Source organism: Gigantopelta aegis, chromosome 6, assembly GCF_016097555.1.
Source record: "Gigantopelta aegis isolate Gae_Host chromosome 6, Gae_host_genome, whole genome shotgun sequence".
Lineage (NCBI taxonomy): Eukaryota > Metazoa > Mollusca > Gastropoda > Neomphalida > Peltospiridae > Gigantopelta > Gigantopelta aegis.
In genome coordinates this window covers 52,224,844-52,296,932 of record NC_054704.1, presented here as the reverse complement: position 1 = coordinate 52,296,932, position 72,089 = coordinate 52,224,844, and the positions used below count along the sequence as shown (strand labels likewise).

General features: G+C 37.5%; 2 protein-coding genes across 3 annotated transcripts in view; both read left to right on the top strand.

The window, feature by feature from the left end:
• The first annotated feature begins 21,969 nt into the window (after window positions 1-21,969).
• Window positions 21,970-47,843, top strand: LOC121375884 (transmembrane protein 272-like). 2 transcript variants are annotated; one of them, XM_041503569.1, is made up of 4 exons: window positions 21,970-22,208; window positions 39,241-39,403; window positions 42,442-42,501; window positions 45,023-47,843. In XM_041503569.1, exons 1-4 carry the CDS (start codon window positions 22,092-22,094, stop codon window positions 45,463-45,465), a joined length of 783 nt encoding a protein of 260 aa, XP_041359503.1. In that variant the 5' UTR covers window positions 21,970-22,091; the 3' UTR covers window positions 45,466-47,843. The 2 variants fall into 2 exon arrangements, with proteins under 2 accessions (XP_041359503.1, XP_041359504.1); XM_041503570.1 differs by lacking the exon at window positions 21,970-22,208 and adding an exon at window positions 31,738-31,958.
• A 17,318-nt stretch (window positions 47,844-65,161) lies between these two features.
• LOC121374605 (fucolectin-2-like) overlaps window positions 65,162-72,089 on the top strand; it is a 9,602-nt gene continuing 2,674 nt past the window's right edge. Inside the window, exons 1-3 of the mRNA XM_041501709.1 lie at window positions 65,162-65,170; window positions 65,571-65,703; window positions 70,008-70,223. Coding sequence (XP_041357643.1) covers window positions 65,162-65,170; window positions 65,571-65,703; window positions 70,008-70,223 — 358 coding nt within the window. The remainder of the gene's footprint in view (window positions 65,171-65,570; window positions 65,704-70,007; window positions 70,224-72,089) is intronic.

Sequence of the window (72,089 nt, the reverse complement as noted above, 5' to 3'; positions counted from 1 at the left end):
CTTTTTTTTTTCTCTCAAAAAATGTTTTTTGTCATGTAGATTATTATTTTTTCGCCTTTTAACATTAGACTTTGAACACTTTGCTTCCTCTGCGTGTGTGTTACTTGATTTACAACTCATTCATTATCGACACTAGGTACAATTCTTTCCAATACTATTGGCCCCGGGGACGTGAGTATAAATTGATGAAACTTTAGTCCTACACACGTTATTTTTATAACAATCTCTGTGTTGTTCTTCACTTGAAATCAGGGCGGGCTGTAGTCCAGTTATAAATCGTTCGCTTGATGCGCGGTCGTTCTAGGATCGATCCCCGTCGGTGAGCCAATTGGGCTATTTCTCATTCCGGCCAGTGTCCTACAACTGGTATATCAAAGGTTGCGGTATGTGTTATTATGTCTGTGGAATGGTGCATACAACAGATCCTTTGCTACTAATGAAAATAATGTAGCGGGTTTCCTCTCTAAGACTATATGTCAAGATTACCAAATGTTTTACATCCAATAGCCGGTGATTGACACGTCAATGTGCTCTAGTGGTATCGTTAAGCAAAATAATATTTCTTTCACCTGGAATTACCATCGATATATTCTGACGTTCTCTGCTAATGTCATTAGTTCTACCTGCAAGAGTCTCGAGTCATCAACAACAAACGATATCAAGTATCCAGACTAATCTACGTCATTGGAGACAAAAATTTAATAACCAACGAAAATGTGCTGCTGACGGAAATATGCCCGCCTTAACCTAAGCTGTATCTTTTTTCTTTATTTCTTTTTAGAGAAAAGGCGGAGGTGGAAGATGAATTCCATACAAAATACGAGATGGTGTCATCACAGCCAATCACACGTTTATGCGTAGATGGTGTGAAGTAAAAAAAAAAAAAGATTATATAAATTATGTACATGTATATATCTGTTAAAATTCTTTCATACCTGGTTTTGAGACATGATTTCTGGAGGTAGCAAACGTATTCAGTGATAATCATATTCCCCAGGAACAAAACAAAAAACCTATATCTGTGTTGACAACATATTCGTCAGTTAATATTACATTTTGTTTTCAAGAGTTCTGTGACATAAATATATGTATTAATACATATATGTTTCAATCTTATTATTATTGTTGTTGTTGTTGTTTGAAAGGACATTTCACCTGAATCTACTATAAACATTTTTGATTGTCTGAAAACCCATCTACAACGATGTTGGTTCGGAAAGGAACTATGGCTCGGAAAGGGACGCTGGCACGGAAGAACCGGAACAGATACAGTCGAAGGAAAAGCAGCTGTCCTCAGAGTATCCTGGTGTTACAACAGCCTCCCAAAACGTCTTTTGGGGTACGTACATTACGTGTGTTTTGTCTTTCTGTTTTGTCTTCATTTTCCTTTTCTTTTTTGTATGTGTGTGTGTGTGTGTGTGTAGTGGTAGTGGTGGTGGTGGTGGTGGAGGTGGTGGTGGTGGTGGTGGTGGTGGTGGTATGTGTGCGGAAGGTATGTGGGGGTTTGTGTTTTTTTGTGTTTGTTTTTGGTGTTGTTCTTATCTTAATTTTTGTTTATTTTTTTATTATTATTATTATAATTTGTATCTGTTATTTTCTCTCTCTCTCCCTCTCTCTCTCTCTCTCTCTCTCTCTCTCTCTCTCTCTCTCTCTCTCTCTCTCTCTCTCTCTCTCTCTCTCTCTCTCTCTCTCTCTCTCTCTCTCTCTCTCTCTCTCTTTCGTATGCTGCCTTGTCTGCATATTTGCTGAGTTGACATTCATTCGTTCGTTTTATTCATTCATTCATTCATTTGCCGATTAAACATAATGTTTTCAGTGTGCCCAACATATCTATGTCTCTTAGCTGTCTCTTCAATTTGTCCAGATATTTCTTGTAGTTGGACTTGTAAATCAGATAAATAAAAATGGTTTTGAGTGGATACTTTTTAATATATATATTTTTACAATGTCCATTATTTATTAATGCATGGATGTCTACGGTAGATAAATGTCATTTTTAAAAGCATGCTTAGAACTGCATTTTGAGCTCGTTGCCTCCATATAGTAGACATAAATTTCAATTAGTGCTAATGACGCCAGTCGTTTCGCGTGTTCAGCTTCAAAGTCAATTATCAAGTCATATCAAGACGAAAGCCTTTTGTGTGTTCGTTCGCTAAAGACCATTACACAGAGTCTTTTTATTTTTATTTCATAGTAGTTAATAAAAAAGATTCTAAACTTAAAGGGACATTCCTGAGTTTGCTGCATGGTAAGATGTTTCCGACTAATAAAATATTTCTATGATTAAACTTACAAATTAAATATATTTTCTTGTTTAGAATATCAGTGGCTGTATATTCAATGTGTTTCTGGTCGTCTTAATATTTATAAGATGCCTAAACTGGATTTTGTCTTCAAATAATTTTGTACGTACGAAAAAAATATATTTTAGAAATTAAAATGAAATTCAACCTAGTACAAATATTAGAATATACAGCCACTAATATTTTATGCATAAAAATATATTTGATATATAATTACAATCGTTAAAAAGTCTCTGTTAGTCGATAACATCTTAAAAATTGCAGCAAACTCAGGAATGTCCCTTTAATGTTTAAAAAATAATACTCATTTTATAAAAGCAAACATGACTACGTGTATATTGATTTTTGTTCGTACTGGCATTCAGTAACTTGGAAGAACGGATCACCAAATGATGTAGACATTGCCATTGCACAACTTTTCGTATTTTAAAGGAACATTCCTGAGTTTGCTGCATTGTAAGATGTTTCCAACTAATAAAATATTTCTACGATTAAACTTACATATTAAATAATATATTTCTTGTTCGGAATATCAGTGTCTGTATATTCAATGTGTTTCTGGTCGTCTTAATATTTGTAAGAAGCCCAAACTGGATTTTGTCTTAAAATAATTTCGTACGTACAAAAAAAAACAATATTTTAGGAAATAAAATGAAATTTAACCTAGTACAAATATAAGAACCATCAGAAATACGTTTAATTACAATCGTTAAAAAGTCTCTGTTAGTCGATAACATCTTAAAAATTGCAGCAAACTCGGGAATGTCTCTTTAATGAACATGGTGTTTGTTATTTTGCAGTGTTATTTTATTTATGTATTTTTGTACCACCTCGCTGGAGCCATTCAGCTGATTTGGGATTTATTTTATCGTTCCACCCACAAATGCCGTTGTATGTGTTTTCCTGTATGTGGGAAAGTGCATAATAAAGATCGCTTACTGCATTAGGAAACTTGTAGCGGGTTTCCCATGATGCTTATGTGTCATAATTACCAAATGTTTGACATCCACTAGCCGATGATTAATTAATCAATGCGATTTAGTGGTGTCGTCGAACAAAACAAAGTTATTATTATTATTTTTGTTGTTGTTTGTTTGTTTCTTTAACAACATTTATCATCGGTTGTTGGATGTCAAACATTTGATAATTCTAATATGTACTCTTAATATGGTCACACTGTTAAGGATCGCCTGGCCAGATCCACGACGGATGAAAACCTCACGAATGACCCCGGATAGTGGTCTTTTCGCGGTCCCCTACGGATGCACTACGGTTTAACTACGGTTTTCGACGGATAAACCAAGGATTATTAAGGATAGGGGTTAGTTGACAACGGGGAGTTCTACTGGTCGCTACGGATAGCTAAGGATCGGTACAGTTTAGTACGGACCTCAACGGATTCTCACGAATGATGCCGGATCGTATCCGTGGCGTCCTGATCCTTGACAGTGTGACCGGGGCTTTAAAAGAAACCCTCGACGTTGTTTTCCATTTGCAGCAAGAGATCTGCAGTCCCGCACAGACAGGACGGCACATAGTATGACCTTAGATATAATATATATCATTACTCGTGGAGTACTGGTTCGTTTGGGTAAAAACACAATCGGAGAATTTGGTCCGTTGAAGGGTTTTCATCATTTGACCCAATCACGTACCATAATTATTCAGTCATCATATTAATGGACTTGCGAAAGGTTTTAATATCATAGGCGCTGTCTGTTGGTCAAGCCCTAAAGGATAAACATTAATGATTTTTTTTTTCTTTGTTTGTATGTTTTGTTGTTCTTGTTGTTGTTGTTGGGGTTTTTTGTAGGGTTTTTTGTTTTCCTCCTTGTTGTTGTTTGTTTGTTTGTTTGTTTGTTTTGGAGGTATGTATTAGGGGGAGTTGTATTGTTTAGTTTTGTTTTATTTTGTGTGTGGGTTTTTTTTTAATGAATTTATCAACACCTAATTAAAGTCGTGTTAATTTTCTATCAGCAAATGGATGTTCAAATAATAACAATTGATTTTTGTTGGCCTGTGTTAGTCGATCGACTGTTTCGCTTAATTCCTTGCCACGCGTGAGTGGATTAATTTATAATTGGAATATACTAATGGCGCAGACCTCCCACGACCATTGTTTGTGTGTAAACACAGTAATTTGCAAAGTAGTAATATACAAAGTAAATATCTGCATACAAATATAAATCATACATCCATGTTTACAACAATATGTATGACTTTAAAGGGAAACTCCTGAGTTTGCTGCATGGTAAGAGGATTCCGACTAATAAAATATGTCAACGATTAAACATACATATTAAATATATATTCTTGTTCAGAATATCAGTGTGTATATTTAATGTGTTTCTGGTCGTCGTAATATTTGTAAGAAGCCCAAACTGGATTTTGTCTTCAAATAATTTCGTACGTTCGAACAAATTATATTTTAGGAAATAAAATGAAATTTAAGCTAGTACAAATATTAGAACGACCAGAAACACGTTTAATATACAGCCACTAATATTTTATGCATAAATATATATTTGATATGTAATTACAATCGTTAAAAAGTCTCTGTTAGTCGATAACATGTTTAAAGGTGCAGCAAACTCAGGAATGTCCCTTTAATGTCCTGGTACAGTAATATAACAGGGGGTAATAAAAAGTTACATTTATAGTTATTTTCGTGCTTATATTCATTTAAGGTTCAAGCACGCGGTCCTGGACACACACCTCAGATATCTAGACTGTCCGTCCAGGACAGTGGGTTAGTGTTAGTTGTTAGTGAATGGGAAGTCGGTGTAATGGTCTTGCACCTACCAAATTAGTTGTTAAAGCTCGATCTGGATGGGATCCGGCACCGGGATGCGAACACAGTACCTACCAGCTTAACCATTACGCCACCAAGGCCTATATCCTATTGTGGGGATGTGGTGGGGTGTCATAACTCAGTAGTGGAACGATGGCCTGGTTTTATAATGGGCCGACGTCGATGGACAAACCAGCGTCTGATACACCAAATTAAGTCCGTGGTATGTACTGTCCCTGCTATAGAAATGTGCACATAAAAGTCCCACTGCCATTTTTCGGTAGGAAAGTTAAAAGTTAAGTCTGTTTTGTTTAATGAGATTAACTAGAGCACATTTATTTATCAATCTTCGGCTCTTGGAAGTCAAATGTTTGGTAATGTTTTACTCATAGCCTTAAAGGGGCATTCCTGAGTTTACCGACTAATAAAATATTTCTACGATTAAATTTACATATTAAATTGTTTAGAATGTCAGTATCTGTATATTTAATGAGTTTCTGGTCGTCTTAATATTTGCAAAAAGCCCAAACCGGATTTTGTCTTCAAATAATTTCGTACGTTCGAAAAACATAATATTATAGGAAATAAAATGAAATTTAACCTACTACAAATATTAGAACGATCAGAAACACGTTTAATATACAGCCACTAATATTTCATGCAGAAAATTTTGTTTGTTAAAAGTCTCTTTTAGTCGATAACATGTTTAAAGGTGCAGCAAACTCAGGAATGTCCCTTTAATGTCCTGGTACAATAATAAAAGAGGGGGTAATAAAAAGTTTTATTTCAGTTCGTTTATAGTTTTTTCGTGCTTATATCCATTTAAGGTTCAAGCACGCATTCCTGGACACACACCTCAGATATCTGGACTGTCTTTCCAGGACAGTGGGTTGGTAGTTGTTAGTGAATGAGAAGTCGGTGTAATGGTCTAGTACCTACAAAATTAGTTGTTAAGCTCGCTCTGGGTGGGAGCCGGCACCGGGATGTGAACACAGTACCTACCAGGTTAACCATTATGCCACCAAGGCCTATATCTTATTGTGTGCAGGGTGGGGTTGGTTGGGGTGGGGTGTCATAAATCAGTAGTGGAACGATGGCCTGGTTTTATAATGGGCCGACGTCGATGGACAAACCAGCGTCTGATACACCAAATTAAGTCCGTGGTATGTACTGCCCCTGCTATAGAAATGTGCACATAAAAGACCCACCTAGGTGTAGCCAGTCGTATGTCTTTAAAATGTTAACGCACGTATCTGTATTTACAAGTATGTGTTGTCAAAAATAACCAATAATGTTCTCACCAACGGGTGTGTAAGAAACCGATGCAACAGGCTAAATTTGGCAAGTTCTAGCCAGTTACACCGTTATCGAACTGAGCCAAATAATCATAATATCAAAACGTAGTATCCTTTTTTTTTCTTTTTTTTTTAATCATGCCTCCCTTTCAAGTTATATGTTTTACTTTTTTTCTGTTAATATAAATACAAATTTGGATGTGTCGTGAGGAAGATCTACGTCATTGGTTGCTGGTGACTATGTGAACTGAAAAATAAAATGTAAGTTAATGTTATATTTATTTATTTGTGTAGTTCAACAATTATTGCTGTAAATGGATGTTTGAAACATAAGCAAACAATATATCTAAAATTAGAAAACAACCGTCATGCGCAGAACTCAGTTCCTACTAATATCAGAACACGCTGCCATCCACGAATTCCCCCCTCCATGAACTGTTAACACCTAGCAACGCCTAAAGTATCATGCTAGCAACGAAGATGTGAATCGGGTAGTGACGTAATAACACTTCCAAATATCATTTGGGAGTTATTGGGTCACAGGAAGTATGGTTGCATAATAGTTTGTTCTATTAGCAACAATGGATCGTTTATATGCAATTGTCCATATACAGGACATCACATACCTCGGCATTAATATACCAGTCATGACGCACTGGTCGTAGTTAGAAAGTTTTGGGGGTTTTTTGTTGGAGGGAGCAACCCAAGCTATATATATACGTATGTTACGTCCCACTTTTTACACACACACACACGCACGCACACACGCACACACGCACTCAGACACACACACGCACGCCGCACGTACATACACAGACACACCACGCACACACACAGACACACACACGAACGCACGCATACACACACACACACCACACACACACACACACACAGACCGAGACAAACACAGACAAAAGCAACACACACACTCTCACACACGCACACATACACACACACACGTACATAGACAGACATACACACACAGACAGAGACAAAAGCAACACACATACATAACAAAGTAACACACACACACACACACACACACACACACACACACACACACAGACAGACAAAAGTAACACACACGCGCGCACACTCACATATACATACATACATACATACATGCACACATACAGACATACATACATACATACATACATACATACATACATACATACATGCATACATACATGCACACATACACACATACATACATACATACATACATACATACATACATACATACATACATGCACACATACATACATACATACATACATACATACATACATACATACATACATACACACATACATACACACACAAAATAGGTTAATCTGTTGGAAATACTACTTATCGCCAAGAGTCATCAAGACCATTTGACATTTGAAACTAAATCTCTGCATTTTTTCTCCCTATATCTAGATACATTTCACGTTTGACGCTATGCTGATTAATTAAACATATCCAATAACATTTCATTTGGCTTTACAATTTCTCGCTGGTGTGGTATTACAAACTTTAAGGTTAACTTGTTTACTAATCTCATACACAGCAGAAATGTGTCATAAGTCGCCGTCTGCGTTTCAAGGTAAATCTAACTGGTTATGATGACGCACTGCTGAGTCAGTGTCTGGTTACACTAACTGAATAAGTCTCTTTGTTTTCCAGGCCTCGGGTTTGATGTTGTTCACTATTGGATTCGTATTTTATTTAATACAAGCCGTAACGCATAATGTACAAGGGAAAAAATAGGTTGTTTAACAACACATGCACACTAGCACATTTGACTATTTTGGTGTCCAAGATACTTTTTTCATATTTTTTATATTGTTTGTTTGGGTGGGGGGGGGGGGGGGGGGGGGGTGGGTGTGTTTTTTGGGGTTTTTTTGGGGTTTCTTTATTTTTTATTTTGGTGGTGTTGTTGTTTGTTTTTGTTGGGGTTTTGGGGTTTTTGTTTGTTTTTGTTGTTTTTATTTTTGGGGAGGGGTGTATTTTGTTGTTTTTTGAAGGGGGATCTAGGGGTTTTCGGGATTTATTATTTAGTTTGTATGCTTGTTTGTTTTGGGCGGGGTTTTTTTCTTTGTTTGTTTCTTTTAGATGTTTTTGTGGGGGGGGGGGGGAGTGGGGGGTTGTTTTGCTTTTGTTGGTGGGGGGTTTCTTTTCTTTATTTTTTCTTTTCTTGTTATTATCTCTTTCTTGTTTTGTTTTGTTTTTGTTTTTTGTGGGGGGTTTTCTGTTTTTTGTGTTGTTGGGTTGGGTTTGTTTTGGGGGGGGGTGTTTTTATGTTTGTTTGGGTTTGTTTTGTTGTTGGGGGGTTGGGGGGTGACGCTACAAAACGTGTGAAATGACCTAAATATTGTGTTATTGTGACACTTGGTAAAGAGTGTGAAAGAGAAAACCAGCTTGCACCACACAATATATTCTTACTGTATATTTGCAATCTATCTTTTTAATGCAATTTCCCACAGGTCAGGACAACACATATTATGTCATTTAAAAAAACAAAAAAACAAAAACAAACAAACAACAACAACCTAACAACATTAGCATTAATGAGGGGAATCGATCCCAACACCCATCGTACCCCAAGCAAGAGGCCCACCACTGAATTACATCCCACTTAACTAATAGACCGTGGCCTTTAATATACCAGTCGTGGGGCACCAGCTGGGACGGGGGGGGGGGGACATATCAGAGAATGGGTCCACTGAGGAGATTTGATCCTATGACGTTTGCGCTTTAGCGCTCAATGAGATGTTTGAGTCGTATATAAATAATATCACTCTACTCAAGTATTACAAACATTCAACGATTTATTGGAAATGCATTTCTTCTAAGGACCACAACTGATATATCAAAGGCCGTGGTATGTGTTATCCTGTCTGTGGGATGGTGCATATAAAAGAGTCCTTGCTGCTAATGGAAAAATGTAGCGGGTTTTCCTATCTAAGACTATACATCAACATTACCATATGTTTCACAGCAAACAGCCGATGATTAATAAATCAATATGTTCTAGTGGTGTCGTTAAACAAAACAAAAAAAATTAACTTTTTTTCTGCTAAGGGAAATAGCTTCAAAAGTCTATCTTAGCATGAAAATAATATCGCAGCCAAACAGTTTCAGCTACAAACAAAATTACAAAATAGTTTCTAATTATCAGTAACTATATATATATATATATATATATATATATATATATATATATATATATATATACATACATACATACATACATACATACATACATACATACATACATACATACATACACACACACACACACATACATACATACATACATACATACATACATATATATATATATATATATATATTTTTTTTTTTTTTTTATCTAGCCTTACTTTCTAAATATTCTGGTTACATGCCCTCGCTGTATGTTAATCACATGAAAGTCTGCTTGAAAGGGTTGATTTGGAAGGGGAAATAATACAATAGCTACTGTATACATTTCTAAACAAGAGTTACACCCCTTATTTGTCCCACCGTTATAACTTGTAAACGACTAATAGTCCAATCTGGATTCAGCATTTCTGTACAAGTGGTTGGGTAGGAAAATGACCATCCTCTAAATATTTATAAGTATATAAAGAAGAAGGAAGAAATATGTTATTTAACGACTAATACAACACATTTTCATTACATATGGTGTTAGACATATGGTTAAATACAGAGGAAACCCGCTGTTGTCATGGTTTACTATTTTTGATTAGCAGCAAGGGTTATTTTATAAGCACTATCCCACAGAGAGGTTAAGATATACTACGGCCTTTGTTACATCAGGGGCGGAACGTAGCCCAATGGTACAGCGCTCGCTCGATGCGCGGTCGGTGTGGGATCGATCCCCATCGGTGGGGCTCATTGGTCTATTTCTTGTTCCAGCCAATGCACCACGACTGGTATATCAAATGCCGTGGTATGTAATACCATGTCTGTGGAATGGTGCATATAAAAGATATCTTGCTGCTAATCGAAAAGAGTAGCCCATGAAGTGGCGACTGTAGGTTTTCTCTCCCAATACCTGTGTGGTCCTTAACCATATGTCTGACGTCATATAAAACATTTCTTTCTTTCTTTGTTACATCGATTGTGTAGCACTGGCAAGAATGATAAATAGCCCAATTAGCCTACAGACGGGAATTGATCCTAAATTGATCGTTGTATCTACGCCCCGCTACTGTCGTAGCATGTGTTGATAGACCGGGACAAAGTAAATTTATTTTGAATAACGACACCACGGCCTTCGATATACCAGTCGTGGTGCAATTGCTGTAACGAGAAATTGCCTAATAGGCCCACTGACGGGGATCGATTCTAGATCGACCGCGCATCAAGCGAGCGCTTTATGACCGGGCTACGTCCAGCCCCGGACCGCGACAAGTTCTGCCATTAATACTGTTATGAAATATGAGCTAGGGATGATAAATGTTGGTTGGGTAGTAGGAGTTTATTTACTTCAAGCCGTGTGGCTAATATGCATACAATTATATACAGAACAGGTTTAAGGATCCGCGGGGCCTATAGCAGGTTCCCCTTCCCAGGGGTTAGAGGGGGGAAAATGACCTGGGGAAAATAAGTGTACACATCACCGCGGGGCCCCCTGAAGCGCGGGGCCCGTGGCACGTGCTACAAGTGCTACTAAGATAAACCGGCTCTGATTAATTATATACAATATTATGAAAGATATATAAACAATCATCAGCATAAACATAATCAAGTGGATGTGTATTTGGAGGATGGATAGTTATACATGTTGCGATCTTAAATGTAATGCATATTTTAAATATTTTCCAAGGTTACAAAGTTGTTTTCTATTCTGAATAGACAGTAATTGTATTAATTTGAAAACAGACGGTCTTAACCAGTAGTATGCGTTTACATACAATATGCGAATATGAAACTACAATGGACATATTAAAATAAAATAAAATTCATCTTCAATGTTATCCCGATTACACATACGGCTTTTTCTCTGTGATCGTTCAGTTCCATAATACCTTCTTTGTTCAGTGAGTCATTGGTGTGATGAAACACGAAATTTTGTGATAACAGATGAACAAGAAATATGTAATGATATCCTCAGATAATATTGTACACAAAAATAGCTATTAAATGCCTTAACGTATTATATTTTGGTGAACTGTTCAACAATTTGTCTGACAGGCGCATTTTAACTCTTTTTTTATATAAATATTTCATAATTATCAACTTGCTCATTAAGCCATACATCTTCAAATCCTAAAGAAAATTATAGGGGCATCATCAGTGCTCCGTTATTGGAATATCTGAGGACGATAGTAGCAGTGCTATGCTGTCTTATCTGTCGGGACGACCATGTGAAACAGGCGCTGCTCTTAGTAGCAGGAACACGGGCCTCGGTAGTGTAGTCGTTATGCATTCGGCCTTAAGGCTGGCAGGTACTGGGTTCGCATCCCGCTACCTACTTACCGGCTCCCGCCCAGAGCGAGTTCAATGACTCAGTGGGTAGATGTAAGGCCACTACGCCAACTCTCTCACTAACTACTAACCCACTGCCCTGGCCAGACAGCCCAGTTAGCTGAGGTATGTGCCCAGGAGAGCGTGCTTGAAAATTAATTGGATATAAGCACAAAAAAGAAGTAAGAATTGCAGAAGTACCCTATGTAACAACAGCAGGTTTCTTCTGTCCTTATTTGGACCAATAATCACTATTAGAATAATGTTTAATGTAATTGTTAAAGATTAAAATGCACTGGTGTATCATAAACAATGATACATTTTATTATCCTTGTAAAATAAGTTAACACCTTATAATTTATGCGGCACATTGACACACAGACCCCACACCGTATTTGACCTCGCGAACCCAGGTCAGTGATCAGTAACCCTAGATGTACTATTGGCTACACTATCGGTTACTAGCATCACTATATATAATTTCAATTGACTACTTATTTTCTCTCGGGCAGTACTTCCAAGGTCAGGTTCCGAACATAGTTCACCTGCTGGAGGCCATAATTACTGCAACATAATTGTGTCAGCTATTATGATATGGCCAAAGCACTGTACATGTCTAAGGTATTGACATTAAAGGTCACAGATCAATGAAGATATCAGCATTTATTGAACAAACTACGACGATGTAACCATTGGTCTGTGACAATATGACATGTCCTAAGGCATAAATAAATAAAAATACACGTCATAGGTGTGTCTAAATTTATGTGAGTTAGCCTCAAACAAGAAATTTGATAGTGGAAGTGTACGAAACAAATCATTGAGAAACGTTAACGCTACGCAAGCGAGAGAGAGAGAGAGAGAGAGAGAGAGAGAGAGAGAGAGAGAGAGAGAGAGAGAGAGAGAGAGAGAGAGAGAGAGAGAGCGCCAGCCCACTGCTACCAAACATTCTATTTTAACTAAGCAGCTATGGATCGAGAGTCAGTCGAGGGTGGGGGTGGGGTGTACTGGGGTGAATGGTTTAGCTACAGTTCTGTAGGCTGCGTTCGATCTTGTAGGAGTTTGAAATGATATTAAATCTGTTAAATTATTCCTGTTTAAGAAGCCAATAGTTAATTGTTATTTGATAAATATGATTCTAACTCGAATATTCCAAGATGGTAAACGTTGGCCTCGCTTTATTAATACGAGTTCATCTCAATATTAACGTAACCCTGCAAAGTATAGTCGCCAATTCCCTTACGATACCGCAACTATAGATACGAGCATGCATGCTCGCGTGAGTACTTGAACGCAAGCGTATGTGCGTGTCACTATGGGTAGCCGGTGGGGAAGTCCCCTCCCAATGACATATATTTGCTTGGCGCCCCATAACACGACTTGTAGATAGTGTGGGTGGTCCTCCACCCCGCCCCTCCCAAAATGAAATAATGGCAACGCCAATGGGGCCTATATTATTCAGGTGGTGCTTCTATACACAGGACGATTTGTTTGCAGAGGGGTTCAGTAGATTTTCTAGGGGTGGGGGTGGGGGCGGGCTCTACCCTATTTTACATTTATTTTTGTTTATTCACAAAACTTTCGTAATGTAGAATGGGACATCTCAAAGCCTTTGATTAAATAACGTGTTGGAACTTCATACGTGAATATTCCACAAATGGAACACACCGAGTCGCCTGTAGGTAGTACTAAACGAAATAACTTCCGGCTAGGTCAAAGTTCGAGGTGCACCCATCTTTTGATAGAAAAATTAACACCACGTGTCCTGTGATTGGTGATAAATGTGAGTGTGTTGGTTGTAAACAAATTAGTTTCATCTGGGTAAAACATGTATGCAATTTTACTTCATCTAGTACCACTGTGTCAAGTAGCCTTGTACTTGAAACATGTATTGGGTACCTGTAAAAAAAGTACTAGAATTTTGTGCGGAACTAGGATAGTCATAGACGCTACCCATTATCTCAGAAATGAGCAGCTTCACCCCCATTTTTTTCTGATTCACTTTAAGGGTGAGGGGTGGTAGTATTTACATCCGTGATGTTTATGTCGATTAATACACTGCCGGTAGGAGTTTTAGCCACATGTGTTACTATTGTCGTCTATGGGATTTGATTTGGTAGCATACGCCCTATAGCAATCGATCTCCATGACAGATATGTACAACAGAAACTGTTTAATTTGTTCGTCGGTGCAAACAAAAGACAGATTCAATGTCATCTCATTTTTTCCTATCTAGCCAATCTTGATCTAAATTGGTTCAATTGATTTATCGAACGCAGGACTGTGCCTAAATCTAATAAGCCGGGGGTGGGGTGGGGCGCTATAACTGAAGAAACAAGTTACATTAATATAGTGTTATCTCCAGCTGGAACAAAATATCACTTTGAAACTGAAAAAAGGCACATTAAAAAGGACACGTTGAAACTAAAAAGGTCGTACTGAAACCGGCAAGGGTGCATTGAACCTGTAAAAGGCACATTAATCCTGAAACTTTCATACTGAAATTGAAAAGGTCACATTGAAAGTAAAAAGGTCGCTTTGACACCGACCTGAAAATGGCACACTGAACCTGTAAAGGGCACACGAAACACAAAAGTGCACATAAAACTAAAAAAATAATAATTTTAAAATCACATTTAAACCAAAAAGAACATATTGAAACTGAAGACGATCACATTGAAACTAAAAAGGTCACATTGAAATAGAAAAGGGCACTTTGTTGTATTTTGCACCTATCCCACTACTCCGCCCTGTAAAGACTTGAAATATTACAGTGACCCAAGAGGGCGGGACGTAGCCATGTGGTAAAGCGTTCGCCTGATGCGCGGTCAGTCTGCGATCGATCCCCGTCGTTGGACCCACTGGCCTATTTATCGTTCTACCCAGTGCACCACAACTGATATGAGTAGCGGATTTACTCTCTAAGACTATAATATGTCAAAATTACCAAATGTTTGACATCCAATTATAGCCGATCATTAACAAATACATGTGCCCTAGATGTGTCGTTAAAAAAAACAAAAAAAACACTTTTGTGATATTGATTTATAGCCCTACATGTGTAATTTCTGACATTCCGTAGTAATGTTGCTTTTTATAGGTATAACAGATAGGGCCGGATGCAGAATTTTTCTAGGGATAGGGTGCAACGCTTAACAATGACACCTACCTTATCTAAAATTATATTACCATGTATTTTTGATATTAATAACCTCCACAACAAACAAACCTGGCCATTTTGCCCCCCTCCTCCCCCAGCTTATAAAGCCTGTGCACTTCTACCTACAACGTCAACTTAACTGAGAAGAAAACAATCAAATACTTACTTTTGTTGATAAATCCACTAAACATTTGTAGAAAATACTGCGACGGAAGAGTGCAGTACTTAGCTGACGTCATTAGGTAGTATTATATCAATGCACATTTTACATTCACATTTGTAATAAATATGCTCATAAATGTCAAAAAGCGATTTTGTTGGCACATTTCTGTAGTTAGATTAAAATGTACGTAGTATCGCTTTGGTATCAATGAGCATATTACACAACGTTAAAGCATTGTTGACGTCACGAACGAATTTTGACTTTTTAATGGCAACGTTTCCGGTAAGTTATCATTAATATGCGCACCCCCAGCACACACACACACACACACTCTCTCTCTCTCTCTCTCTCTCTCTCTCTCTCTCTCTCTCTCTCTCTCTCTCTCTCTCTCTCTCTCTCTCTCTCTCTCTCTGAATAACAGATTCGGAATTGTAAGTAAAACAAATGAGACGCTCAAATTGGGCTGTTTGTTGTGCCAGCCAGTGCACAACTACTATTGAACCAAAGGTCGTGGTATGTGCTGCCCTGGCTGTGGGATGATGCATATAAAAGATCCCTTGCTACTAATGAAAAACTGTAGCGGGTTTCCTCTCTAAACTATAGATCAAAATTGCCAAATGTTTGACATTTAATAACTGATGATTAATAAATCAATGTGCTCTAGTGGTATTGTTAATCAAAAGAAACTTTTTATTATTATTATTGCGTCTCAAACAATATTTGACCTATGGGACTGAATTATCACTGAAAGGTGTCAGATATCCATATGGTAATGTGTGTAATATCAAAATTACAGTCCCCATATTTTGTAAATAATTCCATATTCAGTAAGGTTGTCTTTTTTTTTTTGGGGGGGGGGGGGTGTACCCTGATATATATGCTCTGTCAGTGACCCCCTCGTACATGTACGCTCGTTGTACTCAGTGTCCGAAACCCCCACCATTACTAAAGCAATTTCATATCGCTCGTCCGAGGTGCGATGGGTCGCACGATCGATCGTCCTCAATGGACTCTGGTGTTGTTTGTTTTAGTTTTTCCGTCCCATAATGGCTCCAAGTCTGATATGTAGTATGGCAAAATGTCGTTAAAGGACCATGGTTTTCATATACACCGGCGAGTTTCTATGATTTGTTTTGAAACTTACAAGAAAAGAAAAGAAAAGTAGATTTAACATAATTTTAAGGCGGTTACTAATTTAGGTTTCCACAATTTGTTGAATCTAGACTAATGTACAACATTTATTTTAACGATATATATGTAGCTACTATGTCTACATAAATAAAATTATTTAGGGGTCACAGCTTGCTTATGATCCTTAACATTTTTTTCCAAAAGAGGGGCCACGGGACCCCTATGACACCTCTTCCCTTGGATCCGCGCCTGGACATTTTTACCCAAAACAAAATCTATGGAGATAAAAGTCTCTTTTAAAATTACCATAAAATTGTATAGATTAAAGCTCAATTTCTAATACAGGGATAAACACAAAATGAATTGAATTGTGATTAAGTAATCGATAATGCAGTACACAGATACTAAAGGCAGAATTGTGGGTTCTTTACTTTGGTTGTTCCATCAGTTGCCTTAATTCTGTAACAAAAAAGAGGATATTTAACCTCTGCAATTTGATACTTTGTAAAGAAACGTTTTATTTACACAGCTTTTTGATTAATGTTTTGCGAGTTGATATGTTTTCATATGCATTTTAACGCTATTCATTGTAGAGTTATTTTCTAATTCATCGGTTCCCTTTTGACGCAAATGGACTGTAAACTTTGTTTTGTTTAACGACACGGCTAGAACACATTGATTTATTAATCATCGGCTATTGGATGTCAGACATTTGGCAAATCTGATACGTAATATCCACAGAAAACCGGCTACATGGTGTTTCCATTACAAGCAAACAGGGGCCGCGAAATAAAGGAAACGCGGATGCCATCCCCCTCCCATACACTTATACATGATGCCCGTTTTGCTCAGGAGGCTCTAAAAGTCGTATTTTAATACATACAATTTAATATTTACCCGGAGGAGCATGGCCGCCGAACCCCCATTAACAGGTTCGGGCCCGTCGCGTCCATCTCCCAGGTCATCGTATTGACAGTGACCCTCAGCCCTACCACCACGCCACACCCAGCACCCTTTCAAACGCATTCCGCATTCTAGTGGCCTTTTATTATGCGCTTTCCCACAGCCAGGACAGCATAATGTCGTGGCCTTTAATATATCGGTCGTGGGGCACTGGATGTAACGGGGAAAACTCGATGTACATGTGGTTAGATCCTACGACTCAAGGACATTCGGCGAACGTTCTACCGATTGAGGTAAATCGAATCCCTAACCTTATTAAAATTCTTATTCCTTTCTTGTTTTTAATCGAAAGGGCCGCAATAGTCTTATACATGTATAAGTACAAATTCCAGACATAGTTTATTATAGCTATATTGCATGTTGTATTTAAATCCTGAATTTGTTCAATCTAGATTATCTTTTAAAAATCAATTCACTTCTGGCATTGTATCAAAATTAGTTGTGCGGTTTGTTCAAGTAAAGGTCGTTTCCATGAATCTATCTCCGTCTCTCTCTCTCTCTCTCTCTCTCTCTCTCTCTCTCTCTCTCTCTCTCTCTCTCTCTCTTTCTCTTTCAATGAATGCACGCACGCACACGCAGTCGCATATGCACACAATAATCAATAATGCAAATATATAATTGGGTATATTTGAATGAAAAACTGTTGGAAAGTGCATATAAAAAAAATCCCTTGCTGTATTACAAAAAAACAAATGTAGCGGGTTTCTTCTGATGACTACGAGTCAGAATTACCAAATGTTTGACATCCAGTAGCCGATGATTATTTAATCAATGTGCTCTAGTGACGTCGTTAAACAAAATAAACTTCAAACGTTCTCGAATTATTTGACTGACCCCCGATGTGGACATTTGGTTTATCGTGAAGCGTCGCATAAACCAGTCTAGTAAATGTTGTTGTTGGGTTTACTTTTTTCTGCTCTGTCTGGGTGGACCGGCCTCGGTGGCGTCGTGGTTAGGCCATCGGTCTACAGGCTGGTAGGTACTGGGTTCGGATCCCAGTCGAGGCATGGGATTTTTAATCGACTCCAAACCCTGAGTGAGTGCTCCGCAAGGCTCAATGGGTAGGTGTAAACCACTTGCACCGATCAGTGATCCATAACTGGTTCAACCAAGGCCATGGTCTGTGCTATCCTGCCTGTGGGAAGCGCAAATAAAAGATCTCTTGCTGCTAATCGGAAAGAGTAGCCCATGTAGTGGCGACAGCGGGTTTCCTCTCAAACTCTGTGTGGTCCTTAACCATATGTCTGACGCCATATAACCGTAAATAAAATGTGTTGAGTGCGTCGTTAAATAAAACATTTCTTTCTTTCTTTCTGTCTGGGTGGACTCGGCCCAGGATTCGTCATCACAGCCTGATCATTGTTGGTGTTCGATAGCGTATGATTAAACATCTGGGAAGAAAGAAGTAGACACAATTTCGTCTGGCCCGAGGGTTTGAGATATAAAAGCAAACGTTGCGAGTCTGTGGCTGTCGCTAAACACCAGACTGCGGTCATTAATTCCGCTAAAACTGAAGCCGGTCGTTAATGGGTCAGTTTTGAACACATCTTCATGCAAGCTAAAATGCAAGATAAAAGTTAAAGGGAAATTCCCGAGTTTGCTGCAATTTTTAAGATGCTATCAACTAACAGAGATTTTTTAACGATTGTAATTACATATCAAATATATTTTTCTGCATAAAATATTAATGGCTGCATAATAAACATGTTTCTGATCGTTCTAATATTTATACTAGGTTAAATTTCGATTTATTTCCTAAAATATAGATTTTTCGTACGTACGAAATTATTTGAAGATAAAATCCAGGTTGCAGCTACATACAAATATTAAGACGACCAGAAACACATTGAATATACAGACACTGATATTCTAAACACAAAAATATATTTAATATGTCAGTTTAATCGTAGTAATATTTTATTAGTCGGAAACATCTTACAATGCCGCAAACTCAGGAATGTCCCTTTAAGTTCCTCGTGAATATAAGTTGAAAACTTTAGCACGGTAGTCGATAGGACATGAGCGCAGAAAAAAAAAAATCTTTGCGAGATGTTGCAGCGGTTACCGTTAATTGGAAAAAATGTTGTCGGTATTGCAGATGAAACAAATAGAAACTATCAAAAAAAAATGTTTACCAAATGACTTTGCATATTATGTTGTAGATTATACAGAGTATAGAAAACTAATGTAAACTGTCCTCGTTTCCTAATAATAATAAACGATCTCTGTTCTGAGAGGCTTTCGCACAGTTCAGGGTTAGGCCAATACCAATTTTGTAAAGGTGATGGGCCATCTGAAACACGTTCTGTTAATATTGGCCGACGTATCGTGAGTGTAAAATTAACTGAATGATTAAACAGCACGCCTGCTCACCTGCTTCACGGTGGTTATTAGGTGCTGGGCGTCATGCGTACTAATTAGTGCTATGACTGCGACACAGGGCCGCAACCAATTTGAAGCATGGCAGGGGTAAGCTTTCCGCTACTTGCAATCTGACGAGGATACACTACTGAGCAGACCAGAGTCCCGTTTCACGAAGCGAACCTTAGTTCTAAGATCACCTTAACTGCATAACTACATTATGCACTTACGGTGATCTTAGCGCTAAGATCACTTCGTGGAACGGAATCCAGTGCCCAGTTTCACAAAACACCGTAAGCCTAGTTTTGCACGTAAAAGTAAATCTACGACTAAACCACAATTCTTATTTCTATTATAGTACAACAAATATAGTTAAAAGTACATATATTTAATGTTCTCTTTTCCTTTAAATGCTCCATTTTTTTGTAATGATGTAATTTCAAGCGTGAAATAGATGTCAAACACAAGTAAATAAATGTCCCGTATAACTGCTAGTTACAGACGTAAACTTATGATGTTTAGTCAAATAGGCTCCTGGTCTAGAATGAATTGAAACGACTTAATTTGAACGACAAAACCGTTATCCGCGGACAAGACCGTATATCTGCACAATGGAGAGTCGAATGGGTATTTGGCAAAATAGTAGTTGACTGCATGGGTCTCTATTTAGTGTCTCGTCTACAGCAGGACAATCACTTCCGAGGAGTTCTTGTACTGGACAATACATCCTTCCGGCACCGCTCAAAAGAGAACTGCTAGCTTAACTGAACTGACAGGATTCTACTAGCTTGTACTAAACATGACATGATTGAACTGAAATATAATGGACTGGTCTGAACTTAAAATGTATTAAAATAAATTAAAATCAAACGGATTCTTGCCTGTATCCAATAAAGGTTCAGGCACGTACATTTTACTCCCAATCACAATGGTGCCTTTAAGCATTATATGATATTTTTATCTAAAGGTTAGAATCAAATATGTCAAAATAAATCAAATATCAGTTTAATTTCCTTTACAATTATTTTAAAATATTTAATTTAATTCCTTTTTGTTTTTGTGTCTGTTGAAATAATCAATTTAGTCCCACTTTGACAGTCTGTTTATGCAATTCATTTAATCAAGATAAAGATATATACCAGTCACGCGAATCACCAATCAGTTACGCGATGAATAGTTACGTTCTAAATTTAAAAGTTGCAAACTAATGCATCACCAGGAATATTCATGTATTCCAAAAATGCATGTGTTCTGAACAGTGTTCTATGTACTGTTTTAGATTGGGTTTTGGACTCCTGTTGCATAGCATATCATTAGTCAAATACCGATTGTAAATATATAATTTACATAATCAAATCCTGGATTACCTTAGGAACTGTTTGAACAAAATCATTACTTCTCCCTAAATGAATAGCACTATAATACTTTTTATCCCCTCACTATCCCCTCCAAATGAATTTGATTAGGACAAAGGTGTTGAAATTTTACGACTGAAAAGTGGTAATAAATATTAATAGAACTGCCGAGTTGTGACAACTATACTGGTGGCGATGATGATGTTGATTAAAAATCTAAACCTTAAAATCAATATTATATTACTTAATTCAGATGGAACATTATTCCATAAAATATTGAGCATAATGTGTGAACAAATCGTATTGTTGTGATTTCAGTAAAGACCTTTTCAATGAAATTATACTTTAGGGTATGACAATAATTTATACTCCAAACAGGAAAGGGGTCCATTTTAAATGGTATTTTTCTGCAACTCGTTTAAATATAAATAATAATAATGACGATCATGATGATGATGAAAGCGTATAAATGTCCAGGACAATTAAGCCTGTTTTAAATAATATATCCTCAAATCAAAGATTATCATGTTCAGACGGGTCATTCGTTTAAGCTTACGAGTCGGTCTGAAAGTTTTAATTATCCTGTCGTGACGTGGCGACAGCGGCTTTCCTCTCTCAATATCTGTGTGGTCCTTAACCATATGTCCGACGCCATATAACCGTAAATAAAATGTGATGAGTGCGTCATTAAATAAAATATTTCCTTCCTTCCAAAGTTTTTTTAAAAAAATGGTGAGGAGTGCGTCGTTAAGTAAAACATTCCTTCCTTTCTTGTTTCCTAACAGTCGATAATTAACCACACCTTAGTGTCTGTAAACAAACAAAAAATACCCACTCTGCGCGAATATATACCCTCACATCCCCCACCCCCTCCCACCCCCACCCCATAACATTTAAAATAATCTCAGTACTGCCCATGCGCCTTAAGCACTACTGGAACTAATTATTGGTTTTACCACAGACTCACTCTGGCCTGCCAGGGCAATGTGTAACCGAACTGATTGGAGTTACAGGCGATGGTGATTTTTCTCACAAATGTACAGAAGACACAAATATTTCTGGTGGTGTGTCACTTTTTTGTCTAACGTGCTAGTGCGGTGTACTCGGCTATGTTGAACGTCGCGGGGAGGGCGTCGTTTTTGCGACCCTACCAGGAGAATTATGGATCCTCGCAGTTTTCCCTGGTGGATAGGGCAGGTAGCCCGTGCTCATCGTTAAGACATCAGGTAAGACAAAACAACTGAAGAAAGGAAGGTGCATTTATTAATTTTTAAAAAAATCGCTAGGTAATGATAGGGGTCTGGGGGGTGGGGGGTTGTTGATGTCCTGTCCACCTCTCGTCATATTCCCGGGTGAATACATTTCTCCCCCACCTAGAATCGAAATGATTTCTTCATTATGTGTGTATTTTTCACATCTTTCTTGGGCCAATGCATTTACCATCTGTTGTTTTTTTGTTTTTGTTTTTTTTGTTGTTTGTTTGTTTGTTATTGTTTTGTTTTTCTTTTGTTTTTGTGCTTGTTTTGAGGCGAGGGAATTATTTTCACATATCTGCCATATAGAATAAAATGTGTTGTTGTTGTTTGTTTGTTTGTTTGTTTGTTATTGTTTTGTTTTGTTTTTAATGGGGTTTTTTTTTTTTTTGAGGCGAGGGAATTATTTTCACATATCTATCGTATACAGTAAAATGTATATATTCAGCTTTTGTTTTATGCTATAATAATATGAACGAAATGTGTTAGTCAGCAGGTTTCAGATATTCACTGGTGTGACTCATCACCGGGTGTATTGCACTTGTTATCATTTTAAAGCTCAATACATGTATAGGTGGTGTAATGGTTTTAAATCGTCGTTGTTAAGATTGCCAGGTACTGAGTTCACCTTCCGGGACCGGATTCCGCATAGAGTGAGGTCTGATGGTTAAATGAGGAGGTGTAAGTCACTACATTACACTGTAGTACACTACACTACACTACACTACACTACACTACACTACACTACACTACACCACACCACACCACACCACACCACACCACACCACACCACACCACACCACACCACACCACACCACACCAAACCACTACACACCTACTACACTACACTACACTAACTACACTACACTACTGCACTACACCACATCACACACTCACTAACCATTAACTCACTATCTCTGATAGACAACTCAGGATAGCTGAGGTGTATATCTAGGGGAGACAGAATCAAGTTCATTTCATTTCATTTCAATTATTTTCGTGCTTATGTCCAACTAAGGTTCAAGCACTTTGTCCTGGGCACATACCTCAGCTATTTTAAGTGGCTATTACCCCGCACATCATTTGCACGGCTCTTCCTGCTGATATCAACACATTGTTTCTCAACCTTGCAGTCGCTTATTACCTAGTTGGCGACATTTCCAGCATTGCGTACTTCAACCAATCACTTTTGGTGATTACAAATATACACTGTGCATACATCTCGTCTGCCCAAAACAAGATGAATAGCGCAGACGTACGCTATATGGTAATGAAAAAATGCACAATCTGATTTTATTTATTTTATTTTTATATTATGTTATATATTGCACCGAGGTGCAAGTGCGTATGACTGAATTTATGGGGTGGCGGGGGGGGGGGGGGCTAGACTGTGGCGAGCGAAGTTTCTAGGGGCTCAATCATCAGCTGTTGCTGAGATATGCTCTTAGAGAGGAAACCCGCTACATTTTTGCCATTAGTAGCAAGGGATATTTTATATGCACCATCCCACAGACAGAATAGCACATACCACGGCCTTTGGTATACCAGACGCGGTGCACTGGCTGTTACGAAAAATAGCCCAATGGGCTCACCGACGGGGATCGATTCTAAACCGACCGCGCATTAAGCGAGTGTTTTACGGTACTCCTTGGCTACGCCCCGCCATCCTTAGAAGAAATGCATTTCTAACAAATCGTTGAATGTTTATAATACTTGAAAAAGAGTAATATTATTTATGATACATTTTTAAACAACGAGTTGTAAGATAAATGCCATCTAACGGACACGAATGTAATATTCTGTTCCTTACACATCCTCAGAACACAGGTTTAAAATAATTTTAAACGTCGTTTTAAAAACTAAAATCTATTTATGACACTCACACTTCCAGTTAACTTATACTTCACAGAGCAATCAATTTCAGGTTGACGTCATCGAGCAATCCATTTCGGCCATGCTTATTTTACATTCAAGCAACCAATCACAAGTCTTGAAAGTTATCTCAAAGACGAAAATTGTTTGCAACTGGTGACCTCTCATATGAATATACAGGAAAAATCAATAAACACGATTTTGAAGGCATTTTGCCAATTATTTCGACGTTATAAATAAAACATTCAGTAACCATGTAGCCTGTGTGGTAATGGACTTTAGGTTGCCATCTAAAAGTATTGTTCATTATATAATGATCTCAATATAGACGCGTTTAGCTCTAGGTTCATTGTCAATGTTCTCTGAAACCAACGTGCTTATTGTTTGAATGGATTTAGTCAGTTTTGTCGTGAATGTTCATTGTAGCCTTGAGCCGTGTGTGTTCCTTTTGATATCATTCGTAAACATATTTTGATTATTTTGTCTCGCGATATTATTTTTACAAGATGGCAATATTGTCTTGCAAGAATGAAAACAAAAGCCACCAAAGGAAACGTATGTCTTTTTAGCAACATAACAGCGCATTTTCTACCATTATGCATATGCTTGCCTTGTTCAACGACACCACTGGAGCACATTGATCTATTAATCATCGGCTAATGGATAGCCAACATTTGGTAATTTTGACATATAGTATTAGAAAGGGATCTTTTATGTACACCATCCCACAGACAGGATAGCACATACCACGGTTTCTGATATACCAGTCGTGGTGCACTGGCTGAGATGAGAAATAGCCCAACGGGCCCACCGACGGGGATCGATCCCAGACCGACCGCGAATCAAGCGAGTTTATCTGGTGTAAGCATACATAGAGGATACTTCATGGTTTTTTTTTTACAAATATGCGCAACGAGTGCGATATGATTGCAAACTTCACGAGATGAGATATAAATTATATTTGACGAAAAACATGAAATGTTCTATTTATTATATAACTTTACCTTTATTTTTAAAATGCCAGCAGCAAAATAGCTCCGGCTCTCTTGCAGTGAAAATAACATTTTCTGCAGTGATGATAACAGATTTTAGAGTGAAATAGTGAAATGTTCACTCTAAAGTGTGTTATCATCACTGAGTGGCTGATAAAACTTTTATTTCACTGATATTTAAGATATTTCACTAAATGTTATATAATTAAAAAACCCATTATCAACATCCATATAATGCAGATTATTTTGATACAGAGTGGCGTTGGAAGATGTCAGCCACTGACTAGGCCAGTAATATATATTAAGTAACATTTCAACTTAAGTGGCTGATGCATAATCTTCAGAGTTTGGGGGAGGGGGGAGGGGCAGTGCCCAAGGTTCAGCATTTCATTTGTCTTTGTTCTCTTTTTCTTTTCTCTTTTTTTTTTTTTTTTTTTTTTAATTATTATTATTGTCTCTATATTTGAAGACCCCTGCGCGTGCTGTAACCTCACCGTGGTGCAGGGGTGTAACATTCTCTTTGAGAATGGCCATACAGCACAAATTGAAATTTTGAGTAAAATTCAGTATCTATCTGTGATATTTGCATTTTTGGACAGTTATTTACACTGTGTTTTTATTTAAATCTTTTTATATTTATGTTGATCATCATTTGTTTGCATTACCATAGTTTGACACCCAATAGCCGATGTATTTTTCGTGCTGGGGTGTCGTTAAACATTCATTCAATCATTCATTCTATATTTGAAGAAATCAGTAGACAGACGCATCATCATGCGATTATGTTCTAAAATAGTCGTTAGTATGTAGTTTTTTCTCTACTCGATATTTAGAAATTAAACCCGAGACCTTTAATCGATTCAACATATTGCTAGTAAACGGAAATTAGTTTGTTTTGCATTTCTCGAAGATCCAATTTTTTTTACATTAAAGATAAATTCTAATTTGCTTAAACTCTCAAAGAAGCACGTGCAGTTGAATAGTTGATATGTTTCTAATCAGTTGTCATTTGCCGAATACCCTATAGTTGTAAGGACGGTCGTCATCATCATCATCGATATCATCATCTAAATCATCATCATCCTTATCATCATCATCATCATTATCATCATGTACTGCATCATCATCATTTACATCATCATCATCTTTATCACCATCATATTAATTACCATAGTAATCCTCATCATCACTATCATCATCATTATCATCATCTACATCATCCTTATCATCATCTACATCATCATCTATATCATCTACATCATCATCATCCTTATCATCATCATCATCACCATCATCATAATTATATTAGTAATCCTCGTCATCACCATCATTATCATCATATCATCATTGTCATCATCATAATCGACATAATTATCAAAATAATAATAATAATCATCACCATCACAATCATCATTACCATCACCATCATAATCATCATCATCTCCACCACTATCTTAATCATTTTCATCAACATTTGATATATCAGTCACAAAGCACTGGCAATGACTACAGTACAAATGCGCGCGCGCACGCATACATACACACACACACACACACACACACACAATCACACACACACAAACACAAACACACACTGACCCCAGAGAGACTGATAGAGGCTGACAGGAAAAGAGAGAAAGAAAAATATATATACTGACAGACACATAGACTGGTGGAGAAGGGAGAGAGGGAGAGAGAGAGAGAGAGAGAGAGAGAGAGAGAGAGAGAGAGAGAGAGAGAGAGAGAGAGAGAGAGAGAGCGGGGACAGATAAAGAGTGAGAGAGGGAGGGGAGAGAGAAAGAGAGAGAGGGAGGTGCAGATAGAGAGTGAGACAGGGAGGGGAGAGAGAGAACGAGATAGAGATAGAGGCAGGGAGAGAGAGACAGAAATAGAGAGACAGAGAATCAGAGACAGGAGCTGCAATATTCAAACATATTTTTACACTTCCTCATTCATAACCAGGGCCATCGGCTTTAAGGAACAATTAAATCATTATCATGTGATTATTCGTCAGTGAACTTCACGTCTCTGTTAAGCGACTTTCTTTCAGCTAATTGTGTTCCATGTGTTCCGATTGCTTCAAGGATTCCACCATTACGCTGCTGCATTGACGCACGCCGTGTTTACATGCTTTTAATATTGCACGGAGTACAAACCACTATTTGATTGTTGGTCTCTGAACAATACTGTTTCACTCTTCAGATAAAACACGTCAATTATTCAAAAGTGTTTCCAATCACTGGCAGTTGGCTAGGCTGTAATTACATTACGTGTCCTTCCCGTCATGTTGATTATATTATTGGAGTTAATATAGCCACAGTGTGCTGTATAATGTAATTTAAAAGTGATCCTTAGGGTCGAGAATTCGTCGGCGACAGTCACGGGGTAGTCAAACTGGGAAGTAGTCATACTGGGAGTGAACCGTCGCGGGCGGATCCAAGAAATATATACTGAACAAAAAAAGAAACTTCCGATTTGTACATATAGTATTTGTTGTGTTAAAGAATTCATTGTGTAATGAAATTATATAGGTAGTATTAGCCTTGAACTGTATTACCAGGATTCATGAATTTTATCGATTATTTTTGCACTGTTAATCGTCGATAACGTGAAATTCAATTTGCACGTGCATGCTTGGTTCGACATGTCCCGTGTAGTATTCGGTCAATTTGTTTTACTTGTCTTACTGACATTGTTGTCAAGTGAACGAAAACGCTTCAAAATTTGTAAAAAAAATTAACGTTTTTTACATTGTAGCATTTTTAGTATGCCAAGAATACCCAATAATTTACGCGAATGGGTGATTGGCATGCTTGATGATGGCATGTCGACAGAAGACGTTGCAAGGCATGTTGGGAGTTCTAGTGAAACGACAGGAAGCACCAACGACTTGCCACGTCGTGGACGTTCGCGTGTTACAACGCGTGGTCAAGACCGCTGTATCATGGAAACGCATTTGCGCAATCGATTCCAAACTGCCACTGCTACTGCTGCTAACACACCTGGGCTTCATAATAACCGAATCAGTGGGCAAACAGTTCGTAATCGTCTGCGGGATAACAGTTTACGTGCACGACGTCCTTACGTCGGATGCGTTTTAACGCAACGTCATCGTCTTAATTGGGCACGTGTACACACTCGTTGGATACGGCGACGCTGGAATCCAGATTTTCTTTACAACGTGGTGATGGCAGGGTGCGCGTCTACCGTAGGAGAAATGAACGCTATGCTGACTGTTGTGATCTTGAACGAGATCGTTTCGGGGGTGGGGGTTGTGTCATGGTCTGGGCAGCCATTGCCCATGGTTATCGTTCACCACTAGTCGTCATTGATGGCAATTTAAATGCTCAATGTTACCGCGATGACATTCTCGCTCATCATGTCATTCCTCTGTTCCATAACAACGCCAACATCTCGATTTTTCAGCATGATAATGCCACCTCTCATACAGCTAGAGACACTGTAAATTTTCTTAGGACAAATAACATTGATTTCATTGATGACTGGCCCCCTAAAAGTCCTGATCTCAACCCCATCGAGCATGTCTGGGATAGTCTGGATAGACGATTGAGGCGTCGTCCCAACCCACCCGCTAACGTCAACGAACTTCGTCAAGCGCTTATTCAGGAATGGAACAATATCCCACAGGTAGAAATCAACACTTTAGTCAATTCTATGCGCCTGCGATGCACTGCAGTGGTCAATTCAAGAGGTGGTCATACCCGTTATTAAGTGGGTGGGTTTTTGTTAAACCCCTACCACACTTGGTCAACATTTCTCCCAGTTTCTGTTAACCTATGGCCATGATTTTTGCACCAAACGATGCATCATGGAACACTCTTTAAACGCATATATAACAATTATTCCTCCGGTTTGTTTTCATCAAGTTATGTTCAAGCATAGTTAGCGGAAGTTTGTTATTTTGTTCAGTATATATATATATATATATATATATATATATATATATATATATATATATATATATATATATATATATATATACACATGTTGGTTGGGTTGGGGTTGTTTTTTTTGTGTTTTTTTTGTGGGGTGTCTAAAGGGAAAAGATGCCTGATGCGCGGTCGGTCTAAAATCAGTTCCTGACGGCGTGCTCATTTGGACTATTTCTCGTTCCAGCCAATGTACCACGAGTGGTATATCAAAGGTCGTGATATGTGATCGTTGTATTGTCGGATGGTGTATTTAAAAGATACCTTGCTACTAATGAAAACATATAGCGGGTTTCCTTTCTAAGGGCATGTGTCGGCATTACCAAATGTTTCACATCCAATAGCCGATGACTGAACCCCTAAATGTAGCGGGTTTGACATCCAGTAACCAATGATTTATAAATAAATATACTCCAGTGGTGTCTTTAAACAAAACAAACTTTAACTGTTATTTCTACTTCCAATAAATATTCAACGGATGGTATTTAAAAGGCATATCTAATGTAGTTTTTGCTCTCTTAACCTCTCTCTCTCTCTCTCTCTCTCTCTCTCTCTCTCTCTCTCTCTCTCTCTCTCTCTCTCTCTCTCTCTCTCTCTCTCTCTCCCCTCTCTCTCTGTCAGTCTATGTGTCTGTCAGTCTCACTTTCTGTCTCTCTCTGTAAAAAGGCGGTGGGAAAATACTCATTTCAAAAATCTTAACCATGTGAAAGTGTTACGAAATTTGATAACGATTCATATACATGTGTATAGTCGAACCTGTATATAACGGTCACTAAGGGGATCTGGCAAAAGTGGCCGTTATGGACAGGTGACTTTTATATACAGGTAAAGAAAAACACATAAAATAATTTACTATAAAAATCCCACTACTAAACTGGAATGCATAAAGTATCAACAGTCTTTAAATAAGAGAGAGAGAGAGAAAAAACAACAACATATTTTTACTATATAAAAATGTTATTTAAAACATGAATGTAATACGTTTTGTTGAAATTCATTCTATTACACACTTTTTGAAAAAGCCATTTATCTTTGATTTCCACTGCATTGTTACCTATTAAATTAATGCACGACACGCAAAAGGCTGCCGGTAAGAAATCATTATACATTAACAAAAGAGTCAATTTGTCATTGTGTAAGGCTGAACAAACATGGTGGCAGATTGTCGGAACTGCTTGTCTGACTAGCAGCAATCACATACCTTGGAATACACTACCTGTCTGTGTTGACGAGTCGAATATATATTTTATTTAACGACGCACTCAATAAATTTTATTTACGGTTATATGGCGTCAGACATATGGTTTAGGACCACACAGATTTTGAGAGGAAACCCGCTGTCGCCACTACATGGGCTACTCTTTCCGATTAGCAGCAAGGGATCTTTTATTTGCGCTTCCCACGGGCAGGATAGCACAAACCATGGCCTTTGTTGAACCAGTTATGGATCACTGGTCGGTGCAAGTGGTTTACACCTACCCATTGAGCCTTGCGGAGCACTCACTCAGGGTTTGGAGTCGGTATCTGGATTAAAAATCCCATGCCTCGACTGGAATCCGAACCCAGTACCTACCAGCCTGTAAAGTTCAATGCAAGCCTTACTTCAACCAATCACAAGTCGCCTTGTAAATTAAATGGCCGACCATATCGTACAGATATAAGACGTAAATACGATTAATGATGCACTGGAACATGCATTTGTTTTGTTTCAACTTGGAGTAAAACAATAACTTTATATTGTGACGGCACAGGTCAATACATGTATATATCTTGTAACCGTTGTGGCAAGTTCAACTGTCCATTTTGGACACAAAATAATTGTCATTGTAATTTTGTGGCCGTTACAACAGGATCAACCATCTATAATTCACTTTGGTCGTTGGCCGCATGGAACATGTAAAATAAATATGGAAATGCATTGGGCGGGTGTGATGGTGGCTGTTAAGGACAGGTGGCCATTATATACAGGTGGACGTTAGACCAGTCTCGACTATATATATATATATATATATATATATATATATATATATATATATATATATATATATATATATATATATATATATATATATATATATATTGGAGTTGGTATCTGGATTAAAAATCCCATGCCTCGACTGGGATCCGAACCCAGTACCTACCAGCCTGTAAAGTTCAATGCATATATATAGTCGAGACTGGTCTAACGTCCACCTGTATATAATGGCCACCTGTCCTTAACAGCCACCATAACACCCGCTCAATGCATTTCCATATTTATTTTACATAAAGATAGAATTTCACGTTTTAATGGAAAACGTTGTGAAATTCTATGTTTTTATATATTCATCCGATACACTTCATTCTAATAACTTTTATTATATATATATATATATATATATATATATATATATGTGTGTGTGTGTGTGTGTGTGTGTGTGTGTGTGTGTGTGTGTGTGTGTACTTTTTTTTGTTGAACCTTTTGTGTATGTATTTATATAAATCCATTGATACAACACGCAGAAGAATCGACATGCATTAGTGTGTGTGTGTGTGTGTGACATCTGTCGTGTGACATAAACATACATATTTGCATGGATACTTTATATAGCACATCTGTTATAGCCACACCGCGTGAATAAAATAATAGAAACTACATGGCTTTGCATGTATTTAGTCGTTGTGGGGGGGGTTTTCTCACTGGTTCGTTTCCAATACAGAGTCGTTGTGAACCAACAACTACGTTTTGTTTGATTTGCAAGAAAAACAAATCAGACTTTAGTTTATATCGGATATCTTCCATGCACACTCCATAATGCATATTAATTAACGTCTGCATTATCATTGTTCAAGTAAACAAACGAAAAAGTCATCAAATATGTAAATTGGAATTTAAGTTCACCGATCCTACTTCAGTGATGCAGAAACGGGTAAGTCAACGATTACTGCTGAAGCTACTAATAGTAGAAAACTGGCTATTTCATAATCTGTCTCCACCCTTAGCATATTTACCAAAATTATTTGTCGTTATTCTTAAAGGGACATACCCTAATTTTTAAGCACAACGGCATATTTTTTACTATTAGAGCCGTTTTTCATAACTAAAATCATACTTAACTCCGATTTTATTGTTTAGATTATCCATTTCCATACATTGGTCATCCTGGTGTTTTTAATATCACAAAATGCAATTCTCATATTTTAAAACACGCACGTGGGTCTGAGCGGCAACAGTTATGGAGTGTATTTCACCATTTCAAAGTCATAGAATCAATTGTAACTTTATCCAAATGTGTTACAGGTTTGTAGATTAACTAAACTGTGTTGATTTTCATGGGCTGAAACTAGGTTCTGTCCCTTTAATTTGAGGGCGGGACGTAGCCCAGTAGTAAAGCGCTCGCCTGACGTGCAATCGGTTTGGGATCGATCTCCGTCGGTGGGCCCATAGGGCTATTTCTCGTTCCAGCCAGTGCAACAAAGGCCATGTATGTGCTATTATGTCTGCGGCATTGTGCCTATAAATGATCCCTCGCTGGCTAATGGGCAACCTAGGGTGACACCACAGCATCATAGAGGTCTAATTAACGAGCTACTCTCGATTCACTAATGTCAAAACTTGTATTAACTCCGGAACTTTCTTTTTGACCGACCGTTCACAATTGCGCCAAATTCCTCAATCAAACTTGCGCACCTTTTCTCTTTGGCATAATTCTTGCTCCATTCAAAATTCCATAGCACCATCCCCCCCCCCCCCCCCGCCTGCTACCGACCACGGTCGGGCTGCTGGTGGTCACTTGCACCTGCCAGTGCAGGCGGTCCCTCCCCCCCCCCCCCCCCCGTTCCTGTCCTGGACGAAGGAGCCGGCCTCGGCCGGCTCTTGTGCCCAAGACAGGCGTACGCTACAACAGCTTGACCTGACCTGACCTGACTTAATGGCAAAATGTAGCGGGTTTCTCTAAAAACGGTATGTCTTAGGACTGATCGTCATTAGAGAAACGATTATTTTCCCCATAACCCTCGTATATCAAAATCTTGTGGTATATGGCATAATCTGTATACGGGCAGTTTCACAGGAAAGGTTGCATAAATGGGACCCAAAAATTAACTATGCAGCATTCTATAAAAAAAAAAAAAAAAAAAAAAAAATTTTTTTTTAAAAGCATTATGACTAGTGAAATGTTTTATTGAAAAATGGACCTACAGCTGTTACGGTTTATAATAATCAGTGATATGATTACATGCACAGCATAAAAATATGAGGACACATAGGTACAGCATAATCATAAGCTTTTATGCGATACATTTCTAAGGATAAACTGAGGTGGTTTTTTTAAATAGGAAACTGTTAAGAGTAACTATTTTTTCATTAATAAGATCAAGGATTTTAAGTTTTCTGATAATTTTTGGTAATATTTTAGCAATATTCTTCTATTTAAAAATGATTTATTTTAAACAGAAACCATTAAATACTAATGTTACAAACAGAATGTCTATAAATGAATTAGAAATGAAATTTCAATATGTTTTTTAGAATACGAGTTAAAAAATGTTGATTGCATTAGTATTAGCAGTGATATTAGCTTTCAAACAATGCAATGTGAAAATGGCAATTTCGTTTAGGAGGGGACATATTTTTAACACGTAGATTTCAGTTAAATAAACTGAGACTGCTCTTAATTTTGTTTTGATTTTAATTCATAATGTGAATCTGCATGTAATGGTGTAATTAGATAATTAACATTGAAAAATTACCTGTCATTCAGATGTACACTGCTGCATACAAGACACACAATCTACTTAGCTTGCAATGTCCTTATTTGCCAGCTTTATTTTGTAATATTTGGATTTTACATCCTGCAACTGTGGCAGAATAAAAGGCTCATGTCCTTCAACCGTTAAAGGCCCAAGAAAGATGAAACGACTTTCTAAGCACTCCACTCCGACAGTCTAGGAGGACCTTGTCGGTGGCCATTTAAATGTTGATGTCACTTTGCACTCATGAAGGAATTTCATACAAATATGATCACCTTCAAGCACTTTACACTTGCATTGTGTATTGGTTATCTGTCCAATGTAATAACCCTCTTCATAGTAAACAGTATTATTTAAAAACATCAGATTCTGTAGTAATCTGAACTGACCTGCATTAAGCAGCCATCGGTATTAAACAGCCACCTGTGTTAAAGGGACAGTCAACTCCAACAAGAGCCTTATGTGTTGGAACGCTGCATACCCGGACCACCAACACATACTGACACTTTAACAAATGAAAAACGCGTAATTTTAGAGTTAATAAAAAAACATGATTATTCCTGCTAACTGGGGGCAGCCATTTTGTTTCGTTTTTGCGACGTCCAGTGGTATAGCTTGGGAGCTAAGTGACGTCAGCTCCGTCCAACTCCTCTATGCACAGTGTAAACAAACGCTCTAATTTACGACAAGGCGCTTCGCTTTCATCAACCTGACTTGTAAAACAACATAAATGACTTTATAGTATAATAAACTATTTAACTAAATATATTTCAATTTGCATCAAAGAACGAAATGGAGTTATAGTATTTTTCTCTTTTGAAAAATCCAAAGAAAAAATGCATATTATTAGGTCTATTGGTAGGGTACGTTCGAGCAAAAACGACCACTCACAATACCCAAGTGATAATTTTCTTTTACTTTGGGAGTACATAATTGGTAAGTTTTGTGATTTTTGATGGGAAAGTCTACTTAATCACGGGTTTTATAGAATTACTTACAGTAATAAAGCAGGACGGCTGATAATGTCTATTACAATTTGAGGGGTGTCTACGTGGTAGTCACACAATACCCTGTGATCTTAATAAAAGAGGCACGTCTTTTTAGTGTGTCTAGACACATTGTCTGGGAACCGTCTAAATATACACCTGCCAATCAGGGACCACAGGTACAGGCCACGAAAGAAAATACCAATTAACCAAGAAAACACTCCGATTATTATTTCAGTATGTTGGTTAATTTATGTCCAAAACATAACACAGTTATTTCAACACTTTGACTATGGTGGTTTATTTTGTATTGAAAAATAATATATACTCGCTACTGGCTTACTGGGATGGATATTATTACAGAGCATTGCAATGCATCCGCAAAAATCAGGTATGTTTTGTTTCTTCAGTTAGAAGACTTATTTCCTGACATGACACGTTAGGTATTACGTAACCACCAGCTCTCCAGAGGGCATATTCACCGGGATTGTACAAAATGGCTGCGCCCGTCATCTATAATAGCCGTCACGTTTAACCGTTTTATTAATTAACTATACGATTATACTTGTTGATATTAAGCATTAATGTGCATTATATATCGTTGACTATGCATACCAGGCCTAATGCCTTAATTGTCCCTTCCTTTAAAAGGCGAATTTGATACATGTCCTCCTTATGGTGAATGTTCAACACAGTTTGACATTGCAGAATAAAGAACCAAAACTGATCGCTGCACAACTTTCCAAGTGTGACAGAATAATAAACAAAGCTGACATCTCTCAGTCAAACCCCACTAACACCTGCAAATTGTCAACAAATGTCTCAGACTTCCATACAAGTCACATGTACATAGCAACACCCAGACATGTCAATATCAAATCTCCTCAACCTTAACATGTTGTAAAATGTCCTGTCCGTAACTTGAACACTGTGACATAAAATTACCACTGCATCAGTGAATGGATAGTTAATTTTAAATGAATTTAAATCATACATATAAGTATGTTTTGTTTTATTTTAGACACAATAATTTTCAATAATGCATCATATCTCACAACCCTTTTACAAAAAATCTATCAAATAAACTTCATATATATTATGAAATTGGTATAGAATTGTATTTTGTATTCATTCGAGTAAATATATTGATAATGTAATAAAAGCACTTTGCAAAAAGATGTTTAAATATACATGTTAAAATTGTGTTTAGGAGGAGACATTTTGTTTAACATGCAAAATCTTGTGTATTTACAGAACTACAATTCGCACAAACACAACAATTATACAAATTAGTTTTTGCAGGCTATTATCAATGTACTATATGATTAAAGTTTTGTAACTAGCCTGTATATATTTATTTGACCCACGTTTAGGAGGGGACATTTTTTAATGGAAATTTTTAGGATCTATGTTACAATAAATATCTCAAAGTAAATAACAAAGTTACATCGATTTTTATATTTGACACAACTGTAGGTGTCTATTGTGATTATAGTAATACAAAAATAATTGTCCTAAAATGTTATTAGAATTATTTATAGGTCAATGTTCATGACGGGACATCTTCAAAACAAATTTAACGGAAAACAGAGTTAGTTCTTTAAAATACTGAAAAGTTATAACACAACATCCAGTTTTGATATGGTTGGTAAAAAATGTTTACCAGTAGTCTGGTATTCAAATAAATGAAAATAAAAGTATCTAATTCACATTATATTATTATTAAAATAGTGATGGAATAATGCAAAAATGCAAATCACTCGTAAATGTGTTATTTTGATATATAAATATTCACTACTTGATGAAAAATCAAGTTATGTCAATAAAATTCACACAGGTACCTGTACAAATTTCAGCAGAACAGAGCTTTAAATTTTAAATTTGATTCCAATCAACGAGCAGTGCAACCTTTCCCGTGAAACTGCCCATACACTCTATTTAGACCAAATGTTATAGCAACTATATGATATAGCTACACAATCAGCATTGGACGTCAACATTATTTTATACATGATTTTTGTTGTTTTTTTGTGGGTGTTTTTGTGTTGTTTTGTTTTTTTTGGGGGGTGGGTATTTGTTTTATTCGCCCATTCACGACCGATGTTTATTATTATTATTATTATTATTATTAGTATTATTATTATTAAATTATATAACAATATTATTATTATTATTATTCCCGGAAGACAGAAACAAGATGAAAAACATTAAACGTAATTTACATAATTTATTCTGCGGACTAAATAACATGTTTTACATGTACCATGCGTTTACACGCCACGTCAAGTATTTACGGTAGTGGTGGTGCCCCGTCTATCTCGGATATTCATCACTAACTGGGGTTCAGTAACCTGCACGTATCTGTGTGTATCTATCATACAATGTAGATATGTATCATGAAAGACAATTGTTTACATGTGATTAAAGCTAAAATAAATTGAATACTGACGATAGCACGTGTCGATTCTTTATTCTTGGGATTTCGGCCTGAAACAGACACGGGTCTTGAATACAAAAATAGGTAATTATCCGATTCAATACGTGATATCTCTGCTAGTTTTCTGAAATATTTGATGACTTTGTATATTGGAATAGAACAGAATAGAATAGAATAGAATAGATGTTTAAAGGGACATTCCTGAGTTTGTTACAATGTTTAAGATGTTATCGACTAACAGAGACTTTTTAACGATTGTAACTGCATATTAAATATATTTGTCTGTGTAAAATATTAGTGGCTGTATATTAAACGTGTTTCTGATCGTTCTAATATTTGTACTAGATAAAATTTCATTTTATTTCCAGTTTGGGCTTCTTACAAATATTAAGACGACCAGAAACACATTGAATATACAGACACTGATATTCTAAATAAGAAAATATATTTAATATGTAAGTTTAATCGTAGAACTATTTTATTAGTCGGAAACATCTTACAACGCAACAAACTCAGGAATGTCCCTTTAACGACACCCCAGCTCGAAAAATAATTCGGCTATTGGATGACAAACTATGGTAAATGCAAACAAATAAAGTGATGATCAACATCAATGTAAAAATTCAAGAGGCAAATAAAGAAAGAAAGAAAGAAAGAAATGTTTTATTTAACGACGCACTCAACACATTTTATTTACGGTTATATGGCGTCAGACATATGGTTAAGGACCACGCAGATTTTGAGAGGAAACCCGCTGTCGCCACTTCATGGGCTACTCTTCCGATTAGCAGCAAGGGATCTTTTATTTGCGCTTCCCACGGGCAGGATAGCACAAACCATGGCCTTTGTTGAACCAGTTATGGATCACTGGTCGGTGCAAGTGGTTTATACCTACCCATTGAGCCTTGCGGATCACTCACTCAGGGTTTGGAGTCGGCGTCTGGATAAAAAAATCCCATGCCTCGACTGGGATCCGAACCCAGTACCTACCAGCCTGTTGACCGATGGCCTAACCACGACGCCACCGAGGCCGGTAAGAGGCAAATAAAAACACAGTGTAAAGAACTTTGCCAAAATTCAAATATCACAGATAGATAAAATTAAAATTTAGAATAAAAGTATCACGTAAATGTAATAAAAGTTCTGGATGGAATCGAAATGATTTGATTTGTATATTGGATTGGTTGTGTTAAATTACACCGTGCCGATTTAAAATATGCAGCTTCGCTTTGATAGAGTACAAAGTACGTTTTGTTCTCGTATATACAGAGGCATGCTATGAAACATTAATGCGTTGACACGCTAGTATTTTGTATTCATATAATCTCTCGAATGTTCAATGGTTTGTGACCATTATAAAAATACTCGAGACGACCCGATAAGTTGCAAAACTATTTGATATTATTTTTAATAATTTTAGTATAATGTTGTTATTTTATTTATACATGTATTTACTTTATAATAGCGACCAATGGCGTAATTCAGTGGCTCTGTGCATGAATTCGCACGGGTCCGTGCATTCCGTGTAAACCTTTTTGAGCTGGTGAACTTGCACATAAATTTCAAGTTGGAATAGCGGTGTCTCGTATACCATAACTAGGTCATCGCAACCTACTATTCACGCATTACTGCACATGAACGGAAAGTTCAACTTGAGATGGTGGTGTGTTGCGTACCATAACTTGGTCACTGCAATCTATTTTTGTATCATGTATATCACCGGATCTCGTTTTATTGCATTACTGTTGCATTTACCATAGTTTGACACCCAATAGCAGATGTATTTTCCGTGCTGGGGTGTCGTTAAACATTCATTCATTCGTTTTATTGTTCTGTGCTTCGTGTGTGTGTGTCATGTGCAGCATATGTTCGCGTAAGTTCACAATAAAATGACCGTTTTTAAAAACAAAAGTCCACGAGTGGCAAACGCCAGCCGTGTTGCTAACACAATGCCGCAAGGGCATGCTACAGATATCCCTATACCCGCGTATGTGCCAATAGGTTACCGTTTCTTGATAGAGTGCTCTTTGTTTTCAGAATCTGAGTGACGAGGCTGGTTTGTGTCAAAGCATCAGCGACCTGTCTGACGACCAGTACCTGTCCTACGGCTCCATCTTTCACCAGCTCAAAGAGGTTCACACGGAATGCACGGACCCGTGCGAATTCATGCACAGAGCTTTCGAAATTATCTGGCTGTCATGTGAGTATCGTGTTCCATGCTCTTTAACGAATGCGACAGGGACCCCAATTTTTTAAACAACCATTGCATATATGCATGTGGGTCATGGTAAAATTGACGGAAAAGTCACTGATCGGTTGGTAAAGCCGTAATTTAGTTTTCCGTAGTACTGGTCTTGTTGACACCGGTTATATGTCAAGTTTTTTTCATGGATGCTGGAAACGCATCCCAGTGTCAGATCCAGCTACACACATTTTGTAATTAATGCATATACCATGGTTATAAATACTAAAACCCGTCATAGTTTAAGCGACGCGCCTTTGACCATCCTTGTTCCGCACAAAACGTTATCCCGATATTAGTAGGACCCCCACACATATTCCAAACACTGTAGTAGCTGGTGCACTAATGCTAGTTCATATTAAGTTCCAGGTACTTACCGGCCAGCTGAAACAATATGTTATGTTATGAAATAAAATAAAAAACCCTCATCAAAGACAGGAGTGGTTTTATTCAATGTGACATACACGTTATTGTCTCTCTCTGTCTCTGTCTCTCGTCTCTCTTTCGTTCTCTCTCTCTCTCTCTCTGTCTGTCTGTCTGTCTGTCTGTCTGTCTGTCTGTCTCTCTCTCTCTCTCTCTCTCTCTCTCTCTCTCTCTCTCTCTCTCTCTCTCTCTCTCTCTCTCTGTCTCTCTCTATATATATATATATTTCTGTCTGTCTGTCTGTCTGTCTGTCTCTCTCTGTCTCCGCTGAACCATGTGGCTAAATGTAATGGTTCATTAGCAACATTGTTGATACTTCAGATACTAATTAAACGCGACAAAGTGAACTAGATCCCGCAGTGAGGACCATCCTTCTGCATGTCGTGCTTCCTGTGCACTGAATGCTATTTTAATAGAAGATGTCGAGCAACCTTTCCTTCCCAATAATATGAAAATGTGAAGTCGCTTGGGCTGCTCTTGAAAAATACCAGGGGCAGATACAGAATTGTCTGAATGGAGCCTGGCACATGATTGTCGTATGATTTACTACTGCAAATATGAGAACTCATCAACAGGGATAGTGTTGGTAGAATGCAATGACCATAAAACACGAGAGGTTGAGCTCCCTCCCTCCCCTAATGGTAGATATAAAGGTGCTGAAAAAAACACAAATACTACGTAGAGTTTGTAATTCCATTTTGTACTGCAATGTCACCGATATAATGGTCTAAGACAAAATATGTATTTAAACGTATTATTACAGACGACCTAGTGTCAAACTAATGCAACTGCTAATTACTGAAAACGATAAAGAGCTCGGTAACCTTAGACAAACTTTAATTCGGGCCAATAATTTAAGAAACAACTTGATTTAATCTAGTTTAGATTGTATAGTTATATTTGTATTGTGTTTTTTGGCATTTACCATGTTATGTGAAAATCACTCACCCACCATTATAATGTACATATTGCATATAAAAAATACATTTATTATGTATACTGATGAGATGTAAAATTTAAGGCAATAAACAAACTTGTAAACTTGACATCAGTAGGGGAGGAACGTAGTCCAGTAGGAAAGAGCTTGCCTAATGCGCGGTCGGTGTGGGATTGATCACCCATCAGTGGGGCCATTGTGCTATTTCATGTTCCATCCAGTACACTGCGGCTGGTGTATCAAAAGCTGTGTCATGACTGTGTGATGGTCCAAATAAAAGATCCCTCGCTACTGATGGAAAAAAACCATATTGCAGTATTCCTCTCTAGGACTATATGTCAAATGTTTAAGAACCTATAGTCGATTATTAATAAATCAATGTGCTCTAGTGGTGTCTTTAAACAAAACAAACATTAAAGTTAACTAAAATTATTACTGCTGTAAAACCTAGAAAGTTCAGCTTTCCTTAACGATGAACTGTGCACGTTAGTGCGTCTGATTTGATACCAAGTGCAGGGGTGTAACATTCTCTTTGAGAATGGCCAATACGGCACAAATCCCCTTGTTTTCTTCGAGATACAATTAAAATTTTCAATAAAAGTCAGTATCTATCTGTGATATTTGTATTTTTGCACAGTTCTTTACACTGTTTTTATTTAAATCTTGAATTTTTATATTGATGTTGATCATCACTTTATTTGTTTGCATTACCATAGTTTGACACCCAATAGCCGATTTTTCGTACTGGGGTGTCGTTAAACATTCATTCATTCATTCATTCATTCATTCATTCGATCATTCATTCATTCATTCACCGATACCAAGTATTCACCAATATATTAATACCCTTGTAGAGATCTAAACCTTGTCCACCTTATGGACCATGTTTTCAATCCATACAAATAAAAAATAAACAAAGAGTCACCATTGGCTAAAAAAAATTGTGATTTTTTTTTAATGTTTCAGTCTTTTATTAACAACTAATCATACTTTTACAATGACGATTTTTTTTATTGCCCAAAAATACATTGGTAATGTTAGGATAGTGATATTTATTTTGATTGTACATTTTAAAATTACTGTAAAAATAGTTGCACAGATTGCTTTCTCCTTTGTATCTTCCGGGCGAGACATAGCCCAGTGGTAACGCGGTCGGTCTGGGATCGATCCCCGTCGGTGGGACCGGTGGGCTATTTCTCGTTCCAGCCAGAGCACCACGACTGGTATATCAAAGGCCGTGGTATGTACTACCCTGTCTGTGGCATGGTGCATATAAAAGATCCCTTGCTGCTAATCGAAAAGAGTAGCCCATGAAGTGGAGACAGTGGGTTTCCTCTCTCAATATATGTGTGGTCCGTAACCATATGTTTGACGCAAATAAAATGTGTTGAGCGCGTCGTTAAATACAACGTTTCTTTCTTTCTTTTTATACTCCGAGTACTTTATTTACCATAGTTTGACACCCAGTAACCGATGTATTGTTCGTGCTGGGGTGTCGTTAAACATCTATTCTATTCTATTCTATTCTATTCTATTCTATTCTATTCTATTTTCAGTACTTTATAATAGGTATTCACTTTTTCGGCGTCTGCTGTTGACTTTTGTGCAATAATATTTCTGTTTTTTGTTTTTACAGGGGCTTTAACAATCTTTTTGATTTTGCTGGCAGTACTACCAATTATTATGCTTGTAATGGGTAAGTGGAACACCAAAGGTGACGGTCATCATCGTCTGTTTCTTACTTATATTAAAATAAGGTTCAAGCACACTGCTGGGGGCCTGCATATTATCTGTATTTTGTCTCTGTTCAGGATAAAGGTCAGACAAATTTTGTGTTTCCGTTAATATATAAAACAGTTGGGTAATTAAGCGTTTTCTCTTCTTCTTCTTCTTTTCATTCATAATGCATTATAAAAAAACGAAAAAGAAAAACAATAAAAAAACGAAAAAGAAAAACAACAAAAACCAAAGAGTTTTTGTCTATAACGTATTTTGAGTCAGCAGTCAAAATTGGAGTCCGTCACGTTACCGGAAACACCATCATTTTACAGTGGGCGGGGGAGCTTTAGTTTTCAAGAAGAAACGTGGACTATTCGCACCACGTATAAGGGATCTGGAAGGGTATTTGTAATAAATAGCAGACGGATGTTTGATTTACAAATATCCACGACAATAATAAAATAAATAAAATCACTAATGATTTGTTTTGTGTGCGTATGGGTGGATCTTTTCTTTTCGAGTTTTTGGCGTATTTTTGGTTGAAAATGTTTATTTATCTTTATTCGTTTATTTTTATATATATATATATATATATATATATATATATATATATATATATATATATATATATATATATATATATATATATACTCTTCAAAAAAAGAAACGCAAAAGGGTACAAATGGGATATAACTCCGATTTTATGTTTCCTACCGGTTCATGCTTTGTGAATATAAGGTCATTGCATGTCCCAAACACATTCCCACGGTTACATTCGATAAAACGCAGCTACTGTACAATAAAGTTCCAAAATGTGAATATTCGCAAAAACGCAGCCACGTGCAAACCATGTCACCACTGCACGTGCGTTGTCTGCACGTGCAACATGAACACCGACAGTATAAAAGTGCAGGGTGTTCGCTTGCCTGGCCTCTGTATCTGGCCGACAGTTGACAATCCAGGACATGCCACGTCTCAGTGAACCGCAGAGAAAGAATGCCATCGGCCGACTAGACGCAGGCGAATCCAGAACGGCCGTTGCCAGGGCATTCCATGTGTCCCCAAGCACCATCTCCAGACTGTGGGACCGTTACCAGCAACATGGATCAACACGTGACCTCCCTAGATCCGGTCGACCACGGGTCACTACCCCCGGGCAGGACCGCTACATCCGGGTACGCCACCTTCGGGAACGATTGACTACTGCCACCTCCACAGCCGCAGCAATACCAGGTTTGCGCAGGATATCCGACCAGACCGTACGGAACCGCCTACGTGAGGTAGGAATTCGTGCCAGACGTCCAGTTCGAGGTGTCATCTTAACACCACAACACCGTCGACTCCCGACTGCAGTGGTGCCAGATTCATCGACAATGGCCTCAACTGCGATGGAGACAGGTGTGGTTCAGTGACGAGTCCCTATTTCTGCTCCGACGTCATGATGGAAGATGTCGCGTGTATAGGCGTCGTGGTGAACGTTATGCGGCAAACTGCGTGCAGGAAGTGGACAGATTCGGCGGGGGTAGTGTCATGGTGTGGGCAGCCATCTCACACACTGGCAGAACTGACCTGGTCCACGTGCAGGGCAACCTGAATGCACAGGGCTACATTGACCAGATCCTCCGGCCACACATCGTTCCAGTTATGGCCAACGCCAACGCAGTGTTCCAACATGACAACGCCAGGCCTCACAGCACGTCTCACAACGGCTTTCCTACAGAACAACAACATTAATGTCCTTCCTTGGCCATCGATATCACCGGATTTGAACCCAATTGAGCATCTATGGGACGAGTTGGACCGACGCCTCCGACAGCGACAACCACAGCCCCAGACCCTGCCCGAGCTGGCAGCAGCCTTGCAGGCCGAGTGGGCCACCATCCCCCGGGACGTCATCCGTACTCTGGTTGCTTCAATGGGCAGGCGGTGCCAGGCAGTTGTCAACACACGCGGAGGCCACACCCGGTATTGACTCCAGATGACCTTGACCTTGGTGGTGTCTCCTATCACTTACTCACAATGGACTAGAGTGAATTGTGAACAATCCTGCAACATTTGGTAATTATCGGACTCACCATTCAATAATTAAATCAATTCTCCAAATGTACCACATTGCGTTTCTTCTTTTGAAGAGTATATATATATATATATATATATATATATATATATATATATATATATATATATATTATATATATATTTATATATATATATATATATTTTTAGGTGTTTCTTTTTAGGAGTTTGTTTATTTTTATTTATTCGTTCGTTTTCTTGTTTTGATGGGTGTAGGTTTTTTTTGTTTTCGTCTCTTTCGAAGATATGAGGATGGGGTTCTTAGTCTTTATTGTATTATTTTGTTATATTTTGTGTATGTCCGAGGGGGTTTATGGTTTTCTTAGTCTTTATTGTGTGTATGTTCTCACTTTCACTCACTCAACTCACTCAACTCTACTCTACTCTACTTTTTGTTCCATGTCTTTCTTTTTCCTTTCCAGGTACATCCTACAGAGACGACTGCCCCAAAGAGCCCAAGATTCCCATCTACCACATGGTGGGCGGAACCTTCGGCCTCCTCAAGGTGCTGCTAATGCTATGGAGACAGAAGCAGTCCCGCAGCGACGACTTCTCGGACGAAGAAGATGAGGAGGACGCGGTGATGTCGCGCTGTCTCAAATTCACCGGGTACGTGCTGAGCATCTTCCTCGCTATGTGGTTCGCCGTGGGTAATGTGTGGTTCCTCGGTATTTGGAAACCCAAATTCAAACAGCCGCTGCACGAGCCCGGGAACTGGTGCAGCGAACCGCTGTACATGTTCACCTTCTATCAAATCGTCACCTGTTACTGCCTTATCGGTCTGGCGATCCTCGTCCTCATCTGCATAATGCTCATGTATGCTATGTACCGATTGCGGAAAAGTCACGTAGCTGCCTCGTCCTAAATGTAAAAGAAAACAAGAAACAAACAAACAAACAAACAAAGGAAAGAAAGGAAAGGAAAGAAACAAAGAAACGGTTATTGTTCCTTTTTTCTGTCTTTTTTAATTAAACAAAACAATTTACAACGATGAAACAGTCCAGCAACCCACTCCTTTCTCTACAGTTTCAAGAACATGATCCATGCCAATGAAAATTTGACATCTGTGCTCAAGCATCAACTAGAGAATATGATTATTGGGGGTTTTTTTTGGTGGTGGTGATTGTGATTATCGCCACAGTCCTAAGAAGGTCCATGGACGTCTGTCTTTTGGCACTCTCCGACTTCTTCTGGATATCTGCTCCCATACTGGGAACACGTAAGGGGATATACATCACACCATAACCACAATATATAACTGTTGACAACGAAATGAATGGTGATGCCGCAGTATTTCCACCTAGGTGTAGGACTACTTAACATAGTGAGTATTAATGGGGCCATCTTGGCATCACTTCAAATCAGGACGCATGGAACTTTGCAATGAATGCTTGCTGCTTACCGATTAAGTTAATCTTCCCCTATGTGACACACCCATTATAAGCGCCATCAGGAAGAGGATGACATTCGGTATCGAGGATTTTACACTTTAATGCGAGTAGCGATGAACTTGTACTCAGTATAACCTGGAGAAGGAACCGGAATGAAAAAAAAAAAAAAAATCCTACACAGCACTGAAAAAAGGAACGGTTCGGTTTAATATCCCGTTTCGCTTGTTATCAAATGCATGTAATTGCTTTTGTAAATCTATGTCAGATATATTGTTAGATGTGTGTAGAGATGGTCAAACGAAAATAGTTAAAGAATCTTGAGAATATATTTTTGACGGTAAAACATATGGAACGTGCTGTTCTTGAATTTCCATGTCCTTTGTGTGTATCCTTTAGGTAGGAGTAAATGTTGTTACATTCTACATTCTTAATATGCTATTCAGACTAAATTCTGAGTATATACTGTTAATATTAATACTTTTGCCATTTGCCATACCATGATATATTTTGGATTCTACATATTGCCTGGATTACAAACATGGTGGACACCACTGACGTGGTTAGTTGTATAATGTATTAAATTGGAGACAGAACGTTTAAGCTGGCTAGGACAGAACACGAATCCAGTGCCTATTAGCACCGAAGCTGATGAATCCAACGAATCTGATGATTATGTTCGTGTTCCAACAGAACTAACAATTTTCATATAACCCAAGTTCAAAAGAAAATAATATATGTACTTTTTAATGTGAGAGAGAGAGACAGAGACAGAGAGACAGAGAGACAGAGACAGGGAGACAGAGACAGAGACAGAGACAGAGAGACAGAGAGAGAGAGAGAGAGAGCTGATCTAAACATAATAAAATACGCAAAAAAGGGTTATATTTATAACGCAATATCTTTTTCATAATTGCGACATATTTATTTGTATGTTGAATGTATTCATTTTGAGAAAGATTGCATAAATAACGTGTAATATAATATAATATAATATAATATTGTGCAAAACAATCCGGATTTGTTTTTTAAATCGGTGTTTTACTTTTTTTTAAGATATGTCACGTGATGATGCTTTGAGCAGACGACATACTTTTTGGTCACAACGATGTCTGAGATAGACAACTGGCCTCGGTGGTGCATTGGTTAAGCCATCGGACTACAGGCTAGTAGGTACAGGGTTCGGAGCCCGGTACCGGCTCCCACCCAGAGCGAGTTCTAAGGGTTCAATGGTAGGTGTACGGCCACTACACCCGTATCTTTCTCACTAAACACTAACCACAAAAGATACCGCTCATGACAGATGAGCATAAACGGACAAGAGAGGACTGGTGTATCGCCCATCGTGACTATGACTTTGACAACGTGATATTTACGGACGAAAGTAGGTTCCAGTTTTACCGATGTACACGAAAAAGGTGAGCTAAATTTGGACATTGTCCAAAAATGGTCTCAAAAATATCTCACCAGCAGTTACTGTATGGGGAGGCATAAGCAAATTGGGATTGTCTCCCCTAGTTTTGGTTAATGGAAATATTTCCTCTGTCAAGTACTGTGGAATTTTACAGGAAGGATTGCTAAACTAAATTATGACAAATTACACTCCTTTACTTCTCCAGCAGGATAATGCAAGACCACACACTGCAGCATACACCCGTGACTGGTTTGAACGGCATCACATGACCGTACTAAAAGGGTCAGCTGCTTCACCCGATTTAAACCTTATAGAAAATGTCTGCCAGATCATGAAAGACCGTGTTGATGATGATGATAACTTGTTTAACGTGCCCATATACCACTAGGGTTTCGAACACGCCCATCCCGAGTCCGACCTCTGATAAGATCGGTGACCCGACTCGGGATGGAGGGGGGGGGGGGGTAGAGTTGAAAATGGGAAGAATTTTGAAAATAGCAATTAGTAAAATAGTTAATAGAATAAATTTTAAAAAAAAGTTACAAGCCAAAAATAACAAAGCCAAACAAGCCAAAATTTGGAGCATTTTAGAAGGACAGTCCAAAATTAAATAAGAGAAAGAAGAGAGGATCGGACTATTTAATAATAATAAAAAAAGAGTAAATTCGACATAAACTTTTGAACGCAGATCTAAAAGTTTAAAGTTCGATCTATATGTCCACATGAGTGGCCTCGTTAAGGCCGTTTGGGTGCACAGCATATAGGAACGAGATGGGTTGCATCCCGTCAAGAAAACCCCTAGATTGACAGTCGATAGACGTTGAAGGTGTAGTGCTGTGCTGAAATACAGATCTTGAGAAGCCGGATCCGTCTGAACGAGAGAGAGTATCAGACTAGGGTATAGTCCAGTCGTCATGGGTTGGTATAGTGGTGCGGACGGGCCCGACTCCGGAGGATACGAGATGGTGTCACTATAAAGCAAAGTAAAGTTTAGAAAAGAGTAGTAGGGGCCGACCCCGCTTCCTATTTCTTCTTAGAGTGGGGCGGTCAATCTTCCAGTGCTGCTAGGACAGGCTCGGACATGTAGAGACTAAACGCGAACAACCGTGGCGTTCTGCAGAATGGCCGTCATACGAGTCACGAAATAACAAGTCAACATAGTCAGACGGAGAAATGACGTGGAGGCGAGCGATCTCGCTAAAAAAGAATCCAACCTGGTGGTGCAGACTGTCGAAACGAGAAGCTTTCCAGCGTTCAATCAGTTCCAATGGCTGCATACATCCCAGTAGAAAACTTCATTTCGCTGACAAAAACAACCAAATGAAGGATCCCCAAGTCGAGCGCACGAAAGCACGTGCAGTGTGCACCAGCGAAACAAACACGTCTTACCGCGTGGAGCTCCAGACTGGGAATGGACCGTGTTGAAAAACTTCAGCCCAAACAAATCGGTGACTGGAGAACAACAATCGTGGAAACATGGAGCAGTTATATAGACAAGTTAAATGACAGCATGCCGCGGCGCATTGCCCAGTGTATAGATAGGAGAGGGGGACTGACAGACTACTGACGCAACATATTGTTAAATTTATTGTACAATTTATCATGTGTAAGTATTAAAATTATTTGTTCTTAAAAATGTAATAAACGTTATGAAAAATTACAATTCCGGATTTCTTTGCACAATACTATATAATATAATATAAAATAATATAATATAATATAATAATTATATATAATATAAGTAACGTTTAGTATACCACTACATGATCCAGTAATAGTATTCAACAGTATTTAACATACATTTTTAAAGGGACAGACCCTAGTTTCTTAAATACTAAGGCATATTTTTCACCTAGACTCTAGTTTCAACCCGTAAAAATGGACACTAGGTTTGGTTAATTTACAAACCTGTAACAAACTTGGATACAACAGAGTCTGTGACGCTGAAATACCCTTGAAAATAAGACTAAAACGCGATTCCATAATCATTACTTCTCAAACGCACGTGCGTTTTTAAAAATATTGAAAATGCATTTTGTGGTATTAGAAACACCAGGATGACCAGAAACACTTCGGTTGTACGGAAATGGATAATCTAAACAATAAAATATAAGTAATATTTGATTTCAATGATCATAAACGGCTCTAATTGTGAAACATGCCTTAGTGTTTAAAAACTTGGGTCTGTCCCTTTAACATATCTTATTGTTGGTTTGTTTACTTCATATTAAAAACGTTTCTCAAATCGTCGACAAAACATCGGATTAATTGTCTGGAGATATTGATTATAAACATGACTTTTTCTCCTGCTCCCATGACTATCTTTTGTTCATCAAAGTTATCACTTGTACAAATTCAGTATGTCTTTGGTGCCTGCAGGTCCTCTCAGATAGTTCCGGTTCTTTATCGGGATGACCCTGACCACAATTAAAACAATAATTTCTAAGAATTAAATGACTCGCCTACCATAAATGCAATGGCGTAGCCAGCATGAAGCAGACGAGGCGTTTGCGTCGTCTGGAATTTCCCCAGATTTATTTTATTTTTTCCATGACACTGATATTTATTTTACAGATCTGTGTTTGCCTGGGCGTTAATTGCTTAAGTTTGTTTTGCTTAACGACACTACTAGAGCACAATGATTAATTAATCATCGGCTATTCGATGTCAAACATTTGCTAACTCTGACATAGTGTCTTTGAGAGGTAACCCACTGCATGTCTTCATTAGTAGCAAGGGATCTTTCGTATGTACTTTTCCACAGACAGGAACGCACATACCACAGCCTTTGACAAGTTATCTTACATTGCTTGGAACGATAGCCTGGCTCTCCACCTTGAATCCTATTTAATTGTTGAATATGTGCAAGGACCGATTCATTGAAGTGCCCTTTTTAGGGAATTGGTCAATGTGCCATTTTGTACTTGGTTCCCCTCCCTATAATATTCCTTGGACCCACCCTTGATGTCGTGAATCATATGGTTAGCCATACAAACAAGGGGGAAATGAGGAGGGATGTAGCCCAGTGGTAAAGAGGTCGCCTGATGCGCGGTTGCTCTAGGATCGATCACCGTCGGTGGGCCACATTGGATTATTTCTAGTTCCAGCCGGATCACCACAACCAAAGGCCATGGTATTTGCTATCCTGTATGTGGGATGGTGTATATAAAACACCCCTTTCTAAGTACTAATAGGAAAATGTGGCGAGTTTCCTCACTATATGTCAGAATTACCACATGTTTGACATCCAATAGGCAATGATTAATAAATCAATGTACTTTAGTGGTGTCGTTAAACAAAACAAATAAACATACAAACAAGAGGTACAGTTCACTTCGTTTTGTTCGTCTATTTTGAGCGTTTTGATAAATCTGACACAATTGCGGAAACCTGGTGGTAGTTTGAGGGTTTTTGTGTGTGGGTTTTTTTCAATTCCCATTTCCGGGCTCCTGGAAAGCCGGTAAATCAGTTTTCCGTTTCACAATCAAGGCAACTCACCTTTGAAATTGGTGGAATCGCTTTTAATGATGCCTGCTGATCAGCCTTTAGAAAGCAATATTTAATATTTTGTTTTTCTTTCTTTTTTATGGTGGCACTTTAACCAGGTTATATAATGTAACCAGGATCAAAATAGGCCCATAGGAACCGGGGGAGCAGAGAGGCACACGCCCCCGACACTCCTACCCCCGAGGACGAAAATGTACGGTCCCTACCACTCTAGAAATAAAGAATCACACGGCCTGTGCCCCCTCACTAGAAGCTATGACTTCACACACACACACACACACACACACACACACACACACACACACACACCATCCATTAGAAATCCCGCCTCTCCCGATGTACTACAGGAGTGCTACAGATTTAGTAATGCTTACATCCTGTCTTGTTTTCTGGGCTACGGCAGGCGGCAATCCAAGCACATACATAGAGGTGTTAATCACAGAAGATCTACAGCTAGGAATGTTCAGCGGCGGATCGAGTAGTCAATTAGTCCAAGATACAAAACGAATGAATACGTCATCTTTTTAAGAGCTGTTCCAAAAAACAAAAGGTCACAATTTTTGACACCATTAGAGCAAATTGATTTATTAATCACCGGCTACAGGCTGGTAGGTACTGGGTTCGGATCCCAGTCGAGGCATGGGATTTTTAATCCAGATACCGACTCCAAACCCTGAGTGAGTGCACCGCAAGACTCAATGGGTAGGTGTAAACCACTTGCACCGACCAGTGATCCATAACTGGTTCAACAAAGGCCATGGTTTGTGCTACAAATACAATTCATTTCAACTTAATTTCAACTTATTTTCATGTTTATATCCAATTAAGGTTGGTTTTTATTTGTTAGTGATTAGTGACAGAGAAGAGGGTGTAGTGGTCTTACACTCACCCAATGAGTCGTTAAAACTCGTTCTGGGTGTAAGCCGGTACCAGGCTGCGAACCCTGTACCTACCAGCCTTATGTCCGATGGATTAACCACGACACCACCGAGGCCGGTGGAATGGGATTGGGGTGAACCCGTTATTTGTACAGGGTTCGTTTGCGCTAACTTTTAACACCATATTGTTGAAATTTGTGTGTAGACTATAATTGTCCCCGGTTCTACTTTCACTTCGCTACAACACGTGGTCTGTTGTAGCTCTTACTTCATTAATTAGCGTTTCCTTAGAGGTAGCACTAAACCAAATACTTTCCGTCTGGGTCAAAGTTCGGGGTGCACCGAACTTTTGATAGAGAAGTTAACACAAGTCCTGTGATTGGTTATAAATGTGAGTGTGTTGGTTGTAAAAAAAAGTAGTTTCATCTGGGCTACAAATGTATGCAATTTTATTTCATCTTGTACCACTGTGTCAAGTAGCCTTGCGCTTGGAACATGTAGGGGGTACCTGTAAAACAAGTACTCAAAGTTTGTGCGAAACTACGGGTGTTGTAAACACATCTGGTTATACCGAAATGAGCCATGAACGGTACCATTTTCTTCAGTTAATACTTTGAGGTAGGGTTTGTAGTACTGATATTTATGGGTCATAGTTTGGTTGATATATTGCATGTAGTATTTTAAAGCACAAACGTTAATATGGTCGCCTATGAGATTTTATTTAGTATAGTACAACCTATAAATGATCACACGGGAGGGGGGACAACTCGAATTTTTGAATTACGTTTATGGCTAGTGCTTTAAAACCTAGTGGATTTAAAATTAAGTGTATTCGTGATATATGAAGTATGGGTGTTAAATATATTTTAGATTGTAAATTAGTTAACGTTGTACCACGATTATGGGGTATTTGGAAGAAAATACCTGCCTACTCGAACTTCACCATTTCTACACAGCTTCGTTCCATTATTCAAGTGTGTCCATCTATCAAAAAAAAATATTTTGTTATATCACGACTTGTATATTTTTGCCAAGTTTGTATATATGTGTGTGTTGGTTTCTTGTTTACTATTTAAATATGACTGAAAAATAAATCAGGTGCCTAATTACGAAACTATTTGTAGTTGGTTTTTCATCATCATCATCATCATCATCATCATCACCATCACCACCACTACCACCAACATCATCACCATCGTCATTACCATCAGAATCATCATAACTATCATTACCATCACCACCATTATCATCATCATCATCATCACCACCACTATCATCATGCTTACTACAATCAGTTACCAACCGCCGGTTACTATCATGAATCATCATCATGATTAACATCATGATCATCCCCATCATATCCATCACCATCATGATTACTACAATCAGTGACCACCGGTTATTATCATGAATCATGAATCCTATAAATGTGGCGACGCTATCTTGAATCAGAAAATTGCTGTCAAAAAAATTGAAGTTGACTCCAATCATAGATATATTTTCTTTACTTATTGTTTATCGCATTTGTTTTCTGATTTTTTTTTTGATTTTTTTTTTCGAATACTCAACATTCACCTACCCACAGCATTTCCCTTAACTCCAGAGCCCTCCCATAGCAAACATAAAACACAAATAAATATGAACTTGTTTAATGTTAGCACACTAGGTCGGACCCACTGACTGACTGTTTCACACAATCTCTCTTACGTAATACTTCACCAACATACAAAATATCAAAAACACCACCTGCTCTATCGGTTTCCTAGGTTGAATGACATGTGCTAAAAACTGCACGTATAGCATTAACTATACCGAAGCGCCACACATTGGAGCTACTCCCAAATCAAGAGAAATAATTTCCGATTAATTCTCTGCGATCAACCGATAGAAATTATACTTCTCTCAACTCCAGAGCCCTCATAAAAAACATAAAACACCAATAAATACGAACTCGTTTATTGTTAAAGGGACATTCCTGAGTTTGCTGCAATTTTTAAGATGTTATCGACTAACAGAGACTTTTTGACGACTGTAATTACATCAAATATAATTTTCTGCATAGAATGTTAGTGGCTGTATATTAAACGTGTTTTTGATCGTTCTAGTATTTGTACTTGGTTAAATTTCATTTTATTTCCTAAAAAATATTTTTTGGTACGTACGAGATTATTTGAAGACAAAATCCAGTTTGGGCTTCTTACAAATATTAAGACGACCAGAAACACACTGAATATAAAGACACTGATATTCTAAACAAGAAAATATATTTAATATGTAAGTTTAATCGTAGAAATATTTTATTAGTCGGAAACATCTTACAATGCAGCAAACTCGGGAATGTCCCTTTAACACACTAGGTTGGACCGACTGAAATAAAAGAACGGGCAAACGAAAGCAGTGTTCAAAACCCAAATTATAAACCTAAACTTTTTTAAACTTGTAATCTCTCACAAAAGGTGTCTTTAACATAACCATCTTTGGCATTTTCACGAATCCATCTGCCATGTCTATTAAACAGTCTGTCGGGGATACCGTTAAGAGCAGCCGCTGTTGCTCCACCTGAACGCAAAGAACGACAACCATACTGAGTAATATCCTCAACATGTGGTTGAAATGATTCAATAAACAATTCACGCAAAGTAGTATATGAAACAGCTTTTCCAACAGTTCTGAGTTTATAACCTGTTTTTAAAACACTCAAACTACAATAAATAAATCTATGATAATTTTCATTAATTTCTGTCAATGTCAAAACACGTTCAAGATTAAAGGGACATTCCCGAGTTTGCTGCATTGTAAGATGTTTCCGACTTATAAAATATTTCTACGAATGGGGGTCGTGTGGAAGACCATTAAATTCAATGCATGATGCCAATGTTTTCAAATAAATAAATGATATTTGTATATATGTCCATATGTATATAGCATTCCTTGGCTAGCTTACAACCTATTCATGATCCCCACCCCACAACTTATGTGATGGTATGTAGTGTTTTCTTAGTCTGATCCAACAAAGATGCTATTAGATTGGTAGCATGCTTGCATCCTGGTGATTTGTTTGTTTTCTTGTTGGATAATAATAAGATATGCTGGTCCCCTGCATATAAACACACAAGCAGTTCCGTCCTATACACTACTCTCGTGTGTTTCTTTCTAGTAAAGTAGTAACCAACACACATCCACACAAACTGCTCATTCATGCATTCGTTCATTAAAAGTCAGTATCTATCTGTGATATTTGTATTTTTGCACAGTTCTTTACACTGTTTTTATTTATATGTTGAATTTTTGTGTTGATGTTGATCATCACCTTATTTATTTGCATTACCATAGTTTGACACCCAATAGCCGATGTATTTTTCGTGCTGGGGTGTCGCTAAACATTCATTCATTCATTCATTCATTCACACACACACGCGCGCACATACACACATACACACTCAAACCATTTCTTTGCTCTTGTATTGTAGTTTGGTGTTACAACAAATACTTATGTGCATGTATGTATATTATATGATCATTGAGTACAGATTATGAGATAACATACATTAGTAATCAAATATGCCAACTTTCAATATCACATTAATGTATAAAGTCATTGAAACATAAGTGACAGTTAGGTATATTGTATTACTATTGCATATCAAAGTTGTGAATGCACTAGCATATATAAGCCGTAATGCAAATCCATGAAGGGAAACTATTGGGTAATCATATTTTGGTCCATCAAACATGCATTAAAAATGTTTTCTCTTCTTCTGAATATCGGTAGTTACATGCGTGTAAGATGATGAACAGGCCTGTAATAAGTATATAAACTATAATACTAAATATAATTATGTACGCGACCTGCGTTTTGTTGAAACGATGAAAACCTTACCGCGGATACACAGCAGAACTATATACAGAAAATGTGCAACCTGTCAAGGTGTACTTCCAGTGTATAATTGTATATACTTACCCACTCCACTGTTGTTTTGATAGGGAGATACTGAATGCCAACCTTTTCTGTGTACAATTACCGTACGGATGGTAACCAAACTGGCGACAGGCGTGCACTCGATGTCGCACCTGCAGTCACTGAGTGTCAAAACAGTTAGAAATACCACCTGTTTTGGTTTGTTATTAAGCACATACTGCTCCCCAAAAACGTAGTACTGTTACACATACATCATTTATTGTTTGGGTTGTTTTTGTTGGGTTTTTTAGGTTATTTATGTTCTGTTTTCATTTCCCACTATTTTGGGTTTTGATTGTTGCCAACGACCTATTGTTTACTTTTTATGTTAAAAAAGGCTTTGGTACAGCATATCATGTGTACATATACATTTATGAGTATTTGGTTAGTGGAATAAGGTTATCAGGATTTACTAGGAGTATATCTCAAGGCTCATGTATATCACTTACATTATTATTATTATTATTATAATTATTATTATTATTATTAAAGTTAAAAATGTACTTTGTCAAAATTTCAAATGAATAGTAGTATTAAGTTTGTGTCTGCAAATTGTCAGGGCCTTGCAGATGAAAAGTTTTTGGGAGATGTGTTAAATTACTGTAAATTAAAAACATATTCAATAATATGTTTGCAGGACATTCATAAAGATGAAAATGGTGCACGGCGGATGAAACATTTATGGAATATGCACACACTAATAGCACCTTATAATACAAGACAGGGGGGAGTTGCTATTCTATTTTAAAATGATAATGAATATGTTATTGATAATGAACATACTTTCATAGACCCAAACAGTAATTACATAATAGCTAGATTCACGATAAATAAACATACTGATTTGACTATAGTAAATATTTATAGTCCAAATGAAGATTCACCGCAATTCTATATTTTCTTACAAATATTAAGACGATCAGAAACACATTGAATATACAGACACTGATATTCTAAACACGAAAATATATTTAATATGTAAGTTTAATCGTAGAAATAGTTTTATTAGTCGGAAACATCTTACAATGCAGCAAACTCAGGAATGTCACTTTAGTATTTGCAAGAACCCTAAACTGGATTTTGGCTTCAAATAATTTCGTACGTACGAAAAAATATATTTTTGGAAATAAAATTAAATTTAACCTAGTATAAATATTAGAATGATCAGAAACGCGTTTAATATACAGTCACTAATATGTTATGCAGAAAAATATATTTGATATGTAATTACAATCGTTAAAAAGTCTTTGTTAGTCGATAACATCTTAAAAAGTGCAGCAAACTCAGGAATGTCGCTTTAACAAGTGGACACAACACGGTACCTGTTCTAGCAATTGACACCCAAGCACCGTCACGGTACTTGTCTGTTTTACCGAATTCTATGAACACACTCATTTGCATACTGTCTACAATGCCAGAAAGATTCAACTTCAATAACTCATCACTTCTAAAAAATACAGCTTAAGATAATAAACACGCACAAATAATTCTTAGATGTTTTACATTTCCTTCATAATACAAATAATTATACATTTCGGTTAATATTTTCACAGTTACCGGCTCCTGTTTAATAGTCGGTTTAGCTAACCGTCTTTTGCCTGCTTCGAAAATATTTTTTACTAATTTAGAATCAGTAGGCGGCAGAAAATCATAAATACTATGTACCCATTTAATGCTATAAAAAGCATTAAGTACTGAACTTGGAGAATTGGCAGTTTGGATAACAGATGCCAAATACAGAAAGAAAGAAAGAAATGTTTTATTTAACGACGCACTCAACACATTTTATTTACGGTTATATGGCGTCAGACATATGGTTAAGGACCACACAGATTTTGAGAGGAAACCCGCTGTCGCCACTACATGGGCTACTCTTCCGATTAGCAGCAAGGGTTCTTTTATTTGCGCTTCCCACAGGATGCCAAATACAGAGCCACATGACAAAACGTCGGTGGCAAAGTGTCCCCCTCCTGTAAGCCATTATTCAAAGTCCATCGTTTCCACCTAAGAAAACTACTTTGATACGATTTACACTTATTGTGAGCCCCTGAACACTTAAATAACTCCGGGAGTAAGTCCACCTTGCCCGCCAAGCTAACAACGAGACACGTTTTTTCTGTGGGGCGGGACGTAGCCCAGTGATAAAGTGCACGCCTGATGCGCGGTCGGTCTAGAATCGATCCCCGTCTGTGGGCCCATTGAACTATTTCTCGTTCCAGCCAGTGCACCACGACTGGTATATCAAAGGCCGTGGCATGTGCTATCCTGTTTTTGGTATGGTGCATATACAAGAGCTCTCGCTACTAATGGGATGTGTCAAAATGGCCATATGTTTGACACCCAATAGCCGTTGATTAATAAATCAATGTGCTCTAGTGGTGTCGTTAAACAAAAGAAATTTGTTTTTCGTTTTCCTGTGGCTTTTTAATTTTTAGGTGCAAATGTTTAATTATTAAATTAAATTGTTATACAAGTTTCAAATAATATGTTTCATTTTGTTTTAATGTATTTATTACAGCAGACACCAAACAGAATATATCTTATACAATGTAATTCTCAATAGCTAAAAGTGCACAGAGAAGGTGCATTTATCTACAGAAATCTGGTCGAAAGTAGCAACTCCAAATAACATTCTATTTCAAGTTTCTTTATTTACATCATGCCTTTAGCATTAGCTTTGTAATGACGAAGATATCTACTCTACTTTAAGGTCAGGCCTCATCTTGCCATCTGAACACCCGACTACAAACAGGGTACATCAAAGCGAATATACTGAACTAAATATATGTATCAACATAAATCTGGTGGACAGTAAAAATATCCAAAAATACCTTGTTTCTACTTTGTTGATTAAAATCTTGCCTTAATTTTTATCGTGTTGCCCCGAGGAAATCAATGGACGAGATATTCGTACCTGTATTAGTTTTCGAACGATGTCATTTTTTTTTAGTTTGCTTCCAAATGATTGGACATATCTCAAATTTCAAGTAATGTTCGGTCCGAATATTCGAATATTCGAATATTCGCTCGCTATTTTGCTATTGGAAATATTTGAATATTTTCAAGTCCTATTCGAATATCTGGGGGTTTCTAGGGGCCAATTTTATTCATTATTGAAAACGAATTTTACTTCGAAACATATTTAACGGGATTATTTTATCAAAATTGATACTGGATAACTAAAATGCGTACGTCAAATTTACTATTACCGCTCGAGACAGGTGAATGGTTTATACATTTGTAAAAATCAAAAGATTGAAAGTATTAGAAGAAAAAATATTTAAACAACATTATAGAACTAATCCTAGCGCTTGTAAAATGAAAGGTATGATGTCCATTATTGAAAAACCTTGTTTTTTGTTTTGTTTTGTTTTTTAAATCTAGTCTATGGATTTGCGAATTGATGTTTTTGCTATTTTGATTACGTACCCGGTGCTCATTGTTAACTATAAGTATTCTATGGTGATGCGTGTTCTTGTCATGTATGTTGTTGTCATCTTGTTACGTTGAAATGTAGCTGAGAGTTGTTAAAGGGGCATCCCTGAGTTTGCTGCAATTTTTAAGATGTTATTGACTAACAAAGACTTTTTAACGATTGTAATTACATATCAAATATATTTGTCTACATAAAATATTAGTGGCTGTATATTAAACATGTTTCTGATAGTTCTAATATTTGTACTTGGTTAAATTTATTTCCTAAAATATTGTTTTTTCGTACGTACGAAATTATTTGAAGACAAAATCCAGTTTGGGCTTCTTAGAAATATTAAGACGACCAGAAATACATTGAATATACAGACACTGATATTCTAAACAAGAAAATATATTTAATATGTAAGTTTAATTTTAGAAATACTTTATTAGTCGGAAACATCTTATGGCCCTGTCACACTATAGCATATGAGAGAAACGTATGAGTTGCGTATGAAAATTCATAAAATAATTTTCATACGCACAAGAAGCTCTTGAAAATGCAGAATTGTGCGTATACTTACCGTATTTAACCTATGCGTAGCGTATGGCCAGCGTATGACCAGCGAATGTCAAGAAATGTTAGCCTATTGCCAGCGTACTCTGCGTATGGCTAGCGTATGACCAGCGTATGTCAACGTGTGACCAGCGTATGGCCAGCGTACTCTGCGTATGGCTAGCCAAGATGTCTATATTACGTTGCAGATACGTCAGACATACGTTAGAAGTACGTTACTCATGCGCTATCAATACGCTAGCTATACGGTACACCTTCATGCCAGCGTATGTCAGCGTACTCGAACTAGGAGTCACGTACCTCTAGCGTACCTCTAGCGTATTCAGCGTCTGCCTAACTTATGTTTAGCGTATAAACCATACGTCGGAGTACGCACAAATGTTTTAAACATGCTTTAAAATAATGTTCTACCTCGCCGTATGCCAGCGTATGCCAGCGTATGCCAGCGTATGCCACCGTGCTTCAAACGTATACAACCTATGCCTAATGTACCCCTAGCGTATGTCAGCGTATACCAACGTATGAGTGATATTTTTCATACGCTGACATACGATAGGCTACAGGGTGACAGGGCCATTACAACGCAGCAAACTCAGGAATGTCCCTTTAAATAAATCCATTCGAATCGTCTCAAAATCGTTCAAAGCTGAGCATTGTCAGAATGCTATATTTCTAGCAAAACAACCAACAAAAACAAAACAACAACAACGTGTGAACTGATCTGGTGGTGTCCTTTATGAGTTCTCGCCGCACTGATATATATACTCACGGAAAACATTAAAATCTCAGAAATACAAACGTAGTTTAAATAAATCAAAACCTTTTGTTTGCCATACATGTATTATTTATCTGTTAAAAGTATGATTAACCAGTCATGTCTCCTGGATCCTAAAATGTCGTCTACGCCATGCTTAGTGCGCCGTCGTTGGCGTCGCAACAGGACTACGCATTGTGAACGGTCGGGGTTGTATTGTGTGATTTCGGTTGCGTACAATTCTTCCTTTAATATAATTGGCCCAAACTCAGAGATGCTTCGATATGTCAGACCTGACGTTTTCACGTGATTCCGTGGGAGTTCTAACTAATATAGACATTCAGCAAACTTGACGTCACACGTAGGTTCCCTAAATGCATAAGATATTTTGTATTCGGAACTGTTGATAATATCTCCGCGGCCACTGCCTGGTGTTGAGATGAACACTAATGAACACCACGGCGTCTAGCAACAATGTTTTTGTGTCATTCTAACGACAAGCATACCACTCGTTTGATGACATGACGTTTCCTGAAGAAGCCATTTTGTAATATGGACCCATTTTGTAATACAAAACGACCAATTTTGTAATATGGACCCATTTTGTAATAAGTACCCATTTTGTAATAAAAACCAACCCATTATTTAATAAACATAGGTACCCATTCGGTAATAAAAAAAACCCGACCCATTTTGTAATACAAAATAGGTGCCCATTTTGTAATAAAAATTACCCATTCTGTATTAAATACTTTAAAACGTTGCAATATGACCCAGGTATTAAATACTAGTATACATTTACAAATTTAAATAACTTTAAACATTCGGTGAGAGAGGGTCTAAGGTCGATCCCACTAAGTAGATCTTACGTAGACCAATTGACATTCCCTTTTCCATACAGTGCTCCACTACTGATAAATAAAAAATTAGGTATGTACTATGGTTAGAGGTCAATGTGGATGTGGCAGATATCTTCAGTGTCTTTGTATGAAAATTATTGAAACATTTGACAAAAATGTGACATTTATAATTCGGCAATTTCGTGTGTGATATCCTCTGTATTAGGTGACGATATTGAATCTCCCATTAGCTGTTCAATGTCATATCTCTGCACAACAGAGTTAAAAAGAAGTTATGATAGATTTAGACGGTTTACAACAATGAATCATTATACAGTACATTGTATATAGCAATCTATTATTTCCACAGCATATAGAACTGTCGCTTCCAATAGCTTTTACCTTTTCCTACAGCTACCGTAAGTAATGGGACGTCTAAATGCATACATGGATGTGCACATATTAATATCTCAAATAAGGAACTACAGGTAGCAATCCACCTAACAGCTTCTCGCCGGGTCAAAGTTCGAAGTGCACCCACATTTTTTCTGGTACTAAATACTGCCACGCCTGCCATTGGTAGTATTCATGACAGGACTTGGTGTCACATGGTGTTGTTTTATCTGACCAATAAATTCATATAATTGTATTTTAACCAATATCAGTGTACTGAGTACAATTATGCTTTAAAAATGTCCAGGGTGCCGCTAAAATTAGGATGGAAATTTTGGTGCGGAACTTAGTCAACGTCGGCGACTGTTACCTCAAAAACTAGTTGCTTGACATCTGATTTGTTTTATAGTTTTATTTAAGGGCGAAGGGATGTAGTATTTATATCCATGGTGTATATGTTGATTGAAAAGTTGTTTATAGCAGCTTTAGCGATATAAGTTACTATTGCCGTCTATGGGATTGATTTGGTGCAGTGCACCCTGTATTTGACACCAGCCTCGGTGGCGCAGTGGCTAAGTTACCCGACATAAGGCTGGTAGGTACATCTGGGTACCGGCTCCAACCCTGAGTGAATTTTAAAGGGCTCACTGGGTAGGTGTAAGGCCACTACACCCTCTTTTTTCCCTCACTAACACTCTCACTAACAATTAAGCACTGTCCTGGCAGGCACTCCAGTTACCTGAGGTGTGTACCCAGAACGGCGTGCTTGAACCCTAATTGGATATAGTCACGAAAATATGTTAAAATAGACAGACGTATTTGACACAAATATTGCACTAATTTTTTAGAGGAAGAAGTCCCTCTGAAATAGGTCCAGTTTGCTTTTATATCGCCCCCTCCCCTCCCCACCCCTCCTTTACAGCTGAGACACTTTTCGTCGTTGGGCCATGGTAGAGTACCACCAACTGTGGAGGGTATATCGTGTTAATTAATTGTGAACCATTCGTTATACGTGATGGTACGAGTTATTTCAGCCGTTACTTAATGGTGTCTTAACCCTTGGTTAATAATTTAACGAAAGATACTTTAAATCACAACCGATTTATTTATTTATTTTAAAATTAAACACTATGTCTCCATAGCTTTGTGAAAAATTTAAGTTGTTAGCCGAACTGGCATCGTATTTAACAATATAGGAAATCCCACCTAACACTTTTTAAAAGGTTAAAATTACAACCTTGCGCCCCCCCCCCCCCCACCTCCCCCCACCCCCACTTCCTACGCCAGTGTATTTTAATCAGTTGCTGCAATATTTATGATTCAAAGAATACTTGCAAAATTTGCTGCATCCACATAGGCAACTATTTTCGATACGCAGCAAGCATTTGCCACTAGCAAAAGTACATACTTAGCTTTTGATATATCAGTCGTGGAGCACTGGATGGAAAGAGGAAATTTACTTCATCAACTTAGGGGACCCAACTGAAACAAAATGGGCACCTATTTTTTATTACAAAATGGGTCGTTTTTAATTACAGAATGGGCACCTGTGTTTATTACAGAATGGGTCATTTCAATTACAAAATGGGTACATATTACAATATGTGCCCCAACAATTCACAAATTATAACACGGCCAGTAAGTAGAAATATCTTGATAAAACATAACCTAACTGGAATTTTAATAAAGCAAACTGGATATTGTTTTTCTATAAATGTAAACCAATAGATGCAGTACTACTGAAACGGACAGACAGATTCACAGATTCATAAAGCAACGTTTAAAAAGCCACATACCACATGTAGAATATGCCAAATTGTGGCTTGGAATGTATCACATGTTACCGCTTGTGGCCATGTTTAGTAACATTTCGATTTTCGACAGCATTCACCATTGCTCTGTCACATTCGTGTTGTGGATAGGTCATGGATTTTAAAGCTGAAATGTACCGGGTTGGTATCCCAGTACCAGCTACCATAGACATTGCGCTTTAACGGAAGGTGTAATGAAACCCACTAAATTTGTCCTAATGAACCACCAACCACTAATCACTAACCGCTGTCCTTGACACGTATTTGAAGGTAAGGTGTTTGAACCATAAGGGGATCAAGTACGAAAACAGGTCGAATGTATATAATTGATATACGTTGAGCTTGCCTTTTAGCTATTCTTTTAATTGTGTAGATTCAGATCCAGATACGGACATCCTGAATATCACTTTAGGCAAACAAAACGCTATATATAATTCTGAAAGTTTTATTAAATTCCAGACCATCGTTTTGAAGAGATACAAACTTCGGTAGAAGCTCAACTGTACAAGGTAACATTTCATGTTAATATGATTATTTTCTATATTACAATAACCGTGGAAGCAAGTGAACATTTGGGATGGGGGGGTGGGGGCGGGTGCGGGAGAGGGTGACCGATTGAGATCAAGCTTTCAGAAATTTTCGAAGTTTGAAAACGAGTTTATGTCAAATTTCCTGAATTCTATAAGTGGTAAAATTCACCAGGATATATGCTGGGAAATGTGACGCTATTTAAATGTTTGGGTTTTTTTTACGATGCATAATTTTGTTTTATACATGTGTATACGCTAAATATATAAACAATACAACCATATACCGATTGTGCGACCCAATCAAATAATTACTTATACTGAATTACTGTACGATCCAGTCAAGCAATTCCTTAAAAGTAGAATGGCAAATATTATGAATATTTTGTTTAATCGGATCGCATCGCAATGCGTTATTCTAAAGCGACTGTGTAAGACATTGCATTTCCATATTTAGATTAACTGATTGAAATATTTGTTTTGTTTAACGACACCACTAAAGCACATTGATTTATTAACCATCAGCTATTGGATATGAAACATTTGGTAGTTTGATATAGTCTTAAGAGAGGAAACGCGCTACATCTACCATTAGTAGTAAGGTATATTTTATATGCACCATCCCACGGACAGCATAGCACATACCACGGCTTTTGATATACTAGTCATTATGCACTGGCTGTAAAGAGAAATAGCTCAATGGTACCACTGACAGGGATCGATACTAGACCTATCACGCATCAGCCGAGCGCTTTGGTGCCCATTGTAGCGCATACGTGAATTCCTGGTGCAGCACATTTGCAACACAATAAATCACACGTTTATTACATTTCCACTAATTTGTGTTAAAATAAGTAGTACATTATATGTTTCTGATCTCAGCGTCATCATTCGCATTGAACGTAGAAAACACACCTTGGCGGAGTCCCTTTAAAATGTTTACTGATATATTCTATATTGTTGTGTAGAGCGTTATTATGCATTGGCAGATTGAGATTTATAAGAAAGATGTTTTTCTCTTTTCTTTTCTTTTCTTTTCTTTTTTTTTGTTTCAGATGACGTGTTTCTCTTTCTGCTTAATATTGGTAGTTTTTGCTCGAAATGCATATGGTAAGTGATGTCTTGAAGTACAAAATAACTATCATTTCTCTTTCTATGTTTGTAACAACTGTAACATATTTCGGTCAAAACTAAAATGCAGTGTACACTTTCATGTTCTTGATTATGAATACCTGTATAGTTAATTAATTTGTGTTCATCCTGATGTTTACGTTAGCTCAGACTGTCAGTATAGATTTTTCCTAACATAATTTTATACATAACAATTTTTTTTTATATTCTAATTGCCAATTGACATAATGTTTTGTATTTAATAATTTACTACTTTGATACCCAAATACATTACATTTGCGTGGATGAAAGGTATTTCGCCATACAAATAATTTTAGCAATATTTGTTTGGTAAAATATATGTAATTCCTTCCTTGCAATATTACTCTATACACAATAGTGTCCGTATTCTGACGTAACTTTGTTTGCGGAAACGGAACAGTTCCTCCTGACAGCACTGGTGCGCGATATAAAGTGGCAAGCTTTCTACCGACTGCGCAAGAGGTCGGACCGCGAGGGGTGTGTGGAGGAGGGTAGGGTCTGAACCTAGTGAGGTTAGGGAGGTTCGGTTTGCTTAGCGACAGTGAATTCGATGGGCCAGACCCTGAAATAAAACACTGATATTAACAAGGCGGGAAAATGTCATGGACCTTTTTTTCATAAGTAGCCCATTTTTGTCGTTAAGACTTCTGAAAGGAGTAGCTGTTTGGTGAATATCACGCCGATGACAAATTCTTGTCAAATATTTATCGGTAGGGGAAACAAAATGTACCATAACTTTCCCACCAATCGACATGGTCTTAAAAAGTACAAATCAAAATGTTGATATTAAATAAATGAATGAATGTTTAACGACACCCCAGCACGAAAACTAATCGGCTATTGGGTGTCAGACTATGGTAATGCAAACAAATAAAGTGATGATCAACATCAATACAAAAATTCAAAACTTAAATAAAAATAGTGTAAAGAACTGTGCAAAAATACAAATATCACAGATAGATACTGACTTTTACTCCAAATTTCAATTATATCTCGAAAAAAACAAGGGGATTTGTGCTGTAGAATGTTACACCCCTGCACCACGTTGAGGTTACAACATGCGCAGGGGAAATGTTGATATTAAATCCCTTTTACAAAAAACAAAACAAAAAACAGGGTGGGTAAAGTGCTCGGCTGATGCGATGTCAGTTTAGGATCGATCCCTGTTGGCTATTTCTCGTTCCAGCAAATGCACCACGACATGTATGTTATACTGTCTTTGGAATGGTGCATAAAAAAGATCCCTTGCTAATAATGATAAAAATGTAGCGGGTTTTTTCTCTAAGACTATATGTCAGAAATACCAAATGTTTGTCATCCAATAGCCGATGATTAATAAAACAATGTGCTCTACCGGTGTTGCCCTTTTATTTATTACTAGCTTCAACACTGTTCAAACAAGTGTTATCTAGCTTACAAAACATATATATATATATATATTACATGTTACATGTTCCCCATAAAAAAACCCCACAATAAATGCATTATATTCACCTCCTGAACACTGAATATTTCGGGACACTTTGAATTTTGGAGTTGTGGGTGCGCATCGCCATCACCCTCCCCTTGGATCCACACTGGCAGTCCCTCGAGGTCAGTTCTTATGGTTAAATTAATGCAATAAACTCAACTGAACCAAACTGAATTAACCTCTTGAAAATTGCTTGTACTGTGTTATTACGTTATTAATCGTAGCCATAGCCCTCCCCAGTCGCATATGTTTTTATTCCACCTTATATTCTGGCCTGTTTCACAATCCTAACAGGATTTACTAGGGTGGAAGCTTGCTTGAATGCCCCCTTCCTCTCCCCCCTAAATAAATAATCCTTTGACTTCCAATAGCCGATACTTAATCAATGTGCTCTAGTGATGTCGTTAAATAAAACAAACTGTTTATCTATTCACGATCCACTCGCAACACGTAAACAAACTATTACTACAGAACACGCAGTAGTTAGCAGTCGTCATTAGGTAATATTAGATCCATGCATATTTTCCATTTATACACATTTAAAATAAATATTAATATAAGTGTCAAACAGCGATTCTAGTAGAACATTTCGTCAAAGGAATGTTGACGTGTTTATGGTAACGTGTTCGGTAATTTTTGTAACTTACGTAACAAGTCAAAATACCATTGAAATGTATACATGTGGGTGATCTGGCAGGAAAATAAAAGCCTCTTCAAACACTTCTTACCATATCCGGCTCACCATCCCATCCCTTTTACAACACGACTGGTACATCAAAGTCCGTGGTATGTGCTATCCTGTTATAGGTTATTCAGCTGTTCTATGGAAGATGAAACGTGGATTATCATCTTGGGTATCACATACACATGAAGTATGTTTTTCAAAGCCAAACTGCGGGATTTCAAAACTCACGCGTGTGTGTGGTGACGTCTCGCCATATCATCAACTGGTAGCAGCATCATTGACGGTGCTGGTTAAAGCTGTCTTCACTGTAATAGTTCCTTTGTTACTGGCAATGTCACATTTAAGATTGTTCAGCGAAGCGCAGTCTGAATTTTTATACAGTCACCTAATAAATTTCATGCCTGCCATCTTTTCTTCCTAAATCAATATCCCAATTGTTCCTAAGTTTGCGGTTTGCGATCAATTGCAACTGGTCGCAAATATCATGGATAATAACATACATTTTATCACTTTACGACGTATAATTTTCAAGTTACTATGCAAGATTTTGTGCATAAACATATTCGTTAATACTAGGGTGGGGCATGTTTCTTTCGGAAAAGTTTGAAAACTAGATGTCCTGACATGCAATTTGTTTAATTCTATACGAAAAAAAATCATCAAGACAAATGGGGGGTAAATACAACACTTTTTAAATGCATTTTACACGATGTATAATTTCTGAATACAAGTATATCTATTTGATGCATACATTAACACCTTAGCCATAGAGCAAACTACTGTATCGAATAAAAATAAAATAATTTCTTACACTGAACAATTGTAAGATCTAATAAAATAATTAATTAATTGGTTCAACTCTCTAAAAGGGACATACCCTAGTTTTTTAACACTAACGAATATTTTTAAATATTATAACCGTTTTTGATAACTTAAATCATACTTTACTTATATTTTATTGTTTAGATTATCAATTTCTGTACTTTCGAAGTGTTTAAGTCATCCTGGTGTTTTTAATATCACAAAATGCATTTCTCATATTTTTAAAAACGCACGTAAGTCTGAGAAGTAACAGTTATGGCGTCGAGTTTTAGTCTATTTTTAGAGTGTAATTCACCATTTCAAAGTCACAGGTTCATGTTTCACTCAATTGTAAATTTATCCAAATGTGTTACAGGTTTGTAGATTAACTAAACATAGTGTTAATTTTCACGGGTTGAAACTAGGGTACGTCTCTTTAACAGCGCGTCTACCTGAATTCTAATGGGTTTAGGTTCATGCTTTCGTGGACCATTTTGAAAACTATATGTCATAAAATGCAAAATGCACCATGACAAATGTGGGTAAATGTGCATTTTTGTTTTACAAATTAATTAATTACTTTTATAAATAAATGTAAATCTAAAACGTGCATTCGTAGAGCTGCAAGTGCAATATTTCCCTATGTTTACATTTACTTGTATTAAATAACGATAAACTAATCGATCCGACACATAATCGTTACATAAATAACTCGGGAATAACAAACTGCAATGTGCGTGTACGCCGTGTAAACAGTCGCATTCAGTACGACTAGGTTATAACGTGTATACATGTATTTCAATGTGCGTGTACGCCGTGAAAACAGTCGCATTCAGTACGACTAGGTTATACATGTATTTCAATGTGCGTGTACGCCGTGAAAACAGTCGCGTTCAGTACGACTAGGTTATACATGTATTTCAATGTGCGTGTACGCCGTGTAAACAGTCGCGTTCAGTACGACTAGGTTATACATGTATTTCAATGTGCGTGTACGCCGTGTAAACAGTCGCGTTCAGTACGACTAGGTTATACATGTATAAACATGTATTTATACATGTATTTCAATGTGTGCGTGTACGCCGTGTACGCCGTGTAAACAGTCGCGTTCAGTACGACTCATGTACGACTAGCGCCGTGAAAACAGTCGCATTCAGTACGACTAGGTTATACATGTATTTCAATGTGCGTGTACGCCGTGTAAACAGTCGCGTTCAGTACGACTAGATTATAAAGGGGCGGGACGTAGCCCAGTGGTAAAGCGCTCGCTCGATGCGCGGTCGGTCTAAGATCGATCCCCGTCGGTGGACCAATTGGGCTATTTCTCGCTCCAATCAGTGCTCCACAACTGGTGTAACAAAGGCCGTGGTATGTACTATCTTGTCTGCGAGATGGTGCATATAAAAGATCCCTTGCTGCTAATCGAAAAGAGTAGCCCATGAAATGGTGACAGCGGTGTTTGCTCTCTCAATATATGTGTGGTTCTTAACCATATGTCTGACGCCATATAATCGAAAATAAAATGTGTTGAGTGCATCGTTAAATGAAACATTTCTTTCCTTCCTTCCTTCCTTCTTTCTTAGAGCTGCAAGTGCAATATTTCAGTATGTTTACATTTACTTGTGTTAAATAATTACAAACTAATCGATCCGACACATAATCTTTACATAAATAACTCGGGAATATCAAACTGCAATGTGCTTGTAAGCCGTGTAAACAGTCTAGGTTATATATGTATTTCAAAGCAAAAGTGAATAAATATGCAATCTCAAAATTGCATATTTAAAAAAAAAAAAACACGTCATGTACATGTGTCACAACTCATATCTTCTTTTTAGGACTAAATGTAGCAAAATGCTCCAGAGCTATCCAGAGTTCAACATGGAAAGAAATATACACAGCAGACCGAGCCGTGGATGGGAACACGGGCAAGAGGTTTTACGGAGACACGTGTTCACACACTGACTGCAAGGACGACAACCCATCCTGGACTCTGTGTCTGGACAATATGCAAACTGTCAGATCAGTTACTATCCACAATCCTGATAAAGCAAGTACGTCAAAGTTTATTTCCCCGAATAAATGTAGCTCTTTTGTTATTTAAAATCAAAATTATTAACAAAGAAAATACTCTGTTTATCATTTCAGTACGTAGGTTATTGCATGGACAAAACATGATACAGTTATTTCGACACGTTGACAATGGTGGTTTATTCTGTATTGGAATAATAATATATATGTATTGCTGGATTACTGGGATGGATATTATTACAGAACATTGCGCAAAAATCAGTTACGTTTGTTTCTTTAGTTCTAAGACTAATTCTTGACATGACGCGTTAAATATTACGTAACCACCGGCTCGTCTTCATTGGGATGGTACAAAATGGCTGCGCCCGTTATACATAATAGCCTTCACATTTAACCGTTTTATTAATTAAATATAATAATATACTTGTTGATATTAAGCAATAATGTGCATTATATATCGTTGAATATGCATATACCAGTCCAAAAGCCTTGCGCGAGCATCTCTTTACAGTGTGTCCACAGACTTGAAATGAAAATAAAGGAGAAAAAGCTGTAGGCTTTATTTGCGGTCGTGAGGTGGGGGGGGGGGGGGGGTGTTCGAGAGGGATATGTCCCCCCCCCCCCCCCCCATCGTCTGTCAGAATTTTTGAGAATAAAAACAAGTGACCTGAGATGCATTCTGACAGCATCTAGAGCCAACATTTCAAGATTTGCCCTGAAGAAATCTGTACACAATCAAGATATTGTGTTATAACATAACATACTATAAGTCCGATATTTAACAATTGATTTATTTTAATGAATGGTTTCCTCCTTTACCCCTCATAGCCATTCCATCCTCACCTGCATGTACTTCATTAACACTAATCTTGAAGGCTGTTATCACGATTCAGCCCTGCCTACCCTGTTTTAGAAACCACGGACTGGTGGAGACCTATCTTGTTACTCCATAGATGGAGAGCTATACAGTGTTTTATTGCAGAAGGAGCTCAATTTGAAAGCATAAAAGTCACTTGAATACAATTACACACTCAATTGTGAGGAAATAACCGAATAAAAATGAAAACAAAAGAGGATATTTGTCAAAAAAGGAGGAAATAAAGGAGATCTAGCAGAATCATGAAATAAAGGAGACGTGGACAAACCGCTTTAAGAAACAAGATAGGTGCACGTGAAAAGCAAGAAGGAAAATTAATTTGTATTTTGTCGAAGAGCATATTTTTACAATAAGTCGATAACTTTTACGAGATTAAAAATATAATGATGCTAATTATTTGTCAAAGTTTTTTTTTATCTTTAATGACTGGTTCATCAAGGTGAGTCATAGATTGTGACTTCAAAAGCCAGTTTTTTTTTTTTTTTTATAAAACCCACCTTTATATAGGCCTGTTTTCGACGGGTTGTATTATGGTATTCCATTGTCCGTCCGTCTGTAAACATTTTGTGTCCAGGGAATATCTTTCTTATCAATTCATATAGGATCACCAAACTTTGCATGCAAGTACAACTTGGGTTGGCGGTCTTTTGCGTACCATAACTAGGTCACCGCAACCTACTTTTAAACTTACAAATTAAATATATTTTCTTGTTTAGAATATCAGTGTCTCTATATTCAATGTGTTTCTGGTCGTCTTGATATTTGTAAGAAGCCCAAACTGGATTTTGTCTTCAAATAATTTCGTACGTACAAAAAAAATATATTTTAGGAAATAAAATGAAATTTAACCTAATACAAATAGTAGAACGATCAGGAACACGTTTAATATATAGCCACTAATATTTTATGCATAAAAATATTCTTGATATGTAATTACAATCGTTAAAAAATCTGTTAGTCGGTAACATCTTAAAAATTGCAGCAAACTCGGGAATGTCCCTTTAATTGGTCT

Excerpts from the sequence above, each read along its gene's own strand:
- LOC121375884 (XM_041503569.1), top strand. The coding sequence starts at position 22,092 with ATGTTGAACGTCGCGGGGAGGGCGTCGTTTTTGCGACCCTACCAGGAG. Across the intron at positions 22,209-39,240 it reads GCTCATCGTTAAGACATCAG|AATCTGAGTGACGAGGCTGG; the intron begins GTAAGACAAAAC and ends CTTTGTTTTCAG. Across the intron at positions 39,404-42,441 it reads CGAAATTATCTGGCTGTCAT|GGGCTTTAACAATCTTTTTG; the intron begins GTGAGTATCGTG and ends TTGTTTTTACAG.